The sequence below is a fragment of the Erpetoichthys calabaricus genome, chromosome 2 (genome assembly GCF_900747795.2).
Source record: "Erpetoichthys calabaricus chromosome 2, fErpCal1.3, whole genome shotgun sequence".
Taxonomy (NCBI): Eukaryota; Metazoa; Chordata; class Cladistia; order Polypteriformes; family Polypteridae; genus Erpetoichthys; species Erpetoichthys calabaricus.
This window is the reverse complement of record NC_041395.2, coordinates 265,989,911-266,061,999: the sequence shown is the minus strand read 5'-3', so window position 1 is coordinate 266,061,999 and position 72,089 is coordinate 265,989,911. Positions and strand designations below refer to the sequence as shown.

The following is a 72,089-nucleotide window of genomic DNA, read 5'->3' as shown; positions in this document are numbered from 1 at the left end:
ATACTGTGGAACATTTTAAATAACTGCTAAAAACCCATTATTTTAATTTGTCTTTTTCATAGCTACATCTTAGTTGTATTCCTAATAGACTATATTGTCATAGAATTATATTCTTCAGGGATCTGCAATCTTTAGTAATCTCTACCATTCTCTGTTGTCTCTTCTGGTTCTTCTGTGATGGCAATCTGCCCCACCAGTACCTGATCAAGGCACCATGCAGCCACCTGTGATGATGGAATGAAGGATGTCCACAACACCAACTTTGTCAAATCTTATAATGTGAAGCCTGAAAATAAAAGAGGATGATTTAAGAATATTTATGTTATGGAGAATGCCCTTAGAACCCCTGCAGATTTTGTTGTTTCTGTCCTCCTGGCTATCTGACCTTACCTTTTTTTCTTTCTTTTTTTGGTTTATTTTTTAATATTATTACCTAGTCTTAATTGTTTTTTCTCTTTGACATCTTGTAAACACTTTGAGCTACATTGTTTGTATGAAAATATGCTATATAAATAAATGTTATTGTTGTCGTTCTTACATTATGTCTATATCTCCATATCAGTCCCAAAGAAAAAGCAGAAGGTATCCCAAGCCTAGTACCAATCCATCTGTCAATTAAGTGACAAATGGAACACCACTTGGTGAATGACTCACCTCTGAGTATAAATGGTAGTGATGAGCAAGTTTTGTTTATCATACAGTTTTGCAAAACTGACACTAAAATTCTATTAATAATAATACTAATAATTATTTTTTTTATTGTTTTAAAGATTTTTGGTAGAAAACAAGGGATATTGCTCACTAATTTCTCACTTACACATCTGTGTTTAACCCATAGCACACTCATAAAATGGCTCTTTTTATGGCTCTTGCCCTATCGGAGCACAGTTCATTTTTAATAATATAACATGATGCATATTGTTCACACAAAGAAACAACAAAATGCACCATCATGCGTATTACCGCATTCTCCCCTAGAAAAAAACTCACTACACGGGGACCCCGACTGTTGTCACTGCCTAGACACTCCCTTTCCCATTTCTTGGTTCCTGCAGATAAGGATGAGGATGTGTACAATCCAAGCATCATGGAGCTTAGAGTGTTGTTTGTCGAACTCATCTTAATTAACCAAAGTGGGCATTGAACTGCCATTGTACTCCCAGAACAACCACAACAGACCTCTCAACACGAAATCAGTGTGTAGGAATATGTTTCCAGACAGTCACTAATCACCTTTCTTCCTGTGTCTATGGTACAAATTTTGTTCATCACAAAATAGCATTTGTTGTGTGATTTTTGTTTTTTGCAAAACAAACTTTTAGTTTTTGCTGCAAAATCAATTTTGCACAAATCATTTATCACTAAGTACTGGCTAATAATACAAAATGTTACCTGAAGTCAATCAAGAGCACCACATTTCTGAAAATGATGAAAAAATGTTGGGTTTGATGCTTTGGTAGATCTTCATACAATGCCACAACCTTCTGGTGTTTCCTTAAATCTACTACATTCTTATTGATGGGTGTAGAAGACATCTTGCAATCATCATTGATCCAATTTATAGAGCCCAGTACCGCAGGAGGCTCAGCCCCTGCAGAGCAGAACCTAGAAAGTTGTAGAATGGATGGGATACTTCTAGAGAGTTTGCTATTATTAAATCTGAACGGCCAAAATGTTCTTTGATATGTCAAGATGGCCAAATAACCTTGGGAAGGTATTACTCATGCTTCATTAATCATGAATAATGGTTTCAGTTGACCCCTAAGACATGCCCATAAAGTTCACTATTAAACTCTCTGTCACTACTTGATTCTCCATTAATGACTACTTCATGGGGGTAACATTTTCATCTTTAGTTGATACCAAAGGCCAGACAGACCATGGTTCATATTTGATTGATGTCCTACTATGACAGAATTCTGAAGCTTATCTCTTAACTGTGACATATGAAGGGGGCTGATCCTGACACATAGACCTATTGCCTAAACCAAATCTTAAGGCGATCATTATCATTTCTCTGGACGAACACTTGACAATTGAATTTTAAATGCAAAATCAAATTAATTCTTATTAAACTTCTGGTTTTGAGAACTTTTTAAATAAAGCATTGATGTAAAAGAATTTAAATTAAATGAGCAGACACCATTATAATGAGTACGGTAATAGAAGAGTCAGGTACACATAGAGAGAGACCATGTAGGACATACAGGTTTGAACCTTCAGACAACCGAGCATATTTATTGCTTTAACACAGAACAGGCAGAGAGTTAAATCTTAGTGTGCATATTCAAATCGCCTCCAAAAATAAAAAAAATATGCTGCTTAACACCAGGAAATGTCACACCTCAACTCGTGCTGTCCCCACTGCATGGACACTTGGGATGATTGCCAGGCCATTCTACAGTCACACATCTTCTAGACACCTCTTTGTGATTTCTTCTCTTGGACACGAATCAGCAGGGCTCTGGACTCCTTCCTAATCATTAGCTCTGTCAGTTCCTATCATGTTTCAACATCACTTCCAGCAACCAGACATCTTGACTTTCATGATGATCCAATTTAAATCACTCCCTAGAAAGCTGTACAAGAGATGGAATTCTTCTAGAGTGTTTGCTGTTGACCACATGGCCCCACATACTTTCAGAAGCACCGGCCCCTTGTGGTAACCCAGCAGGAACTTGGCCCCATGAAATGTGTCTCATTCTGCAGGTTGCTACACGGTAATCAATGAAGCACTAGATTGCAGAGAAGTCTTTTGACAAGAAGTCAGTGCCATATTGTGCAGATATCCTTCCCTCAACCAGTCAAACTAGCATCAATGGAATAGACATTTTACTGAGAAGCTACACTAGTTAATCAAAGAGCACAAAAACCAGGCAATAAATGCATTAAACATTTTGAACAGCACGCAGATATTGTGGCCATTATATAAAAATTTATTCATCAAATATAATATTATTTGAATGTTGTACTTAGGCACTCAAAACTAGAATAGTGTGTTGCTAAAACAGACTTAACACATATGTACGGTATAAGTTATAGAAACACCATGGTGCAGGAAGAGCACACAAGTAGAGTGAGACAAAAATTGCAACTCACTGCACGTGGAGCACTCTCAGTATGGAGTTCTTTCCAGTCTTGTATATATGATCAGTTGTAGGAGTGATTTTATGTACTTTCTAATATCCATAATGTAATTTCCAAAAAATTATACTCTCTTCTGTGTAATTACCAATGATCTACATTAATGAGTTTGCACTTATGCACAAGCTCCCGCCTAATGTAACACTGAGATACCACTGTCAACATACAACTAATCTGGTCAAGAAACATAACCATGTTTGCTAAAAACCGCACCTTTCATCAAAAAATGAATTCACAATTATATGTATAAATATTGTTATACAATGGGTGCTAGAATGGGACCTAGCTATTTCAACATCTTTGTTGGTTGGTTGGAAGAACGTTTTTCTTCCTTCCTACCTAGACTTTGTACAGGAACTGTACAAAAAATTATATCAAGGACTGTGTTGGTGTTGCCTGTTGTTCCAGAAGCCAGCTACAGAAATTCATTAATGATTTTACTAGTTTCTATCCATCTCTAGGGTTTACAGTTGACGTTTCCACCACAACTGTACCATTTTTAGATATTGGTCTTTCTATCAGTTTTCCAGTACTTAAAACCCCTGTCTATTGCAAGCCAGCTGAATCACAGTTACCAACTCCACAGCTCCTTTCATCACTGGCATACTAAAAACTCTCTACCTCTTTCACAGTTTCTTAGACTCTGCTGCCTCTGCAGTGATGAAGCATTAAGAATGAGGGTCTTCTTTATCGCAAGAAGATACCTTTCTGCATGTTGTGGACAGGCACCCCTAATAAAGTTAGGAGTAGGCTTCAAAACATATTAAAATAATAAAACCCACATCTCACTGGCCCTCCCATTTCCTAACACTGTAACACTAGAACACAATGACTAGGCAAGATTGTTTCTAGCCTTAGATATCACTGCACAACAATTTTTTTGGAAAGTCTTGCTTCCTGAGAAGTTTTTGCTGATTGTGACAGGTACCTACTGGGTACGCACAAATATAGTTTTGGTTTTACTGCATCACGTAGGAACTCTGAGAAATAGACATTTATATGTTTACTGACAAAAATGTATTTAGTCACGTTTATGTTTTGTTTAAGCTATTAAATTCAACAGAATTAAAAGTGTTTTGCTCCTGATTTTCTTTTGTATGCAATGTCTGGTGCATCACGTTGCAGTGTCCAACAGTAGTAAGCAAGCATTGACGGATTCCAATTGCCCTGGTATTGTTTCTCCATCGTAGCAATGTCCTGGTGAAACCTTTTACCGTGTTTGTCACTGACAGCACCGAGATTTGCGGGGAAGAAATCCAAGTGTGAGTGGAGGAAATGAATCTTGAGTGACATGTTGCACTTCATTGTCTTGTATGCTTTGAGAAGTTTGTCTACCAGCTGAATGTAGTTTGGGGCTCTGTAATTGCCCAGAAAATTGTCAACAACGTCTTTGAAGGCTTTCCAGGCAATTTTTTCCGGCCCAACTAACAGATCTTCAAACTGCTTGTCACTCATAACATGTCTGATCTGGGGGCCAACAAAAATGCCCTCTTTGATCTTGGTGTCAGTTTTTCTTGGGAACATCTGTCTTAAATAACAAAAACCTTTGCCTTCCTTGTTCAGTGCTTTCATGAAATTCTTCATAAGTCCCAGTTTTATGTGAAGAGGTGGCAAAAATTCTTTGCCGGGTCGACAAACGATTCATGTGCCACATTTTTCTGTCCTGGAACTAACTTTTTACGGAGTGGTCAGTTCTGTCGAGAATAGTGTGACTCTTTGGCACGGCTGTCCCATTCACAGATGAAACAACAGTACTTTGTATAGCCGAGCTGCAGTCCTAGTAACAGAGCAACGACTTTAAGATCTCCACAGATATTCCAGTTGTACCTGCTATACTGGATGTGCTTCAGCAACAGTTCCATATTCTCATACATTTCTTTCATGTGTGCTGCATAGCCAACAGGTGCTGAAGGATAAACGTTGCCATTGTGTAACAGAACAGCTTTCAGGCTTAATATTGATGAATCAATGAAGAGATGCCACTCTTTTGGGTTGTGGTCACAACCCAAGACCGAGAACAATCCTTCAATGTCACAACAGAAACAGAGACTGTCGACTTGTGCAAAAAACTTGGTTATATCATGATATCGGCCTCGAAACACAGAAATTTTCATACCTGGTGACAGCAAACACCATTCCTGCAGTTTTGAACTCAGCAGCTTGGCTTTTGCTTTTGACAGACCCAAATCTCTGACCACATCATTCAGTTCGGACTGTGTTATCAGATGTGGATCGCCTGTTGAGCACGGTTCAAAATACGGGTCAATGTCACTGTCAGTACCTGCATTGCAGTTTCTTCATCTGGTTCGTCTAAGGTCCAATCCTTTGGTGGTTTCGGAATTGGAAGACTGTCGTCATGTGGCACAGGTCTCATTGCTGAAGGCAGATTAGGATATTCAGTTGACTTCTTGTTTTGGCAGAGAAACCAAACACATTAGTCAAACAGAATTTAACAGTCCGTCACATGGTCTTTCTGTTCTCGCCATATCATTGGAACAGCAAACGGCATTGTCTTTCGAGTGCCTCTGAGCCAGGCTCTCAGACTGACAGCACATGTCGCAAAGCAAATGTGAGGAGTCCATTCCTTGTCTTGATCACCAATTTTGCAGCCGAAATACAGATGATAAGCTTTCTTCACAAGAGCAGTCATCCAACGTCTCTGAGGCACAAGTGTATATTCACCACAGATATAGCAGAATGTATCGCAGCTGTTACGACATTGATGAGACATATCGCCTGACACCAAAACATCTATAGCATCAAGCTTACTTAGTGTTATATTGGTACAAATGCTATACTTTACTATACTGATACTATACATACACACAGACTATATTAACCAAATGAGCAGGATCGGTGTATGCAAGCCACCTTTATAGATAGATAGATAGATAGATAGATTTATAGCATGCTGAGACAGCGTCATGCTCATTCAGACCTGCCCAGGCATACACAGGATGTCAACTTCCACAGAACAGCTTCCAACCTGGCCTGATTCCATGCCTGGACATGCCCAGGCTGCACAAACCGTTGTTGATAAGTCACTTACGGGAGCAAAAATGTTTGGATACAAATATAAGAAAAAATCATGAAAAAAACTGAAGATTTCTCTGAAACGGTACATGATGGGTAAATTTTGATGTGATATGATCAGCACCCAAAAATCTATAAGAAACACCCAAAAGTGTTCAAGAAGCAAAAACTTTGTTGTGCAATGTATTCAATAATAGCATGCTACTTGAATTTGCAGTCCTTGGACATTCACCTTGATTTGGTTATGAGACAAGAGAATTATAAATCACAAATACTAGAAACTTAGTATACAGGAGTTACTCTTGGCCACTTTCAAACTCAAAGCTGTAAAATACTCCTTTCATATTCAGGCTCAAATCATTTTGTATATGAAGAACATACCTAATAAGTGATCAGCTCCCAATCAAATTCTTATTTACTGTTGCCTTACAGTTTACATAATAATAGTGTCAACACAACAATCATATACACATAGCTACTCTTAAAAAAACTCAGCACATGTATAGTTTCCCTTGTATTTGGCTTCACCCACTTGTGATTTGTACTGTACGTCTATTTGAATAAGGAACACCTAGTAAAGAAATACATATAAATGTAAATAACTTGAAATTGTCTTTTACAAGTTTGTCATTTGCAAATTACACAATGTCTGTTAATTTATGTAGTGTCTCTAATTACTCAGTCTGTACAATGAATGAAATGTTTTGCTTTTCCGCACAATAGGTTTGCACCCTTTTAATGCAGTAAAAAACAGAGCTCCCTGTATCATTGTGACATCTAGTGTTGTCTGGTGGTATTTCAGCACAGTAGAAAAAATCAACTTCCATTGTTACTGTGGAATGAAATACTAAATGAAAATAATTAGCCCATGAGTAAGACAAAGATTTGAAAGTAAGATGATTAAGTACTTCAGAACACTAAATTTAATGAGATCTGCATCATGTGTAGATTTGCTATAAAGTTTTGTAATAATGTGTGCTATAAAAGAACTGCGCACAAAAAAATAGTAATTGAAGTAAAAGGCAAAGTATGATCCTCTCACAGTTTCAAAATGCTCATGTGCATTATATCTATCAATGCAAAATTATACAATGAAAAGTTTAAATGTACTATAAACTGCATTAAAAATCTTCAGTTGCTATTTGTCTTACTATGTTATGTCTAGAAGGTTCTGTTTAAACTGTTTGTGGGAATTCTGAAACTCAGCACAATTTTACTATGACTTTGACACTCACAGAATAACTTAAACCAAAACTAGAGAGATTCCCAAATCATTCAAGGCACAAACTAATATTACAGGCGCTACAAACCTGATATAAAATTCCTTACAATAAAACATGAGCTACAGTCTGATCAGAGTTAATATGGGTGGGTTTAAAAAGTATTTAAAGAAGAAAATCACTAGACACATATAGGTACTTACATTGAAGAATTAAAAAAAAAAACTTAATAAGCACTCTATTATTTAAATTACAAATGGAAAAGTAAACACAAATCCATATTGCCCCCCACCAAATACTAAAGCTCTAATGACAAGTTTAAAAAGCTGCTCACATTCAGTCAACTCAAGATACCACCTCCAACTAAGCAGGAAAGGGCAGGGCACCCTAGTCTAAAAAACAATAAATTATTAAAATTAAGGCAACAGCAGATGACAACACCCTCTAAAAATAAATAGAAAATATGATAACTCTGATAATAAGCTTGTCTGTGATACATTTAAAATTTACCCACTCTGATGTTTTCTGGTCATGGTACCAGTTCTAAATTTCAGTCAGCAAAAGGTCCCCTCTGAAATATAAACTAAAACCAAGATCATAAATTCCTTCTAAAAGAAAAAGTAACACTCAAATGGGTACCTTGCTCAACTGTCTCTGTCAAAAGACAGCATGGTAATGAACTCCCAAGGTGTACATTGCTTCTTGTACTAAATACAGATATAAGCCATGTTTCAGCTGCATATTCACCTGCCTATTTAACAAAGAGACCAAGCACCTCACTCGCTAACTAGCTCTGGCTACAGTAAATAAAATTGCACACGTTCCAGAATGTTTTTAGGAAGAAGTACTGTAGCTAAAATTTAGACACTAAAATCTAGTGTGCTTTCATTTTTAATGAATTATTCAAAGTATAAGTTTGTTTTTTGTTTCTAGAACATCTGAAGGAAGCAGTACAGGAAGAAATTATGCAGCACTAACACTCGCAAGGTGCACATGCCTTTCTAGTCCAATACCCTGTCAATATATATTTTTGTTGTCATAGCTACAACCATTCTTCAGTTCTTACAGGGGCAAAATTAAAGACTACACCAGGGGATGGTTTTGTGGATACACAGGAAGTTCCATGCCCATTTTCACCCAGTCCTTTGAAACCTGAAGGGGATGACTAACACTGTCTTGTCTTCACCCTAATCGATGCATCTTCTAGTAACTGGTTCACATAAGCCCACTCACCTCTTATTCTTACTTTTCATGTTTGGATTTCAACACAGTTGGCAAGCCCACTTCCAATCTAGACATGTTTGCCCCAACACAAATTCTTAAAAGGCACATTTTATATAATGTATATACATGTGCAGTTGTGCTCATAAGATTACATACCCTGGCAGAATTTGTGAGATGTGTACCATACGTTGAAGAAAAGATAAGTTATCAGGGAAAACACATTTCATTTACTTTTAATGTAACCCTAATTAAACTGTAAAGCATCGCAGAATAGTACAGCCCTTAAACAAAACATTGGAATCAAGAAAATACTGTGATTGTCCCTCTTCAGAAGTTTGCACACCCTTAGTTTATAATATTGTTTCTTGCCCCCTTTAGCATCAATGATGTCATACAGTCTTTTGTGTTAGTTCTGGATGATGCCCTTGATTTTCACAGGTGGTTGAGCTGCCCATTCATCTCGGTAAAAAGCCTCCAGGCAAATTCTTGGGTTGCCTTGCATGAACTGCACATTTGAGATCTCTCCAAAGTGGCACAATAATATTGAGGTCAGGATACTGTGATGCCAGCTCCAGTACCTTCACTTTTTTCTGCTGTAGCCACAGAAGGGTCCACTTGGCCATGTGTTTTGGATCATTGTCATGTCGGAAGATCCAAGTGTGTCCCATGCGGAGGTTACAGACTGATGAATGCAAGTTGACCTTCAGTATTTTCTGGTAACATGCTGCATTCACCTTGCCATCAATTTTCACTAAGTTACCTGTGCCTCAGCTGACACTGACCCCACCTTCCCCCCCTCCCCAATCCAACATCAGAGATCCACCTCCATGCTTCACAGTACGGATGGTGTACTTTTTGTCAAGGGCCTTGTTGCATCCTCTACAAACATGGAGTTTATGGTTATGACCATAAAGTTCAATTTTAGTCTCATCACTCCAAAGGACTTTTTCTAGACGTTTTGAGGCTTGTTTAGATGCTGTTTGGCATATTGTAAGTGGGCTGTTCTGTTGTGTTTGCATAGTAAAGGCTTTTTTCTTGCAACTCAACTCTGCAGCCCATTTTTTTCCAGCACCTCCTTATTGTGCATATTGAAACAGCAACACCGCTTGTTTGCAGAGAAGCCTGTATCTCAGCTGAAGTGGCTTGTGTGTTTTTTTTTGGCAGCTCGACAAATGACTCTGGCAGTTGTGGCTGAAATTTTGGTTGGTCTATTTGACTGTGGCTTGTTAACAACAGAACCTCTAACTTTAACACTTTTTTGGCAGAAGTTAGAAACACTACTGAGAAGCATTTTCAGATCACCAGATATCTTTTTATATCCTTTTACTGATTTATACAAATCAACAACCTTTTCTCGTAGAACCATTTACAATTCTTTTGCTTTTCCCATGGCCTGGTATCCAGCAAAGCCAGTGCAGTTCTGCATGAATTTAAATTGACGATTTGCACACTGACATTGATTGCAATCAAACAAGTTGAAAGTGTAGACACTCTCCCTTAATTATCCTTAATTTGAACCTGTGTGTGTCAACTTGTGTGTAAATATTATAAGCCCCAGGTTTCAAGGGTATGTAAACTTTTGATCAGGCCAATTTGGTTGATTTCAGTTATCATTATGCTTTAAAAAGGGCACATACCATTATGTGGTAATAAATTGCCTTGCCTGAGCACACTCCCTAATTAAAAGAAAAGCTTTCTGCATGGTTACTTATATTTTCCAATCAATATTTCTCAAACTCTACCAGGGTATGTAGACTTATGAACTCAACTTTATATACCTGTGCAACATACAGTACATCAATTGTGTTTTGTATGATTAATTTTTATGGAATAAAAATAAACTCAATTATAACAACTCATGGTTGAGAAACATAAAATTTAAAAATACACTACTATTTTGGGTGGTACAGTTATCTCATGCCTTGTGAGTAATTTTTTCATGAAAGTCAATGACTATGTGCCGATTTAAAAACAACCTCTAGGGAGATTACAAGTCGGGCTAAAACTATATAGTGTACAGCTGTCCTAAAGAGTAGGGGACAAAACTGCACTGATACATGCATTCATATTCAATGTATACATATACCTTTTTTGTCATGTATTCACTATTCACGTTTTCCAAAATGCATGTAAAACTGGTGTAGCTGGTCTTTATCCATCTCAGAAAAGAACAGGGATTTAATTTTGTGAATATTCACAAAAACAACCAAAAAGTTAACCTGCATGTTAAAATAAGATTAGGTTTAAGTCTGGTGCCTTGTATCCAGATCAAATAACACTGACATATGGATGAGTGATGGTTTTTTTTTACTTTTTTTGATGTACCGTGGCATGTTTTAACCAGAGTTTCAACTCTAGATTAAGTGTAACTTCATTCTGGTGAGCTTTTAATTATTTTCTAAATATTATGATGATTATTATTATTATGTGTACTATGTCATTGATTATGATTTTTTGTTTTTGTTTTTGCATATTATGTTTTGTATATAATTGTGGTCACTAATTATGTGCTATGTATTTATTATGCTTATTTGCGGATTCATGTTTTCTGTTATGTGCCCTGTCTCCTTTATATAGAATTCCTTGGCTGGGGCCACCATAACAATTCAGCTGGAGGACCATTCTTTTATGTTTATATTACAAGCAGAGGGTAAGGTTGTCCTGATTGGCAATGAGTTTGGTATTTTATTCATCACATTGTAGGTATTGCATATTTATGGCTTGTTTTCAATTACTTTGTTCTTTGTTATGGACAGAGGAATTGGATTATTGACTGTTTTTTTTTTTTTGTTTAACCTGGTTTGCCTCTTAGGCTAACCCATTTTGCCAATTTTTGCATTTGTTTTGTTTCTAAAAATATATTTCTTTGTAATAAATTTTCAAAGTTTTTAAAGAGCTTCATTTAATTATGTTTTGAATAAGAGGTTTTTATGGCTTCTCCTCCTTTTTTGAATGTTTATGGTTGGTTGTTAAGGATTGTTTTCTGTCTAGTCTTCCCTTTTTTTGTGTTTTCTGGTTTGGGGAAATGTTTATTTTGGAGAATAGGCCTCACAGGAACCTAGGGCTAGATTTCAGAAGCTCAGTTTCAGAGGTTTTGCTTTTATGTAGATGCAGCAGGTAGCGCTTTCTGATCATCAACTGATAAAATGTAACACCTGGATCTAATTATGTTCTTAATTTGTATGGAAATGATAAGAATGATACTTTTTCAAACATCTTCTGTATGCTGGCTGAATAATGATAGCAATGTATGCGTTGTTTGTTACCTGAAGGTAGATTTATATACTGTAATTTAAGAATATTGTCACATCTATATTCTTGTTACTTATTTTCTGATATGTAAAACCATAGGAATTTTAGAAGGGTCAATTTATTTTTTTTGACATGATTATTTATATAACTGCTCAATGGTGCAAGGTATTCACACATTCTTGAAGTTACAGTAGGTGTCAGGTTAATTGATGACTGTAATTTAGTGCCTCATGAATCATGTGTATGTGTTTTAGCTTCCACTAGGGTTGGTTCCTACCTATCACATGACTCCATTATCAAAATGCACAATATTTACTCTGCTTTTTCAGGATCAACTGCAACACATCAGACACTCCCCTGACCACCCTGATGTAACAGTGGAATAGACAGGCCCTTGAAACACAAAAGAAGAATGCAGTCTGCCTTCTGAAGCCATGTGATCCCAGAAAACTATTCCCATTAATCCACTGGATTTTTTTTTTTTTTTACAAAATGTGTATATATGACATGGACATTCCCAGTAAAGACCAGACAGCACAGAGAACAATGAGCTACTAAATAGCCATTACTATCTGTTACATTAGAGGATGCCACATCAATTTGAAGAAAAGAGCAGAAATCTTGAACCAGGAATTCCTTGAGCACAAGGTATTATGGGAGTCAGGTTGTGGATGCAGAACACCTTTTGCCTTTCAGTGCCAAAAAGTGAGAAGCGCCTCTATCTCTGACTCTTAAATTGAAAAAGCCCTGTAAGAAGCTATACTTTTGCTCCTTCCACTTCAAAGCCAACAGACATGCAATCATATCCGAAAAAGTGTTTTGGAAATGGTAATCCTCTAGTTTAAGGAAGTGGAAAAGAAAAGGCATTTGGTAAAATATCATTTTAATGGTTTGGCAACCTTTTTGATCAAACATGTCGCTGTACAACATTTTATACAATCCCCACACTGCCTCAGAGTTCTATTGAACCATGTGTTGTGTGCTGTTTTCAAGTCCATTACATGTTCTTGTATGTATTCCTTCCACAACTGATAGATGTGTGAATTCTAAATCAAATTCTTTTCTGTATCAGTTCAGGCAGTTCATAGCCAATTTATTCTCTGCAAGGCTCACATATTTCAACCTGTATTCCCATATTTTGGCAGATGATGATGCTGAAAGAAATGTGATCAAATGTAGTTTGAGACAGGTCAAGCACCAATAACTGTTGCCTCAGGTACAAAGTGTGAAGTATTGAATTTTTTCAGAGTACATTGCATTGCCCACATACAAACACATCTGTTACAAAGAAAAGCAACCCAGACAAAACTCTTTCCAGATCAATTCTGAGGGACAATGCCTTCTGCCACATAATCCCAACAAGAATGGTGTTATATATTTAATTTTGTTTGTGGTCCTATAAAGTGTACAGTATAGTGACCCTTTACTAGTTGTGTGCATTTATCACTGTGCACATTTTTCTTCTGTGCATCTGTTATGTCATGCATTTGTTGGCACTCTTTTGTTAGTGTGCCCCTGACAAATGATGTAAAATCATTGTGACATTGCTGTATGACTCACCATGGGCAGCTGTACAGCAGCACCCCACTGTTTCAAAAGCCCCTAATAAATGAACCAGCAAACATGTGGAGTGATTCTAACCTTCGTTTGGCTTATTAGGGTGCACTTCCACTATCTCTTGTACGAAATTCTAATACATTATCATGTCACTCGTTCTCATTATATATATCCTTATTAGGCATGAGTCAATACACTTAATTCACGTAAAATTATATTGTGATAAAGAGTCACTAATAAATAACTCCCACAATACAGTACAAACTCAGAACAATGGACAAAATAATTTATATATATATATCCTATATATATATATATATATATATATATATATATATATCCATCCATCCATTATCCAACCCACTATATCCTAACTACAGGGCCATGCGGGTCTGCTGGAGCCAATCCCAGCCAACACAGGGCACAAGGCAGGAAACAAACCCCGGGCAGGGCGCCGGCCCACCGTAAGGCGCGCACACATACACACCAAGCACACACAAGGGACAATTTAGGATCGCCAATGTGCCTAACCTGCATGTCTTTGGACTGTGGGAGGAAACCGGAGCACCCGGAATGAAACCCACACAGACATGGGGAGAACATGCAAACTCCACCATGGAGGACCCGGGAAGCGAACCCGGGTCTCATAACTGCAAGACATATATATATATATATATGTGTGTGTGTGTTCTGTTTAAGATGAAGAAAATGAAGAGAATTAGCTTCAAATCATTAAAACACACAAAACAGGCATTAGAAATAATACAAATGTATAAATTCCTCACCGCTTCTTTTGGACACAAATATATATTTTTATTGAGTGACAGTAAATGGTGGAAAAATTAATTATGAAACATCAGAGTTTGTGCATGTGGATAAAAGAGTACAAAGGAATGGCAGTTCATTTATTAATGATATAGAGTGTCAGAACCTCACCTGAGATATTTCACCAGAGGACTCTCATCCTGCTAAGATGAGAGTTTCTAATTTTAATGAACAATTAATATTGCCTCTTTTCTTTATTTTTTAAAGATGCTGTGCAATTTTGTTTAGATTTTTCCAATTGTAAAATAATATTAATAAACATCTGTAGCAAACCTGAATTCAAAGATATTATATCTGGTAGGCTGTCTTGTTTCCATAATTTTAGAATTTACTTGGACCTTTTTGATTTGTATATTTAGTCAGTGTTGGAATCTGAACATATGTATTTGCAAAACCACACTGATCAGCATTGTCATTCATAGTAGACCATGGCTTTATATAGATTTCAAAGCATTCATTTTTTTTGCCTTTTCAAAGTATTTCCTGACACAAACCAAAGATAGATAGAAAAGATTTTTTAAAAAGTGAACAATCCACATGTACAAACAGATTTCAGCATTATTTATTGTCCTCTAGTCTGTCTTCAGTTACTGGAGTTCACACTCTAGAAGATTATGTCCTCAGAGAACACTGTATATTAATAGATTGATATTCATGTTTCAAACAACCAAAATGAAAATGTGATTTCAAAACAGACAGGGCAGACAATGATCAAGTTAATCTTATTATGATAAGTAATGTGTTATTTTATATTAAAAAATCAAAACGAAATAGGAAAAGTCCACCTAATTTGAGATAATGAGGCTCCCTTTTTTGACACCATGTTTGTTTAAGTTCTTTGCCTTATTTCTCATTAGATATATTGGTCTTTTACACATAAAGTCATGATGTATTGTATAAGGTAACAGATACTACTAAGGACATACAGAGTGGTTTGGAAACTGTAGAGGGTGAAGTACTGCTTATATTAAATAGACTGAAATCAAACAAATCACCAGGACCAGATTATATTTATCCTGGAGGTCTTTAGGAAATTAGTGAATACATATATAAACCTTTAACATGTATTTTTGGGAAGTCACTGCACACTGCAGAAATTCCAAAGGAGTAGGAAATAGCAAATATTATCCTACTATATAAAAAGGGTGACCTGGCAGATACAAGAAACTATAGGCCAATAAGCCTAATGTGAATTACAAGTAAATTAATGGAAGGAATTATTAAGGAAAAGATTGAGCAACACATGGCAAGAACAAGAGTTTTACTGAACAGTCAGCATAGGTTCAGACAACGATGGTCACGTTTTACTAACATGCTTGAATTTTATGAGGAAGCAACAAAAGAATACATGCAATATTATTTACCTTGACTTTCAGAAAGCATTTGATAAGGTATCAAAAGAGAACTTGTACATCAAACTAAAAGAAGTGGGAATTCAGGGTTTCTTGTGTAGATGGTTGCAGAGTTGGCTAAAACACAGAGAACAGAGAGTTATTGTACAAGGGACCTTATCAGAATAAACTGAAGTCAAGAGTGGCGTCCCTCAAGGATCAGTGCTAGGGCCATTGCTTTTTTTTATATATATGAATGATTTTGATAGGAATATAAATAACAAGCTGGCTACATTTGCAGATGATGCTAAGCCAGGTGGTTTGGCAGATAATCTAGAATCTGTTGAATCATTAAAGAGGGACATGGACAGCATACAGACTTGGGCATATTTGGTGAAGATAAAATTTTGTGTAAGGAAATGTAAAGTATTATACATAGGAAGTACAAATGTTAGGTTTGATTACACAATGGGAGGTCTCAAAATTGAAAGTAAACCTTATGAGAAAGATTTAGGAATTATAGTGGACTTGTCACTATCAACTTACCGACAATACTGAGAAGCCATTAAGAAGACTAACAGAATGTTATGCTACATAGCATGATGTGTAGAGTACAAGTGCAAACAAGTTATCCTCAGACGTTATAATGTATTGGCAAGGCCTCATCTGAGTACTGTGTACAGTGTTTGTCTCCAAGCTGCAAACAAGACATGAAAACACTAGAAAAAATCCAGCAAGGAGAAAACTAGGCTGATTCCAGGGCTACAATGGATGTGTTCTGAGGAAAGATTAAAAAGTGACATAACTGAAGTGTTCTAAATTTTGAAGGGAATTACTACAATGGATCGAGGCTGCTACTTTAAAATGAGTTCACCAAAAACACAAGGACACAGTTGGAAACTTGCTAAGGGTAAATTTCACATAAACATTAGGAGGTTTTTCTTCACGTATAGAACTATAGACACATGGAATAAGTTACTGAGTAGTGTGATAGACAATAGGACTTTAAGGAACTTCAGAACTAACTTGATGTTATATTGGAAGTGAATAAGACTGGTAAGCTTTGTTGGGCTGAATGGACTGTTCTCATCTAGATTGTTCTAATGTTCTAAAAACAAAAACACACAACATCCCTCTCTGTATTTCAGGTTTTGGTGTCAGAAGTATTGAATATGCTTAATATTTTTTGATCTGCCTTTAACTAGGGATCAGTTATGTTAAGTTAATTCACTGCATAACACACAACCAACAATAATCTTGGAAGATCATTGTTTTACACCCATCCATATTTGGAACACCTATTGCCACTATCTAAATGGTTGAAATTGGTCTGTCCATCCTGCAATGTGTTCCAAGCATAAGACAGATATTATTCTGTAGTGTCTCAGTCTTAATGAAAAAAATGACATCTAGTGGTGATATATGTTAGATCAGAAAGTTTGATATTTTTCAAGTCAAACTTATTTTTTCACAATCATGGTATGCATTTATTTGCCCAGGGAAATTGTTTTCTTAAGTGAATCATTTTAATTTTTTTTTTTAAATACTGTGTGTGTGGCTACTCTTTAAAGGGTCTATGGGGCATTGGTGCAAATGTGAAAACTAAAGTATTAAAACTTACCAAGAAGATTCACTTCAGCGTACCATGAATATGGCTGAAGTTTATTTATGGCTATAAATATTTTATCAAAGATTCTTGACAATAATTTCCCTGAGTTAAGGATGTTTTCCTCTCCATTCGTCTGTTCAGTCATCATTGTTGGAGGAGTTTTCATGTAAATAAGTAAAACAGCATCAAAAAAAAAAACTGTCCAAATCTCTAAGCGCATGACTTCTCCAAAAGTTAGTTGGAGTCAAGTGTTCCAATGAATGAGATGAAATTACATGTTTGGGTTGGAGATGCCCTGGCCTATATGGCACCCAGAGCTTGGCTTGCTGTTCTCAAGAAAGATCTCTTCCAATGAACCATATTCTGATCCAAAGAAATTTCAGAAGACCTTATAAGAAGAATTTCAGAAAGCTGGAAAGGGTTCCAAATGCATTTGCAAAGACTGGGCTGTTCATTAATCTACAGTAAATCAAATTATCTTGAAATAAAGGATATTCAGTACTGCTGAAAATATTCAAAGGTGTGGGCTCCCTGGAAAGATCAGAGCAAGAGTACATTGTACAATGCTGAAGGGAGTAAAAAAGAACACAATAGTAATAAGAAAGGACCTGCAATCTCCTGAACTTTCCAATATCTGCAATCATGTGTCCACTATAAGAAAACATTATGCAAGAATGATGTTCATTAAAAAACATCACAGAGTAAATCATTGCTCCCCAAAAGAAACATTTGGCATGCCTCAGGTTTACAAAAGTCCACCTTAATATTCTATAATGCTTCTGGCACAATGTTCTGTGGACATATGAGACTAAAGTTGAATTCTTTGGTAGAAAAATGCAAAGTTTAAAGGAGAAAATGCACCGCACATCAATGCCACAACCTCACCTCAGTTTTGAAGCATAGTGGAAGGAGAATCATAGTTTGGGGAGGAGTTGCTGCCTTAGGTCCTGGACAGCTTGATGTCATATAGAGAACAATAAATTCAGAATTGTACCACGTTATTTTACAGGAGAATGTCAAGGTAGGAGTCCATTACACAACAGTAAACAGAAGTAGATGAAACAAGACAATGACCTAAACAAATATGATAAATCAGCCACAAATTGGCTTAAACAAAAGAAATTTGTGTTCTGAAATGGTGTGTCAAAGTCCAGACCTCAGCAAAAACTGACATGATGGCATGATCTGAAGGCAGCTGTTCATGCAAGGAATCCTAGAGATAGTAAATAACAAACAGTTTTATAAGGAAGAAGGGCCTTGAACTCCTCCCAACCATTGTGCGAGTCTGATCAGCAGCTACAGGAAAGGTTTTTGCTGCTAAAGGAGGTTCTCACAGTTGCTAAACATGTGAGTTCACATACTTTTTCCAGTCTTAACCATGAATGTTTAATTATTGTGTTCTGTATTAACAATAAGAACATTTGGTTGTGTATTAATAGGTTAAGCACAATGGATTGTTTGTGTCTGCTATGGGAGTTAGTTGAAGATAACACCACATTTTTATGAACAATTAATGCCTAAATCAAGGTAATTCCAAAGGGTTTTTTAATTCTTTTTTCTGTTTGGTGCCCAACCAAACCATCAAGACATTCAGAAGCTACCTATTTAAAGCCAATGATCCCACTGTTCAGGTTTAGAGAGACCCCTCATCTCCAGTGTGACAGTTGAAACCACACTGTTGCACCCCTTGAGTGAGGAACACGTGAGAAAATTTAATTGGATGCACATCATATATCTTGTAAATTCTGGCGTACAAGACATGATAGGTTTGAATTTGTATTTGCCCCTATTTCTGTCATCCAAGAGTCCACTGGGTATAATGTCTGAGAAACTGATGTGGGAGAAAGCCCCATGCCCAGGGCCGGATTTATATGAAAAGAGGCCCTAGGCTATTCCACTTATGAGGCCCTTTCACCTTCCATTTTTAAGTTTGTAAATTACATGAGAGATAATAAAATTTTGCTAACAATTTGAATGTAGGCCCCTCTTGATCTTGAGGCCCTAGGCTGAAGCCTAGTTAGCCTATAGGAAAATCCGGCCCTGCCCATGCCTGTGGGAAGACTGAACTTGCAAGATTTATTGTCCCACATTCAAAACCTAACGAATGCTAAAAGAATATTTTTTCCAGTTGATCTACACGTATATCATGACAAACCAAAAGAAACAAATTGAGAAACACCCAACAGTCTGATAAAAAAAAAATTAAAATTGTTAGATCTAAGAAGTATCCACTCGCTTTGTAAATATAAGGTGAATTACGTCTACGTCTTACAAATTCTATTTTGGGCAGCACTTTGAAAAAGAGTGTTTGTTTTATATTCAAATGAAATATAAATGAGTGGATAACGCTATTTAATGTTTAAATGAGGTCAACATGAGTCCAAAACTACGCATAACAATAAAATACATAGACATTTACCTTTGGTTGTTTTTAACTTCGTAATCTACTGTCTTTATAAATGTTTATTAAGAAAAGCAGACAGGTTCCGTGGGCAGAGCGAAATAGCTTTTTCTTGTTTATTTAGCAGCGTTTAACTGCGTTCGTTTTCTTATCCTGAGGATGGCGCCACTGTAGCAGTGGAAAATGGCCAAGAGCTGTTCAGCTAACGTGGTGCTGAATGTGTCAAGCTACCTAACCCAGTGCAATATTTTCATTAAGCGCCACATTATTTACTGGTATTTGCTTTCAGTTTTGTGGTTCAGCGACAGCATTACAAAAAAAAATCCCTAAAATATGTTGTTAAAAGCATGTGTTTTTTTTCAAACGTTCTGTTAAAACGTTCATTTCTCGTGTAATTATATTCAGTTTATTGCTCTTATACTTTTGTAGGGATCCATGAAATATATTTGGCACAATATGGTGCAAAAAGATCAATATTGAGACCGTATGGTACAACATCTGTGCAGTAGACACAGATGAATGAGTACATAATGATAAAACACTGTATAAATAAGAAACAATGCGTCAGATCGGAAACATTCACTCTACAAGGATATTATCCGCACAAGTAAAAACGAAACGATACAATTACCGTAACTACCGAATGATCAGCAAAAAAAAAAACAAAACTAAAGAGCAAAGTAGTGCAGAGCAGTGACTTTTGAGGTTCTAGTACAGTACAATGGCTCGCGCACAAAGATGTTTCTCTCAGTGGTTTTTAGTCACATGTCATCTATGAAGATGGGTGCTTGTGCTTGGATCTTCATAGTCCGAAGAGTAAAATTTATTTATTTTTATTGTCTGAAGCACTGTTAAAAATAAAGGTGCCATAATGGATCTTCAGAACGACTGCACAGATGAACCATTTTTGCTTTCCAAAAGACATATGCAAATGAAGGTTCCAGAATGAACAATTTATTTATTTAGATCTGGAATAGGCGCCATATAGAAAATAGCCATGAAATAGATGGTAACAGATTTGTGAAATACTAATGGGTCGTGATTTAAAAAGGACTCTTGCTGCATACAATGCCACAGGCTAAGTTCAGGTTTCCATAATTTGTTAGTGTCCTGCAGCCCATACCATGCATTCAGGTGTTAGATTGTGTTTCTTTATATCCTCCCCATTTGGTCAAGGGAACCCATAGGGAACCACACAACCCATGAAAAGAGCAACACAGTGCCATTAAAGAACTAAGAGTGTGGTTTAGCAGAGAGGAGATACATCGGTACTTTGATAACACTAGCTACATGGCAGGGAAACGAGCTGTTGCAAGAGTGTATGGGAGATGGAGGTTTTAGACAGTGATATCCTCACCAATGTCCACCCCTAAGTATTGGAGGGAGTGTCCCTAGCTTTGAAGTGAAACCACGATCATCACACGCTGCTCTCAGGCCTGGCGATCTTCGATCCTTTGCAATTACAGTATCATCGAAGGCTGAGAGGGTAGGTCGGCATCCACTGGGCTTAGCTCGAAGTTTGTTGGTACTGAAAGTTACTTAAAAAGGTAGATTTTAACACCTGAAAAGACAAAGCGCTATTGAGGCTTTATGATTAAGAAAAAATAATGTTCGGCACTTAAGAGCCCATTTTAACATACACACTTTGGCACTATGTAACCAAAGTGTTTATAATCATTAAAATATTACTTTTATACGGGGGACCTGAGTAATGGGAAATGGAACTTTGAACTAGGTAGATAGATAGATAGATAGATAGATAGATAGATAGATAGATAGATAGATAGATAGATAGATAGATAGATAGATAGATAGAATTTTTGAGCATCCCTGATCATTTGGTAAAGTTCAAACAATTCGGAGGCACATAAAGCACCATAAACACAGTAGAGATTAATTGACTGAGAACACGTGTAATACCGCTTGCGTTTTTAGTTGAAAAGAGGAAACGTATTCCTGCGTTTTAGATTTGCGCGAATAATTCAAAGGAATATGTCAGATCGAACCCGTCAAATTTTCTGTCATATCAGCATTCACATCAGCTCGTCTTGATCACTTGTTGTGAAAAAGATTAAAGCTCTGCAGGGATTTGATCGACAGGGATAACAGAATATGCAAAATGATAGGCAAGAGGAAAATTAAACGACTGGATTGACCGATACATCAACGGGGTTAATTCCTTTAATTGACGATTCACCTATTAAGAGTCCCTTAACTGCAAAGCTATGCAGGAATTGATTTATTGCACCACTAGGCGTGATAGTTAGCCTCCTGTTGTTCAATTAGTGTCTCTTGAAATGAATACTGCATGCGAAAACCTGAATTAAAACTCAAACGATGCATATATTTGAGACTGAATATTCCCTTTGTGAATAAAGCAATTTATTTTTTTTTCTTTCCAAGGGCTGAAAAGACTTTTTAGGACAACCTATGTAACTCCATCATGCTAAACAAAATGTAACAATTATTACATAATTATACATATTATACATGATTATTTCAGTCAGTCAGTCATTCTCCAACCCGCTATATCCTAACACAGGGTCACGGGGAATGATGCAAATTTGCATAAACACTTTATATTATCCTTTAGAAGTCTTTATTTAGAGTTGTACTTTTTATTTATTTTTTATTAAAATTCCTCACATAAGATTTGTTAGCATATTATTTACTTAGACTACAGTTCTCTATCAAAAACAATCTTCTCAGCGTTTATTTTGTTTTGAAAAAATAACACTTACCGTAAATCTAATTAATGCATTATTTTTTGACTGTAACTGCCGTTTAATGTTGGATTGTGAGAAGCGTGGATAGCATGGTGGCGCAGCGTTCTGGTTTCGAATTCTGTTTCCTGTGTCTAATTTGCACGTTCTACTCGGTTCTGCCTGTATTTTCTTCCCACAATCCCAAAGCCGCCCATTTTACGTGTGTGTGTATGTGTGTGTGTGTTCGAAGCCTATGTGACGATGGACCTGCGCCTGTTCGGGATGTCGGGATAGGCTCACCCACTTAACCCCGCGACCCTGAGCTGGATTAAGCTGGTTTGAGAATATGCATATGTATGTATGTGAGAGGCATTCGAAAAGTTTGCATGAAAGGTTTTGTTGTTTAAACGTGTAGCTTTAAGCTACTGCCATCATGATTCATCAAATTTACAGGCATTTTAAACAGTCATTGGGGAATAGAGCATTTAATCAGACTTCTAGTTGCAGCTGCTTACTCTCCGGAGTAGTGAATTTCTGATTCTGTCAACAGAGGACGCTCTTAGCAGTGTAGAATTTCGAGGGCTGGCGTACTTTCGATGCCTTTACTGAATTGTACTGCTTTACTCTTGAAATTCTTCCCACACTGGTGATTCATATAATGGGCTATATTGGGATTTGCAGTACCCAGAGTGGTGAACTGTACAAATATTACCACACAAATAAGTTAACAAATATTAAAACTGACAATCATTTTAAAGCAATGAAGTTCTGTTTACTTGGATCGTGAAAGCTGCAAATATATTTCACTTTAAAGCGACAGTGTCAAAAACGGTATCACTGATCCTCATTTATCGTTCACGTTCTGGTTCCACTACCTCTTTACTCGGTACAGGGGGGGGGGGAAACCGGCTACTCTAATTAAAGCTGATAACATTAACTGAACAGAGAAATGGAACTTGGCAGTATACCAAAGTAAAAAGTGATTTGTTTAATATCAAGTAAATGGTCCAGATCCTAAGGGAAAAAAGGTAGACTAAAACTGATTTGATTACATAACCGCCACTGCCAGAAGCTCCATCCCACCCATTACATTTTCTTAAGCAATTTGTAACTCTGCCTGCTCGTTAGAAATTGTTCTGACGTATGAGAGGAAAAGAGAGAGAAAGAAAAAACGCTTTGATACACAGGAGATTAGATGTGTCTGCTGTGTGTGAGGGTTTCCTGATATTTATGAGTCTGATCATTAAAACCTGGGCAGATGAGTCAATAACATTAGAGGGTTCCATAAAAGCCACAATTTAAAGCGTTTTTCCATGAATACTACGGAGATCAATTTAATTTAACTTTCATATTCAGAATTTAAATGGAGCTAAATCCTGCATGAATATGTTTAATAATGGAAAGTGCCTCTCCATTATGAGATTGCATAAAAATATTTTTTTAAGCTAAATGTTTTAACGTTTGGCCCGTCATCAGTCAGTCGCTAATTGAAATGCAAAACGTTCTTAGGAGCAGCTACTTTCAGGCACTTCTGACATTATGTATTTATTAATTTAGTTGAGTTTTCTCGATTGTTCATACATCAACTTTTTTACGCCTCTATCATTACAGGAGCCTATAGACAGCTGGAGCGTATCCCTGCAGGTCAAAGCACAAGGCAGGAACCATCCTATACGGGACTCGGAATCGGGTCTATGGCACGAAGCAACCCTGAACAGGACACCAGTCCCGTCCATCTCCATCATTCACACGTATGAAAAATCGCCATTGTTATTTCTGTTCTAAAGCTTTGCAAGATAAAAGAAGTTAGATGGACAAGACGAAGTCGCGGAGCTGACTGAATTTACCTTTAAAACACTGCGGCATAACATCGATAGTAAACTTGAAATGGATGCACTTTATAATTTTGCCATTTCAAAATATCGCTTGCCGTTTTCCTGTTGTAGCAAATCCGTGAAATTCTCACAAACCTCAGCAGGTCACATTTTACAAGGATAAATACATCAAAGGAAATAACCACCCAAGCATTTTAGTGATTGATGTTGAGAGGTTGCGAGTGATGTATTATTTATGCTGTGATTCTGAAATAACAAAACAGAAAACTTTTTTTTTTCAAACGTGACTGCCACTAAAAACAGAGTCCAGTAAAGTACAAGCTAAAGCAGACCGACGTTCATATTCTACACATTGCTAATGTAAGCTGTTTGATATCATATACGCTTATTAAAGCTGTTTTAGTCTGCCAACTGAAGCCGCATGTGATTATGCGACTCTTTTGCGTCTTCACGGGGCAAGCAGCACAGCCCTACGGTCCGCTCGGTTGTTATTGGGTAAGGTTCAGCCATGTGTTAATTTAGCATAAAAGACGCATCTGTTGAAGGAACCACTGGGGCTTCAGCTGAAACTGCGTCACCGCACATTGAAAAAGGAGGAAGAAAAAAAAAAGCTATCTGATCAACAAACATGTAACACAAACCAAGCCAATGGTAGCAAAATCAGAACTGGTGATCTCGGCTAAGAGCTGAGAACAGATCTGTCAGTGTTACAGGTGGCGGACGATATGAATTTACGCAGAGCAGATAACGGATTTTTTCAGTGACTTGTAAAGTAAGAAATCAGCTGAACAATTTCCCGGGATGGAAAATATACAAGTCGAAGAATAAATCTGGGTGATCGACGATAAAGCAACATACTACAGGACGCCGTAACTCAAAAGTTGTGCCCCAGAAGCAATCGAAGGGGCAGGAGGACTTAAGTCCAAAGAGAAAACCGCATCATGATGAGCTGTTTGATAACAGAAAAGTAACCAAAGCTATGAAGAAATTCAGCGAAGGCATATCCGAAAAAGGGCAAACTGAAAGAAAGAAAGGGCGGAAGAGAAGCTGATGATCTAAATCTCGACGCTCCTCAGCCATTAGCGGATAAGTAAGTGAACTGACTAAATATCCAGTCTAGCGTAAAAGCTGATAATTCCAAAGACAGTACTGAGGATCGGGACCTTTCGGTACGGCTGTGGAGAAAAGTTTCAGAAATTAACGGAAAAAATACAGCCATGGCTTCGGAAGAGACCACCGGTTTAGCAAAATCTGCTGCTTTGAAACTATCGGAGATGGGCGAAAGAACTAAACAACTAGGTACTGCTATGCAGGATCCTAACCGTCAAAGACGACTTATTTTGGTGATTGTCTGTGTGGCCCTTTTACTTGACAATATGCTATACATGGTTATTGTGCCGATTATGCCAGACTACCTTAAAATTCTAAACATCACCTCTTCCAGCACTTCCAAGAACAGTACCAGCAAACACTCGGGGGAAAACAACGACTTGAAGATAGGGATACTCTTTGCCTCGAAAGCCATTCTGCAGTTACTCGTGAACCCTCTAAGTGGCACATTCATAGACAGGGTTGGATATGATATACCGCTTTTTATAGGACTTATTATCATGTTTTTTTCTACTTGCTTATTCGCTTTTGCGCAAAATTACCTGACTTTATTTGTTGCAAGGAGCCTCCAAGGACTGGGGTCCGCTTTCGCAGACACATCCGGTATTGCTATGATAGCTGATAAATACACTGAAGAATCCGAAAGAAGCCGAGCTTTGGGTATTGCTTTAGCGTTCATCTCTTTTGGAAGCTTAGTGGCGCCCCCTTTTGGTGGGTTTATGTATCAATTTGTGAATACATTTATGCCATTCATGGTGCTCGCCGGGATCTCTCTGATTGATGGCATTTTGCTAATGAGCGTCATGAAACCATTCACGAACAGGACTAGAGAAAACATGCCGGTGGGGACTCCAATTTACAAACTAATGATTGATCCTTACATTGCAGTCGTGGCGGGGGCACTAACTACATGCAACATTCCCTTGGCCTTCCTAGAGCCCACTATAGCCAATTGGATGGAAACGAAAATGGGGACCACAAACTTTCAAATGGGGCTAATCTGGCTCCCAGCATTTTTCCCCCATGTGCTGGGTGTTTATATCACTGTTAAATTAGCGGCATCACACCCTAACTACCAATGGTTTTACGGTGCGCTGGGCATGGTTATCATTGGAGCCAGCTCATGCACTGTGCCAGCCTGTAGGAGTTTTGGACAATTAATAGCACCTTTGTGTGGCATCTGCTTTGGTATAGCGCTAGTAGACACTGCCCTTTTACCAACCCTTGCCTTTTTAGTTGATGTGCGCCATGTATCTGTATATGGCAGTGTCTATGCTATAGCAGACATATCATACTGTGTTGCCTACGCCCTCGGTCCAATAGTTGCCGGGCAAATTGTTCATGATTTGGGTTTTGTCTCACTGAATCTGGGTATGGGTCTTGCCAATGTACTGTATGCACCCGCTCTTCTTTTACTTAGAAACGTGTGCCAAATGAAGCCATCTCATTCAGAAAGAAATGTCCTTTTGGACGAGGGACCTAAAGGTCTTTATGATACCATCAAGATGGAAGAGCGTAACGCAAAGAAAAAGGGGACTGGCACTTCTTCTAGTAACCACATGCCTGGCGACGAGAATGGCATTGATACTTATAATCAGCATCAGACAAGTGGATTCTTTTCAGAAGAGGACTCCTCCGGCAACGAATACAACTAATCTGGACTGAATAACATCTACTAATAGCTGGGAATGTACTGTCCATATGTACAGTATCAGCGTGCAATACCATCGTCACCTAACCTTGACATGACGTGAAAATTGTTTCCAACATTTATTATTTATTTTTTTGGATGTTTAACGTTAACACGTCATAAGGCAATGCAGATAATTTCGTTCAATCACATTTAATCAAATCTTGTAGTGACGGTCATTGTAGATGTTTCACTGGAGTATTGTGCAAAATTTACTAACGTTAAAGGTGTACGTACATATTATTGTATATCATTGTAAAAAGAACAATATGAAAATGTATTCCAACTATTTTTTGACTTATTAATAACGTATAATGAAAGGAATAATAAATATTGTAAATATCTATAGTGCCATTTGTACATTGAAACGACCTTTTGTCTGTTCTAGGGATAATATACGATTTGTAATCGTCATGCCAATAGATTTCATTGAAAAATGCAATATAAGCTTGATGAGAAGCGTTAAGAATCATATAACAGACAGAAGGTCGAACGTGAGTGCCAGCATGCTCATATCCTCTAGTTAATATTATAGAGACAACGCATAAACTGGGCAAAGGTAATTATCAAATATCAAAAAGACATACCTTTAAGGTTTACTATTGATCTGTATGTATACGGAAATATCATGTATGCTGAGTTTTAGCATCAATATCTGAATAATAATTAAACAGTTATCATAAATGAAATTCTGCGTCGATTTTATTTGCATATGACATTTACAGCAATAAAACTTCACAGTCGTTTCTGATATTCATCAAAACAGTATATGTAACTTGCTGTATTATTCCTTATAACGCAAAAAAAAAAAAAACGTTGTTTTGTTTTAATCATACTGGAAAGGGAATGATTTATCAGTATGTCTAAAATTAGATTTCTTCCAATATGATTGTACAAAATAAAAACAGAATGTTGTTGAATAAACCCATTCGAGCTGATGAACAAGCATGGCCCCACTGCATAACCCTAAAGTGGGATATTTTCTGTCTGAAACTGAATGACATATCATATCTAAGGTTTTATAGAGTCGATTATTATTTTAACTAACAACACAGTCTAACTTCCTTACATCCATTAGTCCAATTCTGCGTCGGCGGGGGGTTGGAACCCAACCTGGCAGCTTGCGCTAAATATAATGTAAGTGTCTCTATGTTAAATACTTAGTACCAAATTATAGCAATGCTGAATTACTCACACAGTTTTCCATTCCGGAAACGTACTTCTAAACATGAAACATTATAAGAATTTATACAGTAATAAACTATCTGCATTTTTGGCTGCGTAAAATGATACCAAATTCTTATTAGATATAACATATAAATAAAGATACGATTTATTTATTTATTTATTTTTGTAGCACTCCTCTCTGGGAAGTAAAAAAGTCCAGGTGGCACTGTCCATGACTTTTCACAAAGTTTTAAAAAACGAAAATAAAGGATTTACAGTATGTTGCATGCGAATTGCGAGGACATAACTCTCAGAGACACTTTCAGTGGCGTTTCATTTAAGGTTTCATTCGTATACTCAATATTCTGAATTACCTTTAAATATCCTGAGGGAATTACGTACTCTATTTATTTTCATTTTTTCTGCAAAGAGATACTTTTGAGGGAGCGACCGCCAGGATTCCTCACATTAATCCCCTGGGAAAATTGTGTGAGGTTGTTACTGGAGCCATTCATTGGCATTCTCTGCAAAAAAAAAAAAAAAAAATGGACTGTTTAAAAAGAGTGGGTGCCAACCGTAAACATCTAACTGATAAAAAGAACATTTAAAGGTTGCATGTGATGTGAGGAGCCTCAAATAACTTTTTATTGTACAGAAATATTTGCAGTTTTTGTTATTATATCTATTCTCATGAAATTAACACTGTTATTCCCGTGATTAACGTTACTCAATAAATAACACAGATGATGGCAATTACAAATTGTGTTGATTTATTACTGGGTGGGCGTATTTACTTCCATTGTACTTCGCACTATACACGACACACACACAAGCAGTTAAGACCTCCTGAATATATATACAGATTTATGTAAGAATTATGTTGGTCATTTTGATTCAGCTTATACCAATAAGGCAGCGTGTATTTAATTTCATTAAAGATCCGTAGTGTCTTTTGATCATTTTTAGCACATAGCTTATGAATGACACTACGTTGATCCAGAGTATTTCAAACACCATGGAATATTTTAAATGTACTAGTGATGTTCAAGTGAAAATGGAAAAAACAGACTCTAGTAAATGGCATTTGACTGCATGCTGTTATTAAAGTCATTTGCCGATTACCAATGATATCACAAAATAAGCAGAAGTGTCGGGTTAACTACTATATTTTACTGGTCGATCTCATTCGGATTTCCTTGCGCTCTTCTTCTATAATAACCCACTGAGCCCAGTTGCTCCTAAATAGTGGTGGGCTGGAAACCTGCACTGACACTGCGATTTCCACGAATGGAATGCAGCGGGAGGAGCCTCACTTCAAATGTCGCTCAGAGAGAGGAAAGGCATCTCTAACCACCTTGTCATGCTTGCTAAAGAAGTCCGAGCCAGCAAAGGATGAAACGGTGATGAAGGACATGACCGAATGGAGACATCCAATTGTGTAACTTACTGTCGCCTTTCTGATAAGGCTTCGTTGGTCCCCACCCTCCACGTAGTTATATAACTAATATGGAAGGAGCATTAACTTTCCACCTCTAGACAAAGTTGGATTTGCTCTCGCATCTAGGTAAGCCAAGTTTTTTTGAAAGCAACTGTTTTGCATTATAATTTGTAACATTTTCTGGCTAAATTCTATAATTTATCATACGCGTAACTGCCTTACAACTTTAAAGCCTGTTGCACACCTGAGGAATGCTTCAATGTGCACTTTTTTCACAATGAATTTATAGAACGACGGTATAATCAAGAAAATACAGTTGCTTCTGTAAAAGTTTTAAAATATAATATTTAACGCATTTATGAGTTATGCTTGCGAAATAGAAACCATCCTGTGATTTTATAACTCCTCATCTGCCAGACGCTATACTTTTGAACTATACCACGTTCGCCTTTAATATCTAAGTTCGTTAGTTAGAAAGCGCACGGAAATGATGCAACATGAAATGCTTGCCTAAAGTCAACTTTTGCGCTCTGTCTTTCTCTGTTTCATTATCTTTCTATCATTCGGTCTCTTTCTCTCTCTCTCTTTCTCTCCATGTGCAGGGAAGAACAGGCAGTTAAGACCTCCTGAATATCAGCTTTACTCATTCTGTGGTGTATATGCACGAAAATGCCCGTTCTAGAGAAACACAAGTCGGAACAAGAAAAGTCCAAAGTGCATAGGGAGAATTACGTAAATGAAACTTTTTTCATGTATTAAAATCAATCCATAATGGTTCTGAGATTTAAAAATTCCTGTTTTGGTCTCTGTTTTGAGATAGTTATCAGTTGTATTTATTGTCTATCTATCTATCTATCTATCTATCTATCTATCTATCTATCTATCTATCTATCTATCTATCTATCTATCTATCTATCTATCTATCTATTTTGTGTGTCTGTCTGTCAATCATCTGGTGGTTTGGTTTTCTGAGTATTTGAAATCATGAAATGTAATGGTTGTATGAAAAGATTGATGAATGAACTTCTACATGCTGACATTTTAAGTATAAGGCAATACTCATTCAGATTGTATTATTATCTATACTCCCTAGTTATCTAATGTAATGTTATTAACAAGTTATAGCCCTCCTGGCACAAGCCAATACAGGAAGGAATAATGCTTATGGCACAACAGAAACCAATTGATTTATCTGGGAACTTCATTTTATAATGAGTTTAAAATGTTTGCAAAGGAAGATGTTTACTTTGAAACGTTAACCAATTTCCTTCTCATAATGGAATCTCCGTGGATTCTTTGAGATAACTCAAAAACCTGTTATGCACAGCTTATGGAGTACGTTTTTCGTTGCCAAATCAGACTTCTTGCTTTTCTCTCAGACGGTTAATTGTAGTATTAGTTTAAAGTGAAGTGAGATTAAACGTTATTCTGCTATAGTATAGAAATTGCATAGGTTACTTTTTTATCAATGTAAAATTTTGGAAAGGTTGGGCACATACAAAAGTTAAAGACATGTAGTTGCCATAGTCTATGATTATTTCATATATAAATTATACCAGTTCAAGAGCAAAGGAGTGAACACCCGTCATCATTGTTATTCAAAGTATGCAGATACGGAAACTACGTTTTCTAGTAATTCTTAAAGATGAAGTAAAAAAGCTGTAAATTTAAGGCAGTTAGTGTGGTATAATAATACAGGGTAATGAAAACATAAAAAAATGAGACCAGAAGTAACATTATACCTATAATAATGCACTATTGTTATACTAAATATACTAAATAAAAGCATTATATTTGAATTAATGTTGGTAATATTATCATGTATTAAAGTAACAAACATAGTTAAATTTATATTCTTTGTTTTTGTTTGCCTTAGAATAATAATATTCTGTTACATTTCTGAAATAAATCACTAACAAATATTTCCGAATATTAACTTTGTGGTTTTACAAAGAAATTTTGAAAGCTTTTATTTAATACAGTGTACAAGGTAGAAAAGTGATTTTTACAAAGATGCTAACAATGTGTATAAGTAGGCAAGACATTATGCAATAAATAAATTGATTTTAGATACAGCGTTTCTGAAGGAATATATAATTAAATCATTAATCAAACCTTATAAAGCTAGAATTAAAGACGTTTAATTTACGAAACGAAAGAGTATTACTCCAGAACCAGCTACCCTCATGAAAAGGCATACTGACTGGGACTCTTGTCCATGGTACTGAACTTGCTTTCCTAACTTTGCACCGTTTTCTCGTGTAATGTGTGTTTATATTGTGGTGGGATATGCATGAAGTGACAGAAACTCTTCTATCAATCTACACTGTTTTATTCTGCCAAATTTTAACAGTAAACTAATTGTATGTCAGTTTTGTAATATGCATAACAATCCTTAAAAAACACTTAGCAAGAAATGCATGTTGTAAATCCATCCATCCATCCATCCATCCATCCAATGATTTTCTAACTTGCTTACATGGGTTAAAAGTGAGTGGAGTTCACATCCATCCTTAGCACATCAATACAAGAACCAACACTGGAAAGATTGCCAGTAAATCACAGGGCATATTCATTGTCATTAGTAACAATATTACCAATGAACATCTTTGGCAGAACTGCAATCTTGTCTCTATTTACACATTCTTAAATAATGTAGAATATTCCGTGTAATATATTTCTTGTACAAATTTACATTGGGTTTTTATTTACTAATGTAGTGTTGCTATAGGACACACACTTGATTTAGGGGTGTCAGTTACATTGTGTAAAGTACTGGATATTGTTCTCTAAACTGATACAGAGTTTACTGCAGATACATTGTTTAAACATGATACTATTAAGGTATAGATTTTTGACAAATGAATAAATCCTCAGTACTTCACCATAGGGGTTTTTGTTTAAATATGGCTTCAGCAAAGACTGTGGGTATAATTTTGTAATCTTTTCTCACAAAACAGTAGTACAAGTAAGACATAAGTTGTTGGTCCACATCATGAAAAAATTAAAAAATAAATATGCATTAAATTACTTCCCTTAGTGAACATCCTTCTTAATATTATGAAAATTTAAAAGTAATATTTTGAAAACTATAAAGCACATCCATCCATCCATTTTCCAACCCACTGAATCTGAACACAGGGTCACGGGGGTCTGCTGGAGCCAATCCCAGCCAACACAGGGCACAAGGCAGGAAACAATCCTAGGCAGGGTGCCAACCAACCACAGGACACACACAAACACACCCACACACCAAGCACACACTAGGGCCAATTTAGAATCGGCAATCCACCTAACCTGCATGTCTTTGGAATGTGGGAGGAAACCGGAGCGCCCGGAGGAAACCCACGCAGACACGGGGAGAACATGCAAACTCCACGCAGGGAGGACCCGGGAATCGAACCCAGGTCCCCAGATCTCCCAACTGCGAGGCAGCAGCGCTACCCACTGCGCCACCGTGCCGCCCAATAAAGCACATATTGCTATTTTTTATTTGAAAAATCTGGCTTTTAGGAAATATACATTTACCATTAAAGAAAAAAAGAGATTCCTTGGTCAATGCATGCATACAATTGTTCTTTCATAACTCAAAGGTTCACTTATTATATTATGAATAGGTGTTTCCAAAGCTGCCTGTGCCACCTTTACAACAGACCTTGGACATGTACCTGAAATGTATGAAACACCTGGTTACAGAAGAGCAATTCAGAAAGACCAAAGCTATCGTTGAGAAGTTTGCTGCTTCTGGAGGTTTGGGAGAAATTTTACAGCAAAGGCTACTGGAAAGACGAGAGAAAACAAAAAACTGGGTATGACTTTAATATTACTTAAATGCAGAACAAGACTCCACAGAAAAGAAATATTGAACAAGTTAGAAATCTATACTTTAAACCCATAAAACTGCTGAAAATAATCAGAAAAATGCTTCCATTACAAAAGTTAAAAATGTTATCCATATGACTGTTTTTTCCCTAGGGAGAAGGTTGGCCTTTTACAAAAACTCTTTAAGTTGACAGACAGACAGACAGATAGATAGATAGATAGATAGATAGATAGATAGATAGATAGATAGATAGATAGATAGATAGATAGATAGATAGATAGATAGATAGATAGATAGATAGATAGATAGATAGATAGATAGATAGATAGATATGGATTGAACACACCCAGAATGACAAAAAAAAATTGAAAGAAGGTAAACTTCTGAGTTGGCAGTCAATTAATTTAGGAAGTATTCATGGTGCCATATTGAAGACAGAATTAAAGCCTGATACTATTCAGATATGTGCTATTTTGCATTTTGAAAACATTCCATTCTGAGCTCAGCATATTTACTTATAAAAATAAAGGGAGCACATGTACAAATGCCCATTCACAAGCACACATAAGGTCAATTGTAACATATTCAGGCAATCTCTTTGTGAAAGGATTTTATGCACAGTTTAAAGACATGATTGAAAACTGCCTGGTGTTTTACAATACGTGGGTGTACTGCTTTTAGGTACTTAAACAGATGTATGGATGGTCAAATTCTGATTGGCATGTACAGTAAATTTAGAGCAATTTATATATAAAAGTAAGCCATCCTAGTTTATATATATGATTTACCTAGGAAACAATACAAGTACAAAATTACTTTACATTGGTATTGTAAAAGTATGCTGTTGTCATTTATTTATTTATTTAAGTCAGGGTATATTAATCTGAAATGAAACAGGGCAAAAAAGCAGAGAATCAGGATCTGTTCAAGAATATGGCACATACATTGTGCTAAATGACAGGTCAATGAGATACTGTCTATTGCATGATTTATCACATTTTAGGAAAGGCAGCATGTACCGTCTAATGACACAAACAGTAAATGTATTACTGCATGTCATCCACTGAGGTTCCAGGATTTAATTTGTGTTCTGGCAATCTGCAACAGAGTACTAAATTGACCTTGAGGGTCCCAATGGGCAAAAAAGGCAAATATATATTTGGGATAATTTAACCCACAGAGGCGTGGGCCTTCAGATGATTTGTGCTCAAAATAAGAATCGCTTATCTGTAAAGTAGGATAGTCACAATTAGTCATTTGGAATGCATAAGACAATCAGGAAATGGTACTATGCTAAAACATATTAAAAGAAACACAAAACTATAATCTACAAAGCAAAAATATGCAGACTATTTTCCCCAACATGATTAGGAAGAAATTGTGCAAATTAAAATCATGTAGAAATTGCTTCTTTGGACAGCATATTTTTATATGTACATGAATTTAATATTAACATAATCATGATCTGGACTATGCAGTATTTAAAAAGGTTAGATGTTATTTTGATAAAAAAAATAATAACTGCACTATTACATTGGTAGCAATAGGCACACTATGGGACAATAATGCATATCATAGCACATTCCCATCTGGCAAAGTTAAAGAACAGCTGTGGATTGCAGGAGAGAGCTAAAGAAAACAAAGCAAGAATGCACATCATCTATCTTAATGAATAATAAAAACAGCACAGATCTAAGTCAAAGCTGCAGTGCCGTCCTAAACTACACATCTATAGGATAACAAAGCAGACTTGAGTTAAATATTCCTAGCTCTTGTAAATGCTCTGTACATCAATCTGGTCTTTTTTCATTTAACTAAAATCATTAAGGGAATAAACAAACTGCCAGATACAACAGCGTATAGATCATAGTGCATTCAAAAGATATAACATGAGATGAAAACCAAATGTTTTTGTTTTTTTTTCTTTCTAGGTGTATGACTATTGGCTTGAGGACATGTACTTGAATAACAGATTACCACTACCTGTCAATTCCAGCCCTGCTATGGTCTTTCCACATCAGAAATTCCACAATCAGAGTGATTATCTCAGGTGATATTGCTAATATGTTTTCCTGAAACTACAAATGCATACATACAGAACTTTACTATTAAACACATGCAAGCTTTCAATATGCTCTAACAGCATAAAAATGTTTTAAATTAAAATGACTATCTAGGAAAATTAAGAATGAATAAATGTAGAACATAAATAAATTCAATTTATTTTGGCCAATTCACAATAGATATTGGCTATTGACTTGCCAAAATGAATCAATTTAACTATTGAAGAGCATTCCTAATTAGAGGCATGGCTAACCTCTGCTTCGGCATACATTTAGGCTGCCCTATTCAGTCCCTCTTAACAACCACATGAATCTCACTGCAAGCTATCAATCAATTAAACAAAGATAGATGAGACTACAGCCATAGTCAGGTTGGCCTATGGAGCAGTGTAATTCAAAACTGCACCACTGGATAAAAACAAAGCATTACTAACAGATCAAGCAGCAAGAAAATTAATGACTAATCACCTTCAGGGACAGAACAGGACAGAGTGTGATCAAATAAATAAGGGGATTTGTACCTTTGAAAAAGCAACCAGATAATGTATTTTGCTGTTAAACTACTGCTTTTGTCATGCCCTATTAAATTTGTCCCAATTCCTGCTGTCCTTTGTCTTTCATTTAAAAAGGGACATGTAGTTTTGTTGCAAAAAATGGCCTTTGAATGTGCATTGCTTTATAGAAAAATGCAAAAAAAAAAATACTTTAGCAGTTATTGGGTTTGCTTTTAATACCTATCTATGAATTAAATATTGTCTTTAAACTGGAGACTAGAACTAAAAGCATGCTTAGGTCTTTACCTACGATAGATAGATAGATAGATAGATAGATAGATAGATAGATAGATAGATAGATAGATAGATAGATAGATAGATAGATAGATAGATAGATAGATAGATAGAGAGATAGATAGATAGATAGATAGATAGAGTGCATCTGGAAAGTATTCACAGCGCATCACTTTTTCCACATTTTGTTATGTTACAGTCTTATTCCAAAATGGATTAAATTCATTTTTTTCCTCAGAATTCTACACACAACACCCCATAATGACAACGTGAAAAAAGTTTACTTGAGGTTTTTGCAAATTTATTAAAAATAAAAAAATTGAGAAAGCACATGTACATAAGTATTCACAGCCTTTGCCATGAAGCTCAAAATTGAGCTCAGGTGCATCCTGTTTCCCCTGATCATCCTTGAGATGTTTCTGCAGCTTAATTGGAGTCCACTTGTGGTAAATTCAGTTGACTGGACATGATTTGGAAAGGCACACACCTGTCTATATAAGGTCCCACAGTTGACAGTTCATGTCAGAGCACAAACCAAGCATGAAGTCAAAAGAATTGTCTGTAGACCTCCAAGACAGGATTGTCTCGAGGCACAAATCTGGGGAAGGTTACAGAAAAATTTCTGCTGCTTTGATGGTCCCAATGAGCACAGTGGCCTCCATCATCCGTAAGTGGAAGAAGTTCGAAACCACCAGGACTCTTCCTAGAGCTGGCCGGTCATCTAAACTGAGCAATCGGGGGAGAAGGGCCTTAGTCAGGGAGGTGACCAAGAACCCGATGGTCACTCTGTCAGAGCTCCAGAGGTCCTCTGCGGAGAGAGGAGAACCTTCCAGAAGGACAACCATCTCTGCAGCAATCCACCAATCAGGCCTGTATGGTAGAGTGGCCAGACGGAAGCCACTCCTTAGTAAAAGGCACATGGCAGCCCACCTGGAGTTTGCCAAAAGGCATCTGAAGGACTCTCAGACCATGAGAAAGAAAATTCTCTGGTCTGATGAGACAAAGATTGAACTCTTTGGTGTGAATGCCAGGCGTCACATTTGGAGGAAACCAGACACCGCTCATCACCAGGCCAATACCATCCCTACAGTGAAGCATGGTGGTGGCAGCATCATGCTGTGGGGATGTTTTTCAGCGACAGGGACTGGGAGACTAATCAGGATAAAGGGAAAGATGACTGCAGCAATGTACAGAGACATCCTGGATGAAAACCTGCTCCAGAGCGCTCTTGACCTCAGACTGGGGTAACGGTTCATCTATCAGCAGGACAACGACCCTAAGCACATAGCCAAGATATCAAAGGAGTGGCTTCAGGACAACTCTGTGAACGTCCTTGAGTGGCTCAGCCAGAGCCCAGACTTGAATCCGATTGAACATCTCTGGAGAGATCTTAAAATGGCTGTGCACCAACGCTTCCCATCCAACCTGATGGAGCTTGAGAGGTGCTGCAAAGAGGAATGGGCGAAACTGCCCAAGGATAGGTGTGCCAAGCTTGTGGCATCATATTCAAAAAAACTTGAGGCTGTAATTGCTGCCAAAGGTGCATCGACAAAGTATTGACCAAAAGCTGTGAATACTTTTGTACATGTGATTTCTCAGTTTTTTTAATTTTAATAAATTTGTAAAAACCTCAAGTAAACTTTTTTATGTTGTCATTATGGGGTGTTATGTGTAGAATTCTGAGGAAAAAAATGAATTAAATCCATTTTGGAATAAGGCTTTAACATAACAAAATGTGGAAAAAGTGATGCGCTGTGAATACTTTCCGGATGCACTGTAGATAGATAGATAGATAGATAGATAGATAGATAGATAGATAGATAGATAGATAGATAGATAGATAGATAGATAGATAGATAGATAGATAGATAGATAGATAGATAGATAGATAGATAGATAGATAGATAGATAGATAGATTTGCATTGAAGACAGTTTTGCACATGTGCTATATAAGCTTGTCTCTCTTGTTCAGCTTTAGGTCAGTACTTCTTCTCCCAACATATAGGTGGGCAACAAAACTAAAGATTTACAAACAAGAAAGAACTGGCAAAAGTAATCCATTCCCCATAAAATTCAGATACAGTAAATTCTCACTCCTTGACAGAGGCTCTGCATTAGGTGGTAATGATTAGAAAATAGTCTTATGCCTTGAATAAGAATTACATAGTAGCACGATATTATGTAATAAAAGGAAGGTCATCACGTGGAATGGTACAGAGCCTTGGCTACTGTCAGCTAGCTGCCGATTTTTCTCTGAGAGTGTTAAGCAGTGACAGATTATAAGATACAATCCTCATAAGGAGCATCCCTTGGAGGGTGTATTTCAAACTTGTTACGCTGGTGTCAGAAAATCATTAGCATTGAACAAACACTGTAAACTCCTGTACAAGTGAATGTTGAGGAATAGAAAAATCATCTTTTGGCAGTGCAGCACAGTGGTATTACAACCCATTCTTAAAGTGGCTCTTTGGGTAAAAGTAACTTTCCTTTAACTGAGTACATTAACTCTGTAATTCTACCGCTGTGCTTGAGGTCTGAGATGCACTTGATTTTAGGTTGTATACACTTTGGAGGCTAAGTTGTTATGAGTATTATGCAAATTTATTACATAGATGAAAAAAGTGGGCCGCCCTCCACCATGACTGGTTAAGTTAAGCGAAGCAGGGTATAAACTAAAATAAAGAACGGCCTTGTAAAAGTGAAGTACAGTGACATTAACACGCCATTTGGGAGTAATGTTCTTTTAGCTTTGAAATTACCTTTTTTCTACTCTGCACAGTTGTAAGTTTGATGCAAGAATTAACTTAATGTGAGTATGATGTGAAACTTTTAAATATATGCAGTGAAATACAAGTTAATTCCTATAAAGTTGTCTTTTACAATCAGCAAAATATAAAAGGAGCAAATGAGATTTTGATTTAAATTCAGGTATTTTGTAATTTACTGCATGAACAATGGGTACAGTATGTTTGTTAGGTAAATGATGTGCCACTAATAAGATAAACCAAAGAGCATTTTTAAAGATGTGAACATGAAAAAAAAAACGTATGGAAAATGTTGCAAGATTAAGAATTTCTGATAGCTTGATTAGGATAAAAATGTTCAACATGATTATTTTTTCATTTGTTTGCTACTGAAACATAGAAAAAGATTAAATTGCAGAAAAGAAGTGAAATCTGTATTTACATTTGTTTAAATTGACAATCGGTTACATTTAATAGCTTTCAGTGTCTTCCTCATAATGCTTCCTAAGTCTTTAAATAAAGCTGTAAATTTAACACATTAACAAATCTGCTGTTTTATTGAAATTTATGAATACTCTGCTTTTGTTTAAGGAGTTGGGTTGACAACCACAAGGTTGCAGGTTAAATCCCCAACATTGAACAATTGCATGCCTTTATGAGAGCCACTTATCCTGCCTGGTCTCCATTACAGAAATAAGAAACAGTGGAACTGTGTGAGTAATTGCTTTGGGATGGTATTACCTCTTAAAAAATCTATTTTAAATTATATAAGTATGGCTAAAATTGTTAAAAATGCTAAAAAAAAATTAAGATACAATGTTCTAATTTCTCAAAGCAATGGTCAATACTTTAAGATTTTTAATGCTTTCTGAAAATGACTATAAGAAAGTATTTAAGCATTCTTTCCCAAAAGCTCTGATCAAATGTTAGACATTGATGCACATTTAAAGGCAGAGGGAACTGGGAGCATATGTTGTGGCCCAGGTTCTATTTATGCTTTTGTCTATTCAACTATGAAAATACCTACTATATTCCTGGACCTCCATTACCAACCAAAAGGATTTTATGGGGCCCATATATCTTTCATTAATGGCATGTTAAGTTAAATTGATTAATTCTTTCAGCTGGTGTCATGCACTAAGAAAGTATTCAATTTATCATAACTCAGTTAAAAGCTGTAAAGCATCTGCTAAACTGTTTGTATTATTCATACAATTACAACAAAATGAGACAGCAAGCAGATGATGAATTAAAATAGAGTATTTCAACAATTAACTAACCCCCCAATCTTATTTTTCAGGTTTGCTGCACATCTTATATCAGGAGTCTTAGATTATAAAGCACTATTAGATGCGTAAGTGATATTTTTGTTTTCTGCCTTTTTAATAATTATCTTTATTTTTTAAATATACATTTTCACAGGCTTATTTGGTGCAAACATTCAGTTAAGATTACGTTTGATCCCTATTTCATTCATTTATTTGAATAAAATAAGAAAAGTTCTCCACCAGACCAAAAGAACATACACTATTTAAGTTGGAACGGCATTAATGATGAACGACCCCTGCTTGGGATGCAAGCTGTGTTAACCTGATGGCAGCGTTTTTTAGTTTTAGACCAATAACTCAATTTGGAATGAAAACGTGCCATAACACAATTAAGGAACCATGTTGAGATCTTAATTAACAGAATTTAGCTTTATTCATTAAACAAGCTGACAATCCAGGATTATGGATTACTTGGCAGTACAGGTCTGTCTCTTTTGCAGAGGTTTTCCGGGAGAAATATCTTTGTCATCTGCCATACGAGGGGGTCCTTTATGTAACCTTTTACTGTATACAATATACAGCAAGCATAAGCATAATTAATGCTTAAAAGGCATTCTAATGCAGTGTGAAATAAGCATAATTAGTTAAGGCAACACCTACTCAATAATTGTAGGGAGTGCATGACTATGTAACGATGTCGTAAACAGTAAAATGTTCATTCTCTTCACAGACATGCCTTACCACCTGACTGTGCACGAGGGCAGCTAGCTGGCACTCCACTTTGCATGGAGCAATATTACAAACTCTTCTCCTCCTACCGCCTTCCTGGTTGCAAGAAAGATACGCTAGTAGCTCAGAAGAGCAGCATCATGCCAGAGCCAGAACATGTCATTATTGCTTGCAAAAACCAGGTCAGAATATTCTCATAATGAACTCTTTTGCAATGCAATATTGATATTACTGTTTTTTTTTTCAATATGCAGGAAACAGTAAGAAGTTAAGCAAAAATGACACCATTTATCACAACATCCATAATGGCTGACACGGTACAATACCCTAGTACTACAATATGCAGGAAAAACAATGTGTTTGACCTTTGTGATTCCCCATGCCAGACTGCCATAACTGCAAAGGATCCTTACAATTTCTGGAGATAAGTGTAAAGGGGCTTATTTGATGCAAAATAGTGATCTTCATCAGCGATGTAAATAAGCAAATCAGCTGTAGTATAGGGAAATATCATTTAGGTCAATTTAATTAGGTTTGGACCTAATTGTAATCACAAGACATTTAGCATTTTGAACGGTTGACTGTATCAAATAAAATATTTGAATAATATCTGCATAATTTATTCATTTTAGTTTAACATCCAAATTCCATGAGCGTAAAACTTGCCAGCAATATCTTGATTCCTTACCTGCTAAAAATTTGCTGAACTAATCATGTCAGATTTATGAATATGCAGCGTAAAATACATTCTTGGAATTAGACATTATTGTAGCTATAGAGAAAAAGAGTATTTCAAAAATAATGAATATATGAACAAAAATTGCAAGTCATTGAATGCCTAAGAAAATGACATATTGAAGTCATTACCAAAATTTTCTTATTTTCCTCAGCACTTTCCACTGATAGCTTTATAATCTCTTTAAGGTTCAGGAAAAGCCTTTATATGTAATTAGTTGTAAAAACCAGGGCACTATCAGTGTTATAGTCTCCTTTGAACAATAAGACTAGAAGCACAAGAGCAGCTTATCTATATACTGTTGGTTTGCCTAAAAGCTTAAGCAAGCTTCTCCATTTCTATTGTTTGCTTTTGTTTTTTCTATACATTTCCAACATGATTTTGTATTGTGTAGATCAATGCCAAATTAATTATATCAGAAACACAAAGTAGGCTGATATCATTACAAAGCTTTTACAAAACTGCTGTCACTGACAACTAAGAGAAGGACGGCTGAGAAATTAAATGGGTTTTATTAAGAGAACATATCACTAGAAATAAATTCACTCTACCTTAAGCCCTCTCTCGGGTGAAACAGAAGATCTAACTATGTTGTTACTGATTCAATTTGCCAAGTCATGTCTGGAAAGCCTCAGCAGGAGACAAAAGCAATGCAGCACTGCAGAATATCAAACAGAAATTTGTTCTCTATATCTTTTCCATGTGTCGTAGTTATAGTTCTTTGGAGCTGAGTGTTGCTTTATTATTACTTTATTCCAGTTGTCTTTATTTTTAGTAGGTTCTGATTGTATATAGACATGTATGTACGCACATACAAATGGAGTCTTAGAATGTATTTAAATTCCAGAAAACTTCTGCAAAGTTTACCAGTCCCTACTGATTAACCTTCCCAAACTGGCATCCATCCATCCATCCATTTTCCAACCCGCTGAATCCGAACACAGGGTCACGGGGGTCTGCTGGAGCCAATCCCAGCCAACACAGGGCGCAAGGCAGGGAACCAATCCCGGGCAGGGCGCCAACCCACCGCAGGACACACACACAAACATCCACACACCAAGCACACACTAGGGCCAATTTAGAACCGCCAATCGACCTAACCTGCATGTCTTTGGACTGTGGGAGGAAACCGGAGCACCCGGAGGAAACCCACGCAGACACGGGGAGAACATGCAAACTCCACGCAGGGAGTACCCGGGAAGTGAACCCAGGTCTCCTTACTGCGAGGCAGCAGCACTACCACTGCGCCACCGTGCCGCCCTCCCAAACTGGCATGTTGAGATGTTTTCTCCTTAGTAGTATTGGCCTATCTATTTTACAGAGGTTTCCTTAAGAAATCGGTTTTCATTGTGGTGGTATCTGTCAGGTAATCTTTCACTGTATACTGTATATGTACAGTGCATTCAGAAAGTATTTACCATATATACTCGCGTATAAGTCGGGTCTTGAAACCCGAAAAATCGATCATAAAATCAGTCCCTGACTTATACTCCCGTTCAAAAATATGACACTTAATTTTCTTGCTTCCTCCAATCTCACACCAGTTTCTCAGACACATCAAATTTTGTTGCAGCAGCGCAGTTACCAATTTCTTTAGCCACTTGAACTACTTTTAATTCTAAACCAGCTTCATATTTTCTTCTGATTGTAGTTAAGGGATGCTCTTACGATGAAGGTGTATGAGGGTGTGAGATACAAAAAACACGAAACAGTGCAAACGTCGCTTCAGAATAATTCAGGTATTACCATGTGTCACATAGGCACAATACATAGAAAAAGAGGCAGTGTGCTCATGGTTACTCTCTCAGGTGGGCGTTAGCATATCAATCTCTTGGACCAATAGCGTGAGTTTTCCGCATTCGACTTATATGACAGACATTGTAAAATATTGGAAATTATATGGTAAAATCAAGCCCCAACTTGATTTAAATGCGAGTATATAAGGTAGATCTCTTTTTTACATTTTGTTATGATGTTGCTTTATGTTTATTGTTTAAATTCATTTTTTCCCTCATCAAGCAACACTCAATACCACAAAAAGACAAATGGAAAATAGGATTTTTGAAATTTTTGCAAATATACTAAAAATAAAATATAATAGGGTCTAAATACTTTCTGAATGCACTCTATATGTACACACATACATATATATGAGTGTATACATAGTGTGAGTGCCATGGAGCACAGACAAGTATCCCAGCTGGACGACAGCATGACCTCCTGCCTAGTCTGGAGGTGCCAGGGGGCAGAAGCCGGAGGCCAGAAGTAGTTCCATCCCCTATATGTTAGGTGGCAGTGGTCCACCATAGGCATCCCAGCTTGCACAGTTTGCAGGGGTTCATGGGAAGTGGAGTACGGAAGTGCAGCCCTGTGGGGGTCCCTAGGTGCTGCAAAGGGACACTGTCAGGGGAGGACTGCCATGGTTCCAAAATAACCCAGAAGTGCTCCCCACAAATCATGCCAGGTCATTGGAAGCCATTCTGGGTCCAGCATAAAAGGAGCCCACTTCCTTACCTTGGTGAGTCAAAGCTGAGAGACAGCTCAACTCGAAGCAGAAGGAGAGGCCAGAGTTTTCATTGTTTTTGTATTATTATTGGCTGTGTCCATTGTAGAAGGTGCTTGGTGGATAAAAAAATACATTATTTACGTCCGTGATTGTGTTGGTCATTGCTGGGTCTGGGGCTTAGTGGAGCCCCCTACGGGTCACAAAAATGCAAATTTGTTAATTGCAGTATTCCTATAATACTGTACATACTGTAGCTGATGTTTTCTTTTTGCAGCATTCTTGCTATTTTTGTTTTTGTAATTAATTATTGTACTCTAATCTTTTTTATTGTAAAGTACAGTGTGGGACTTTATGGGACTTTGGGGTGCCTTTCAAAGCTAATAGAACCTGTATGTATGGGATAGCCTTCATTTGAACCAATGGGGAGTTGATATATTGGGAATTATATCATGGAATTGAATAGTTAAAGGAAATTTCACTTTTTTTTAAAGGAACTATTTAACATCAGGCTAAGTGGAGGACTGAGTTACAGAGAAGCTAGAGGGACAGATATTTTTATGTTTTCATAAAGAAATTTGATATTTGCAGTTAAAGATGGCAAGGGGATGAAGTTTGTTAAAAGTAATGCTTTATGGTCTGAGTAGCCCTTATGCATGCTATAGGTATTGCAAGTACATAAGCTAGATGTGTAGCCTAAGTCCAATTAATGACTATGTGAGTAGATAGGAAAATTAATATTTTGCACCAAGTCAAAACAATCAGAAAGACAGAAATTCTTTTGAGATCTTGTACTTTTAAAATCAAGATTGCCTGAGAAAGTGAACTTTAACTAAATTAGTAATTGAGGCTACTTAATAAAGTCCAATTGTATTTTAGAGGATGATAAAGAACAATAAGGATGATATTATCACAATTTATTATCAGTTTTAGGGAAACAAACTCAAAGGACAGTCAGTATTCACTGGGTATTCTTTTGCTATTCAATTAAGTTAACATGAACTGCCGCAATTAAAAACACAAAATCATTAGATTCTTGACATGTCTGAGTTAAGCATAGCATATTAAGATTAAAGACTAAGATTAATTCGGACAGTACCGCTTCTTACCTTTGATAGGCCTTCTGTTAAGCAATTATTGTGCACAAATCCATATTCCACATTTGGAAGTTATCTCAAAATAGCAAAGCTTTGGTACATTGACACTCTTGTAATAAAAAAAGAGGAAAGGATGGCATACTTTTAAACAAACTGTGTCGATCAGCTTTGCAGACACAATGTCAACGTCTCAATAAAACTGGCAAAATTCAACATATAGCAGGAGTTCAGAGATGTGATTAATGTTCAGATTTTTATCCCAAGAAGTCTGTCTATATTCCATATTTTCTAATTATCAGAGTGTATAGATTGTTGAATATGTAGGCTCTATGGTTGCTATTGTGATTATAACATAAGTTTCACAATGTTGCAGAAGAATATATTGTATATACATTAAAACCTAGAACTGTTAAATTTAAATTTAGAAACTCAGCTTATGAGTAAATGTCTTCAAGAAGCAAACCAGGATGAAATGTAGGTATTGAAACATATAAGGAGAAGTGAGGTGAACTTCATATAATGCAGGTCAAGTACATTCAAATATTTAGAAGCAATGGCTACTTTAAAAAATTCTCAATGAATGAATTCCATCCATCCATCCATCCATCCATCCATTTTCCAACCCGCTGAATCCGAATACAGGGTCACGGGGGTCTGCTGGAGCCAATCCCAGCCAACATAGGGCACAAGGCAGGGAACCAATCCTGGGCAGGGTGCCAACCCACCGCAGGACACACACAAACACACCCACACACCAAGCACACACTAGGGCCAATTGAGAATTAAAAACGAAATTACAGAGGAAAGCAAAGAACACTAATGAAAATTCAAACATCAGTTCTAAGCTTCAGTTATCAGTAACAAGAGAGCATACAACATGAAGTATATTAAGAAATGCAAGAGGAAATAAAGTATTTGGAAAAGAAAGTATAAAATGCTCTTAATTCTTATTTTTACTTGTTTTAACTTGTGATGAAAATGGGAGTTCCAGAGCAACTGCAGGGAATTTACTGATGTACAAAAATGACTTTGGGGTAACAGAACTTCAGAATGTTAGAAAGGCTTTTAATAAGAATGGGATATTAAGCCCAACAAAGCTAAATTCTATCAATGTGATTTCTCCAAGATAACATGAAGTTGAGTTGTAAAGGTCCCTAAAGCCCTAACCTCTACCGCACTATTCCATGTATCTATATTCTCTTTGTGAAGAAAAACTTTATAACATTTGTGCAAAATTGATCCTAAACAAGTTTCCATCTGCACCCCCGTGTTTTTGTTGAGAGTAAAAGTCTGCACTAATTCTTTTCATAATTTTAAACGCTTAATCATATCACCACTTAATCTCTATTTATTTAAACTAATAATATTCAGCTACTTCAATTCCTCCTCATAGTTCATTCTTTTCAGTCCTGGAATAAGCGTAGTCACTTTTCTGTGGAATATTTCTACCACTGCTTGGGTCTTTTGTAAAGTGGAGATTACAGCTGCCAATAGTACTGCAGGTGAGGCCTCACCAGTGTTTTATACAGTATAAACCTTCTTTGACTTGAACTCTACACAACATGTTGTGTAACCTAAAATTCTATTAGTGTTCTTAAAGGCTTCTGTACTCTGATTGGATGTGGAGACAGATGGATCCAACACAATTCCAGCTAGTGATGCAACGGAAGTATAGCTATACAAAAATAAAGAAATTCAATACAGCACATCAGTCCTCATTTGTCAGATCCTAGAAGGTAACATGGTTAAGTTCATGGAAACAACTATTACAATCATGTCTGAGAAACTATCAGCATTAGTTTGGACACAGATCATGGAATAGGCACAAAAGCATTACAGGCACAGATCAGTACATATATTATTTATCTAAATTTTCAAACATCTTTTGGAAATATAACAAATGAGAGATTGGTGATGACCTAAGAACTCAGTAGTTGTAAATCAGTAAACCTAACTGTGTTGTCACTGTTACGGCTAATATAAATTTAATCTTTCTATTTGTTAAAGACAAATTGGTTCTGAGATTTCTGAGTTAAGGAAGACATAGGTTGGAAGGTAAGAGAGCTCTAATTATTAATCATGGTGTTGGTAGTGGGCAACATGCTGCATGATAATTGGTACATACAAGTAAGAATTTCATTGTACTATGGATACATGGCAACAATGACCACATAAACATATAAACTACATGAAGAATAAATTCCAGGTGCAGTGTACAGATGGGTGTAAAATTCAGACCACTTAATAAACAAGTTATGGTTTAGGTAACTTTTTCCAAATTAGTTAATGTTACAAGTGGGGTCCTACATGGGTCCATTTGGGGGTCTGCTCTTTTTTAATGATATTAGTGATCTAAAAAAGAATGTAACTAACACACTGATTATATTTGCCAGTTACACAAAACCATGTTGATTAATATATAACCTAGAACTAGTGTTGCTAAATCATCACAGGAGAATAACAGAAGGAGCTGAATCTTGTCAGTTGAGCTACCAAAGACTAAGTGGTGTCGTGATAAGAATGTTTAAAATTATGTAGAAAACTGGTATGGTACTGCAGACTCAAGCATTGTTTGTACAAGAAGAATTTAAGCAAGAACACGGGACAAAGATGGCAGATGCTTAAGGATGAATTGCACACAAAAAATACAAAGTATTTGTTTCCAGAGAGAACTGAATATAAATGCAAGAACCTACTGCATTGTGCTGTACACAGTAATACTTTGGGGAAATTCAAATATCAAGTTGACTTTTTTCCCCTAGTTGAATTGGAATTGGCGAGCTAGATTAGGATGAATGACCTTTCAGGACTTATTCTGACTAAATTAAGAAAAGCAAAATACAAATAATTATTATGGAGCTTCTTGGTATCTGAAAAGTCCCTGTTGCAAAGCCAAAAATGTGTGGCTTGTGTTTTTTATTCAATTTTCATTTGCCATTTATTACTGGTAAGGACCACTGACTTAATTTGTTTAAGACAGTTAATAATGATCAGTTGTCAGAAGGGCAACAATGGACTTACCACAGCAGCCAACCTTTTAATGCTGAAAGCCCTACAGTACCAGTGATGTTACTAGGATGCCTTTCTGAAATAGGAAATTAGATGTGTAGGGAGGGCAACAAAATAGCAAAATAAGCTAAATTTTTATTTGAATTGATTTTTTAATCGGATGGGTAAGATGACCCTTTTGGGTAAGTACTGCTGTTCCCATGCCCACCCATAGTCACACTCCTGTTCAGTACCTTTAAGAGAATAATATTATTTATTATATTATTTTAAAAGTAAGGCTTATTTGCAAGGAATTAAAATAAATAGACCTGAAAACTTTAATTTGTTCTGTTTGAATTGTAATTTTTCTTTTGTATCTTTTCTGGTGTAGTTTTTTGTTCTAGATGTTGTGATCAATTTCCGACGTCTCAATGAATCAGATTTATTTACCCAGCTGGAAAAAATAGTTAAAATGGCAGCAAATGAACAGGAGCGACTCCCACCCATTGGTCTGTTAACAACAGATGGAAGAACTGAATGGGCTAAAGCAAGAGAAGTTATCATGAAAGGTTAGTTACAGCAGAAAAATTGTTAATACATGCTGCATGTGTTTGTTGCAAGACGGATCCACCTCTGATATTATTTTCAAAATTACATTTTATATGGTGTCTCTCTAATTTTTTTTTAAAGCGTTCATATTTCAGACCAATCTATAGTCATTTTGTGAAGTGCAACCACATGGCAGCATTTTGGTCAATTTCTGCCTTGTTAAGGTCGTCCTTCAAGATAATGATGAACTGACAATGGTAGAGATGCAAAATCTAATAAGTGCAAACAAAATGCCAACTTGAAAATGCAAACCAGCACATTGATTTTATGTTGCATACCATTATTATTGTCTTTTAAAATATAATTTTGCTGAGTTTAGCATTAGTTTCTACTTTGTGACATTCTGTCATATACTTACTGTATGTACAGTATAATGCAAAGCTACATCAGCAGTTCAAAATTGTTTCCTACAGCTGCCTCATGTCTGGCAGGTATACTGCACCCCTGGTTCTTCTAGTTATTTGGGTGTGTCGTACTTCTGGAATATAATTCTGAAAACCACTGTTTTTTCTTGTGTCAATTTAAATGTAGTGTTACCTGATCCCCACTTACAGATATTTTTCAGCATATACGTTTCTGTTTAATCAGCAACTGTTGTATGAGGTGATGAAATTGTTTACACTAGTCGTAGCAGATTTTATTAAAAAATTCCAGAATGCTTAAGTTGAACACCACATGCTATTTTATTTTCAATTTATAATTTCAGTTTGTGCCTTTAAGCTGTCATCTATTTAAACCATTTGTTTAAACAAATTTTTTTTCCAATGCAACCCTAATGGAACAAGCTAATTTAATTGATACATCTGTCATCTACTTTTGTGTTTTGCCGAATGAGAATAAGCCACTTGCCTTAGCAGACATGACAGATATCTAGTTAATTTAATAGAAATGTAAGAAGATCTTCTTTGCAACATATAATATCTAAATGTATAATGTGCCACTTGTAGTTTATAATGGTTGGGGAAAATTATTAATTGTAAATTAAGATTTAAATTATTTCAGCTTTATATTCATCCAGAATATCTTCAAAATGTTTGCATATTTATGCACATCTAAGCCTAGATATTTGAAAACCTGTTGTTTTGCATATTTCATTTTTTTTCACTTAATTTTTTCATCCAAAAACTCAATTTTGAGAATTCTCAAATGTCTTATGAGATCTTAACATACAATCTACAAAATCTATCATTCACAAGCCTTTTTTTATCCTACTCAATGTTATCAGGGTGCCAACGCCTATCCTGATGAAGTCAAGTGCAGAACAAACTCAACCACACACTCATATGGGGCCAGTTTAGAGTCACCAGTTAATGTGGCATGCACCAGAGATGTAGAAGGAAAAAGAAGTGCAGATGCAGAAATTTGGTGTTCAATGTCAGAATACTGGAAACGTGAAGCAGAGGTGTTGACTAATGTGGCAGAACTCACAGTCAGCCCTGTCACATTACAGACAGTGCACACAGAGATGTGCTTAGTGCACATTTCTCTCTGTGTCTGTATGGGTTTTCCACTGCATACTCTGTTTTAAAACTGAAGACTTGTGCTATATGGGTTTGTTTACTTAAATTGGCCTTCTATGAGTGAACAAAATTACTTGTATGAGCTCACCCTGCAATGGACTGCCAACCCATTCAGACCTGTACTTGTATTTGTCAGGTGTCTCAGAATTACTCCAACTAGCTGCACTGATAGTCCTAACTTAGAGTAGAATATGAGAAATATTTATTTAGTTTTCTACACCATCTCCTAGTGAGAAGTAGAAGTTCACATTTGAGCCATTGTGGTGACAGTTATGTGCAGCTTAGCACAATATCCTACCTTATGATTTCCTTTCTTCTACTTCCACTCCTATATTTTGAAATTTATTATTATTATTAATAATAATAATAATATTATTATCATGGTGATGCCTTAGCGTTAGCATCAGAAAACTATCAAATGTCATCATGATTTCCAAAGAAACTACAAAACTCCTTCTTGGGTGCCATTTTGCATATTTGGGTGCCACAAAATTATGACGTCAATCATTCTTAGAAGTGAACTGCAACTTCTCACTGGGAGTGGGAGTGGGATGCTTCATAACTACTTCTTATGACCTTTTCTGGGGTAGGATAAATTCTTATCCTATTCTGACTTTTGGTGCAATTTGTATGAGTAATTTGGAGACACTTGATAAATACAGGCACTGGTTTCTATTTTGCTCCCAAGTACTAACTCCCCATGACTTCCCCCAGTGTTCAGAAGCCATTAAGAAGGCAAACAGAATGTTAGGTTATATAGCACGATGTGTGGAGTACAAGTCCAAAGAGGTTATGCTCAACCTTTATAATGCACTGGTGAGGCCTCATCTGGAGTACTGTGTGCAGTTTTGGTCTCCAGGCTACAAAAAGGACATTGCAGCACTAGAAAAGGTCCAGAGAAGAGCAACTAGGATCATTCCAAGGCTACAGGGGATGAATTATGAGGATAGATTAAAAGAGCTGAGCATTTTCAGCTTAAGCAGAAGAAGATTAAGAGGTGATATGACTGAAGAGTTTAAAATTATGAAGGGAATTAGTACAGTGGATCGAGACTGTTATTTTAAAATGAGCTCATCAAGAACATGGGGACAGAGTTGGAAACTTGTTAAGGGTAAATTTCACACAAACATTAGGAAGTTTTTCTTTACACAAAGAATGACAGACACTTGGAATAAGCTACCAAGTAGTGTGGTAGACAGTAAGACGTTGGGGACTTTCAAAACTCGACTTGATGTTTTTTTGGAAGAAATAAGTGGATAGGATTGGCGAGCTTTGTTGGGCTGAATGGCCTGTTCTCGTTTTGATTGTTCTAATGTTCTAATGATCCTGAACTAGATAAGTAGGTTAGAAAATAGAGTGATGAATCAAGTACATTACTGTTTACGTATACATTAGTTTCAGTAAGAATCTGAATTTTGTGGCAGCAAACATAAAATGTTAACATGCAATGTAAATTTTACCCACATGTTTTGTTTTTATTAATTTAACTATAAAAATAGGACTTTAGTATATTAAAATATTATAAATAGAAATTATTGTTAATAAATTGAGCATTTTATTTATTGTAAATGTGTTCACTAGCAGCAACAGCCTTTGTCATTCCAGTTCTAGATGAAAGCTTCTCCATGCCGCCTTCTAATCTCACTACCCTCAGCTGAATGCCTCCATTCTGCATCCGCAACCCACTTGATTTCACCTTCCAATCTTCTGTGAGTTCATTTCATTGATCAATTCTTCTGATCACTTGGGTCCATTTTCCCACTTTCCAATTATGTATTAGGCTTTTGCCTGGGTTCTAACTGCTCTTGCCCTTTTCATCAACAGTGACTCCTTCTCAGGGTTTCATTATTACCTTTTATTTCGCTTTCTCCTTGTCAACAGTATTCTTATTTCATACTGCATGTTTCAGGAGGAATCCAAAATTGTTCTTGCATTTAGAGCTTGTGATTTAGTGCACGAAATACACATGCTTTTCTTAAACCATTAATCCAAAATGTTCTGCTATGTAACATATAAATTGAATGACCTGATGCTAAACATAGACTCCACTGTTTATATTTTATTTTATTTTACTTTATTTTTTAGACTCCACCAATCGTGACTCACTAGATATGATTGAAAGATGCATATGTCTGGTATGTTTAGATGAACCTACTATGCTTGAACCTACCGACACTAACCATGCTCTGCAGATGCTGCATGGAGGAGGAGTTGATAAAAACAGTGGCAATCGCTGGTATGATAAACCAATGCAGGTGAGACTGCAAACTAATTTAACAAGTCAGCAGGCTCAACATGACGCCAATGGTATCAATTAATAAAATGCTTCATTTGGCATACAAGTTGTTATATAAAAAAAAATAAGTCAAAAGGTTATAAATTACATTATATAATGCTGTATTTAAAAGAGAATAAATTATTCATTAATGCAAATTTTAAAGAGATCACTAAAACCTATTGAAACAGAAAAACGAAGCAAAGGGTGACATTGCTTCAGACACATTCATACTGGTGTAACCTACTGTAGCAGCCGATCCTAAGGTTGTGGTTAAAAAGTTGAAAAAGAGACCCACAACATACACATATGGAGAACATGCACACTCCAAACATAAGACACTCCAGTCTGGAATCAAGGTCAGTGCAAAAGCAGTGCTCCCTGAAATACTGTGGTGAGTTCTTAAGACGAAAACAATAACTTTTAATTATTTAAATGCCTTATCAAGTGATTGAGTCCAAAAGAAAAAAAAACACAGAAAAGTGTACAGTGAAGAAGAAAGCAAAAGGGCAAAAGGAATTCATTAACAGATCTTTAGGCACTGAAAAAACACAAAACATGAAATTCAAGTTATGGAACATCTCAAAATAACTTGTGCAAAATCTAGAATTTACCTACCTTTTTCCAGTGATTGAGTTTAATAACTCCCTTTAATTATTTTGCATTAAACATTATAAAATTTTGAAAATGTACCTCTTATTATTTTTATTACAGGTTGCACCAAGGCTGCTGACTCACTTGTACTGGGTCCTGTATTTTCATTCTCAGACCCAGTCATTGTCAATGTGAAGTCTGCATGCTCTCCATGTGTTAGAGTGAATTAATCTCTGGGTATTCTGGTTTTCCTCCCTCACTGTAGAGACATGCTGGTCAGCCCAGTGTGAGTGTGAATCAACATGTTAGTATGCCCTGTGATTTCCAGTACCTAGTCCTAGGTTTGTTCTGACTTGTGCCTAATGCTATGAGGATAGGCTCCAGTTCCTCATGACACTGAATTGAATTTTGCAGGTCTGAGAATGTTTCCTTATATTATGATTGGGTGCCTCTTAATTCTGCAGTTCTGAAGTGTTTGTAATATTTTCTTTCTGACTAGTATACCCACACTTTTAAATACAGTTTACACTCACTGAAGCATTCTAAACTGGCAACCTTGGGATAAGGACATTGGACATTAAATTCCAAGAGTTTGGGTTCAATTCCTGCATCTGGCTCACTGTGTGATCCTGAGCTAGTTAATTTATCATTTTTTGATACCATTGTAAAAATATTGTATCGTATCATAAACAGTATTTTTGTTTCCTAATCTTGTCAGTTGCCTTGGATAATATCTGCCAAAAATATAATAATAATAATAATAATAATAATATTGTGAATAAAATTGTGAATTTCCCCTTGGGATTAATAAAGTATCTATCTATCTATCTATCTATCTATCTATCTATCTATCTATCTATCTATCTATCTATCTATAAATAAATGGTTTATTCAAGCATTGTTTCCGAAATTTAGTAAAACAAAGTGGAAGAAATTATTTTAAGGTCATTGCATTGTGTACCATCAATATTCTAAAAAATGAATTCACAGAACTAGTTCATAACAATATTTGGTATGCAAATAGTTTAAAGGCTGAATCCTGCTTGCTATCAACTCTATATATTTTATTTCAGTTTATTGTAGGAATGGATGGTGCCTGTGGTGTCGTGTGTGAGCACTCACCATTTGAAGGCATTGTCCTGGTACAGTGCAGTGAACATCTGTTAAAATACATGTAAGTATATCTTTTTGGACTGTAACACATTATAAACATTATACTGTCTTTAATATGAAATCTGAATTTATTGCAAAAACTGATAATATGTCTCACATTAATTAAAAGAAATTAAGCAGAGAAGCATATTTTATATAACAGTATTTCTAGCCCATTTGAAAAGGTTACAGTTATACAATGGATGCCGTCTCCATTTATCTGTTTATTGTTTATTATATTTAATACATTCATTTTAAGTAATTTTGATAGTTTAATAATTGTGTTTATTGGAATTAATAACTGCAGAAGAACATAATATTTAAGTGAAGCCTAATCAGTCCTTCAAGCTGTGTTACTTTTGTTGGATGTTTGATTAATTTTCTTTTCCTTATTACTACCACAACACCACCTAAGAAGGTATTGTATACCTTTCAGAGAATGCTCAGCACATTGTCAAGAAATAGGACAGTCTTTGTAAATTCTGCAAAATGTTTACATTAGAGAATAAAAATGTTGCCTTGTCTTTTCAATATATCTACCAAATACAGCAGAATAAAACACAAAGAAACAAAAACACAACCACAGAACATCAGTGTTAGGTAACCGACACTGAAAGAGAATAACAAATATCAAAAACACATTTCTAAGATGGTATACAATGTGTGCACATACATTACTGTTTTTTATCCTCACATTTTTGCTCTGCCAACACATTCATCCAAAGAAGTTAGGTTAGGGTAGTGGAAATTAAACCCGGGTTAGGGTGAGGGGGTCCACCACAACTCATGACTCTCTGCTCAAGGAGGGAAAGCATTGATCATGACCCCCCTTGGGCTACCATAGGTCTAATTGTGAAGTTCTCCAGAGTACATAAAGAGCTAACTGCAAAAGTTCTGATGTCATATTCTACTACACATTCCTAGTCAGCATTACATTACGGCACATTTGACAATAAAAAAGACATCATCATGGTTTACAGGACTTCAAATGCTTCAAGTCAAAACATACTGACATCAGCACTTAGAAAGGTGCAAAAAATTCAACTGGTCAGGTTCATCAATCTGTTTTGGAGTGTTCATTTTGCCCAGTTTTAGACTGTACATTTTTAAAATTATTTTGCGCCCTTTTTTCTAACTTGTGGTCCTTAGTCTTCCAAGGCTACAAGAAAATTGTGCTTCTCTGATGTCACTATGATTGTGCATATTGTAGAGGGAGGACAAGTAAAGGCTATTTTATGTTCCAGCAATTTTCAGTCACAGCCTTTATTTACATAAACTTAGAGAATCGGTAGTAATCCTGTGAAGTGGATTACCTAATGTGACGTACCCAGTGACTTACTCCAGCTAGTCTATAACTCACTATTTCATTTTGTCTGTAGTCAAAGAGGTGAGCTCTGCGTGCATTAGAGATGACAATCAATAAATGTCCATTCAGAAGTACAATGCATGGAATACAGAGACGAGGAACAAAGAATGCCAGTGTTTTGGATCTCACAAACAAAAGCTTGTCTGTCTGATGTCTCGTGTTTTACATAACACAACAGAATGGAAAAATAAAAAAGGAATGAACTTGCTGTGACTGGTAACCCTTCATACAGCGCCAACTCTGTCAAGCATCACACTACTGGCTGTCAGAAAAAGTGATGAGAGGTCAGGTATGGTGATGAGATCAGCAAATGCAATTGGCAAATCTGACTTACCTTACAATTATAAGTTGCATTATGTGACATCAACTTAAGCACAGAACTGCAAAAGTGTTCCTATAGAAAAAGCTCAGAAATGTAGGAAAACACTCAGCTTTTGTGATTTTCTTTAAACAAGCCTGATGCCATCGTGATCAGAAAGAGTCAAAGACATCATAAAGATGTGGGGTGTCTTCATCACCGGAAGTGACGGCTTCCTGACCGGAAGTGACGGCTTCCTGACCGGAAGTGACATCATCGTCGGTGCCGAAACTGGAAGTGATGTTTTCTTGACCGGAAGAGACGTCATTGTTGGCGCCAGAACCAAGTAGGATTTCCCGACAATGGTCTGCAAGAGACTGAGAGAGACAGCACACTCCGCCGTCTCCTGGTTTGGCATATAATTACTATTTTGTAGGTCCTTTAGCTGTTTCCCATGCACAAGTGTGTGACACCATCTTTGTATTTTTTTCTAGCATTGTATCTATTTGCTTGTTTTTAGTAATTTAGTGTATATTTTATTTAGATTATCTGTTCCTTTTTTACATATTCTAGTTCCTAGCATTTTTGTTTGGATTGTATACTTGATTTTTGGGTTCAAGGCTTTTTCAGCATTGTGATGTTTAGTTTGCAAAAACAAATTGTCTACTCACTGTGGTGTAATCTTGCACAAGATTCTAAAAGTGCAAAAAGTATACCATAGCAATCAGCAGGTATACCTGTATAGTTATATAATGTGTCATAATTTCAACAAGCAGGTGAGACATCACTTCCAAGCAACGCAACTCAGTGTCATACATCTACCAATATCTCACTTTTGTGGTTCTGCCTTCCCATCAATTGAACCTCATTTTGAATCTGATTTAGTGGGATGTGCAGTTCCCCAATAAGATGCAGAAGCCTGAGCAGCCATTAATAAGAGAAGGCATGCAGCAAAATAATAATCCTGTGTGGCTGTCCTACAGTGTTGCTTTATGGCATCCATTATCAACAGTGTTCAATCTAAATGGTTTTCTTATCTAATGCAATTAGAACTCAGAAATATTTAAACTAGACATTCATTAAATATTTATCTTTTGCATTAGAAATTAACAGAAAAAATAGTAACAGTGGAGAAAGAAGGACAGGCCCGGCCTTAGGTATTATGGGGCCTTAGGCGAAAGGGGGGTCCAGGGGCCCCCCTGGAAGCTCTGTGAAATGCGTGAAAATTAGACCAAGGAGTCGATCCGGGGCCCCCCAGACGCCGGGGCCCTAGGCGGTCGCCTACTTTGCCTATGCCTAAGGCCGGGCCTGATTGGGACAAATAATGCTGTAGTATATTTAAGTATATATGACAATTGCTCACTCGGACAATTTGTTTTGGGGGCCCCCAAGAAGGCGGGGGTCCTAAGCTATAGCTTGTGTAGCTTATACGTAAATCCTGCACTGAAGAAGGATGGAAGTCCAAAGAATTAATTTGATAATTGAGAATCACAGGGTCTTGTCAATGAGTTTAATGCAAAATATGTGTGTTTCTTGTATGGGCTTACAAATAATGAAAGTTGGGCAAAATGTTTAACATAACAATCTCAGATTTGCCTAATCCAATTCAGTGAGCAACAAAGTCTATATCAGTAGCAATAAGAACAAGACAAAAACCAAACACTGACGGGTCACCAACCAATCACAGGGCTTAATTCATTCACCCACACTGACCTAACACACACGTGTTTAGAATGTGAGAAGCTGGAGTAGCTCAAGTATAACTGAGAGAGACAGAGAGAAAACATGAACATTCTACATAAAAGGGGACCTGATTCATACCCAGAAATTAGATTAGTCAGTCCCTGTGCCGCTGTGCCACACAGCAATATTCTTAGCATGAATAGCCACTCAAACATAACTCAGAATTTATGACATTCCATCGTGACTCCATATTCAGGATATTCCTTGTATAAATAGTCATTCAAGAATAACTCCCTTTTCCTGACATTGCTACTTAAATTATTGTACTTCTGTAAATTAGCTTCTCTGGCTGTTGGCTCTATTTGATCAATGGAAACCTTCATAACTATATCAAAAGTAATTTTGCTGATACTGAATGATTCATGTAACATAAAACAATCAGGGAATGACATCTTCCTAGATAGAGAGTTCATGATATGCCTGTAGGTTGAGAGTAAGTGATTCATGATTAAGTATGTTTTGATCTCAGTTAGCAAAAAAATGGATCTCCTTTTGGGGTGGCATAAATGTTAAAAAAAATGCTAGCATATTTTGTACAGAATATAACTTTTTTTTTTTTTTTTGGAAATTGCACTAAATTAACAATTTAGAATGCCTAACCTCTTTAAATATGGATATAGCTTTTATGAAACATAGATTTGTCAAGCAAAATTCAATCTGTTTGTAAATCCAATTACCATATTTTTAGATGGGGAAATTCAATCCATATAAAACCATTTGTTTTCCTTTTTACATTCAAAGAAAGTCATATTTAAAAATAAATGACCATAAAAATGGTATATGAACTAAGACGATCATCTTAGCTGCTACATTCCCTCCAGGAAACGTTAGTATTTTTTCACATTTTAAATGAAGGCAGCCTAAAATAGGAGGTATTCATTATATAAGTTAAATGCAATAAATGAAACCTGACCTTCAGCCACTCTTCTCTGCATACAGCCTTTTTGTTTATACTTCTGCTCTGATTTATGAATTAAACAGCCTTGACATTTGCATGAATCCTGTTAGGTAAACTGTAACTTATTTTTAAACTGTTCCTTCTTTGGACAAATACAGTAATTTGGTAAGTCATGTTAGTATTTATTTGGCGTATATTATGGGAAAATGTGATATGGGAATGTGTATTTTTTTCTAAATGGACCCAGTAGGAAAATTGCCACATGAGTCAGGTGTGACCGTTTTTTTTTCTTTTCTGACAAGTGTGATTTAGTTTAGTATATTTTATACAACATTAGCGTAAATTTTATATCTTTCATATTTACTTTGTTCTAATACTGCATCAAATTTCTCAACCCGTGTGTGTTAGGAGAGGAAGCCCTGCTAAGCTTGTGAGAGCTGCAAGTGTCAGTGAACTGTCCGCTCCAAGGAGACTTCGTTGGAAATGTTCACCTGAAATCCAGGGACTTTTAGCTTCGTCGGTAGACAAACTGCAAAGGTACTATATCTTATGTAGATCATTTATGCTTACTTTAGATTTCTGTGATTTCATTTAGGCAACTTAGAGTAAATTAGAAAATGAAAGATTTAACTATTTGGAAATAATGTCTGGTCATTCTCGCACCCATCCATAATGTCCCTCAACTTTGGTAACATGAAAGAGCTCACACATAGTTTAGTGCTAGAGTAGGGAAGTGCATTTAAGAAAGAAGTCGGGAAGCTCTTTAGTCATCGAGTCATGGGATTCTAGAATAAATTGGTAAGGCATGAAACAGAAACCTTGACTACCTTTAAGATGTATCTGGATGAGATATTGGGACAGCTTAGCTATGAGCATGATGGACTGAATGATCTGCTCTCTTTTGTCAAGTTTAGATTCTTACGTAAGACAATGCCTCTACAGATACTGTAGCATGCATGCCACCAAACCAGAGAAATATCAATGAGGCAGTCCAAACAAATGACATTGCTATTTGGCGTGGTGTGGATAAGCTTCCTTATATGCATTTAAGTAGAGCTTCCACTGCTTTGTAAATCTGAGTTTGAAAATATCCATTTTAAGTACCCTTCAGATTATACTAGCAATTGAAAAAGCAACGAGTGTATCCTATATATATATATATGTTGTGAAATAAATAACCGGACACACAACGAAGGTTTGGGGCAGCCACCCGTATAGCTTCCCTGGCTGTAAAAGGCTTAAGTTTTGTGTACAATGTGTACAGGTTAGAGTCCAAAACAGAACTAATCAAGTATGGAGGATGGCGGGTTTTTAAGGCGGTTCAAGGGAAATGATGTCATCGGGCGCAACCGAAAGTGACATCCTTGGGGCCGGGACAGAAAGTAACATCATCAGACCGTAATCGGATACAGGCAGAAATTCTCATGTCTGGTCTGCAGAGAAAAAAGACAGAGATTTGGTGCAACCCGCTGCCTCCGGCCTGGCGTGAAATTGCCATTTTCTGGTCCCTATCCCAAATGCAAGTGTGTGGCAATGTATATTGTCTCTGTATTGGTCATTTGTTGGCTTGGCTAAATGTAAAATTTACAGCAGATTTTTTTTTCTTGTCTTGCTGTTGTAAGTGTTAGTATTATATTGAAAATATTGACGATTCAGAGCAAATTGCATAGCATATAATACTTGTTCATTATGTAGGGTTTATGTAAAAAGAAAAAAAATAGTTAAAAGATTTTTTTCACATTGATAAATCTAAAAAAATTCTAAACATTGTTTTGTCTGCTGAGCTTTCATCACACTCTTGATGGTGACTCAACAGGTGAAGCGTTCATCTAAATTTCTTTCATGTATATTGAATAAAAGCCTTTGTTCTATACTGTATATTTATGTACTTTTACTTACTGTCGGAACAAAATTTTGTTAAGGGGAAAATTGAACCATTAAATTAAAATGTATACCACCAGTTCTTGCAAGACATGTAATTAAGAATTTCACTGTACTCTGTACATATGACAAAACTACTATTACGACTTTATTTTATTCAATTTATCTTTCATTTAGTTTAGTGAGAAATCTCGACTTAAATGTTTACAAGTTTAAAGTCTATGGAAAAGAATTTATAAAAGAGCAAAAAATGAGTCCCGATGCGTACATTCAAGTTGCTCTTCAGCTGGCATTTTACAGGTAAGCAAATCAGGAAATATTGATTATATTTGGAAAACTGTTTTGAATTCTACATATAATTAAAATTATCATCTGAGACCAAATATTTAATTGTGATTTATTGATCTCAGAAATATAGAATGTTTTTGAGCCTATGTTGTGTAATATTTCATGCAGTCTCATTTTGTGTTGTTGGCAGTTAGAGGCAGGACAGAGTGAAGTCAAAGAGAATATTTCTTGTAGGTAAGGGGCACCTCTCTAGGGAATCAAGTGAGAAAATGAAGGTTAAATAGAGATGCAGTAGTGCCTGGCATAGACTGATGATCTGGACAAATGCTATCGAAGATTAGTGAGAAAATGGAGCAAGAGTAAGATAAGAAAGAGACATGCCAGATGAGGGCAAATATGTTTTATCATTTTGGAGAACTTCTTGATGACCCATTACTTCACGGAATAAATAAAAGATATTTTCTTCGCTTCCCAAAAAATGGCATATGTGCAGCTTATTTAGTAAGGTCAACTCAGTGTGATTCTTAGGTAATGGAAAGTAATTAAATAAAGAGCGTCAACAATTAAATTATTTTTAGAATATTTACATTGTAATTGAATTTCACCTGTTTACTACAGCTTTGGGAATGTATTTGCAGAGTTGCCTAATGGCATTAGTACATACACAAATGAATATATTATGTACATATAATCATATAATCAAGTACTTTATACAGTATATATTTCTTTAAGCATCTCTCTTTTAATTAATATTCATAACACAGTACTCCTTTAACATGACAAAAAATCCCAACAACAAAAGGAATCACAGTCATTGTACATTTGATGCTGCCTCTTTCTCTAGTATGATTTTCTATGACTTCTTGGAGCTCAGTGCTCTTTCGATTCCAATTCGTTATTGAACACAGACTTCCAAGACTCTGCTCTTTAAATAGCCCTCACGGTAGAAGTGTCAGGACCTCTGACACCAAAACAGAAGTAACATCAGTGGGATTTGTCATTTGGAATGAGAGTAAAGAGGAAGTTAGCAACCATATTTCCACAGATGCTGATTTCTGAGTCCTTACCTCCAAATTGTTGTAAGGATGCTTCCAGTTTGTATGTATGTGACAAGATCCCCAACTACCTCCTTACCTTGAGCCCAGTGGAGTGAGTGAACCAAGCCATGTGGTTGTGTATCCAGGATTGGGCATCAGTATTGGACTGAAGAACACTCCTCCTGTGAACTGAACCACCTTGAAAGGGTTGGAGGTCTAGGTCTTGGCCTCCTTGTGCCTGCATACTAGTGCAGTGATGCATAGTCTATCACCAAGGTAGTTTCTTTCCACAGAAGGTACTATCGTACTTGAGTGATGGCCCATATTAGCCTGAGCCACTCTCTCCACCTCTGTATACCTGGTCCAATAGTTTTTGGTTCAGGCTAAATTTATACACTGAAAAAAGCCCATTTCTTTATTCCACATAACAAAATGATGTCACATATTACCATTGAACTGTAATATGTAGTTCTACTATAAAACAAATAGGCAAATCTAACAAATTATATTATTTAATCAAATTATGTAGGTATTTCCATTTTATTGCATTAAGTTGCACGTATCTTAACCAAATGTGTAGATTGTTATAAGTTTAAAAAAACACGGAATTAGATCATTATTGGGTAAATGTTTTCTTCAAAAAAAAAAAAAGCCATTCATGTCGTAATAGGTGTTCCACAAGGTGCACTCATCTATAGTTTTCCATAAACTGTGCCTTTCACCTACTCTTAGGAAAACTTCATTATTTTATCAGTCCATTTAATTTTCAGCATACGCTGGTAGCACCATAGCTCAAATGAATTTAGTTGCTTATCCTCTTTAACTCCTAAGGTCCACGTCTCAAAGCCATATAAAACTACACTCCAGACAAAGGTTTTTAGGAGCATTTTTCTGATTTGAAGACTGTTGTTTTGACCTTTATCTTTTTGTTTGCTTGATTACATCTCCTTATTACTTCAACTTTACTTTGTCCATCCTTCATAATCCTGCTTCTCAGATAAATAAATGAATCTACTTGTTAAAGACGTTCATTACCAGCATCAATCTTCACTTTGGCTTGTTCATCCTTATTGCATACCATTACCTTTGTTTTGGATTTATGTATTGTCATATTATATCGTAGTCCCATAATTTCATTAATTTTTTCCAACATGTATTTGAAGTCTTCTTCATTTTCAGTTAAATGTAGTTTGGTATTTCTCACTTTTCATTTTGGCTCAATCCCTTAATTTCCTCCCTGGTCTCTCCCTCGATCATTTCACCACGCAGATACTCCATCAATACTCTGTCACAAACCCCTGGGCATGCTCCCATAACACCCTATTGGGTGACTTGCAAAAAACTACTTCATTTTGAACAACTCTTTTTATTGAATAATACAAATCAATTTGAGAGCATGAATAAATCGATTCAGTAGAGCTCAATGGGAGTGATAATGTGCATGCATGACCTGCATGATGTCATCGACTTCTTTTTTGATGATGCTAATAGATGTTTGAAACACATGCACAACAACCACCTAAATCAAAAGCCTCGACTAGCTTCACTTTTGATTTTTCTGAGTACAAGCTATATCAAAATCAGTGAACAATAACTTTTACTGATGATGCTTTTTTTCATAATACAACCACGAAACCGTAGCAAGACATTTACATTAGAATATGTTATTTGCTTTGTTTAATACAAATCATTATTTGAATTGTTTCAATATGTTTATATCCCTTTGTACATTCAACAATTAGTCACAGTAAGCTGAACCTTATAAATATTCAAATTTCTAACAATTTTTTAGCTTTCAACTTTACTTTTGCACACATTTTATAGGTCAATGTCTGCAATGGACAAGTATCATTATCTGATTCTTTTAATTTCAAATGGAATCATTACCAGAGAACTAGTTGCACAATTCTTATTTATCTGATTTCTGAATGAATTACCCAAGACAAATGCTGTACAATTCTCACTCATTTCATTTGTAAGTGAAGCAACAGCAGGGAACCAGTTGCACAATTCTTGTTCATCTTCCACAATTCTCGCTTATTTGATTTGTGAACTGAATTATTATGCAGAAATGTGTCCCACAATTTTTATTCAGTTGTGATTTTGTGATGTAATGACTTTTTTGTTCAAACCCCTCTTTCCAATTTTGAATATTTGAAAAAAAAATCTTCTGAATTGCGGTAACCTGTTTACTTGGCAATATTGCCGTATGACAGTGTATTGTGAATGATGACCATATGTAAATGAGAATTGTTTGCTTTGTTTATACAAAAATTAATTAAGCTATTAGGACATCTAACAAAACTATGTCAATTGCATTTGAAATATTTTCATTTGAACCAACTTACAGTCTCTGTAATGACAAATTTTCCAAAAAAAGATTTTTTTTAATGTTAATTTTGGGTAAAGTCAAAATAAAGCCACTGGGTAATAGCAGTATCTCCTAGAAATTATTTCTGTGCTTGGTGCTGGTATTTAAACCAATGAAGTTGTCCAGCTTAATAAAAGGACAAGTGTATGTTGGATAGCAAAGACATAGCAACTGGCTAGAAACAGAGACTCTTATACTTTTATTAAGCCTTGCCATCACATAGCTAATAGCTCTAGAACCATGTCTTCTTCAGAAGGCAAATTTCCAGAAAAATCCCACCCTTCATTACCTTAATGTTTTTACTCAATATGTATGTTCTTCCTCCTTCTAGGAGGGTAATGAGTTAAGCCAAGAGTCCTACCAGAGGAGTTGCCATTTTTAACTATAGATGGAAATGTAACCTTTTCATAAACCTCTTCTTATGAAAGGCAATTAATCGATAGTATCAATAAAACAAAAATGTATAAAAAAGGTTTAGAGTGTTTCCTGTCTAATCTGATGGGTATGCAACTACCCTTAAGCAACCCAGCATTTCACCTGATGGCCTTCAAGAGAATTCATGGAAAGCATGCACTGTAAATGTACACCTACACAATAACTGTCTCCATATTAGCCAAGACTTTCCACATTTCCTTTGTCTGGCTATCAACTGAGAAGTTTTCACGTATTAGCCCAGTTAGTAACAGGACTATTACAAAGTATGTAAAAAAGAGTGTGTGAGCAAGAACAAAGCAACTGCTATTATATAATACCAGAAAAAAAGTTTAGAAAAAAGTAGGCTGTAACACAAACTTTGGTCTGCCTATCTCCATTGCCTTACTGGTAACATTACTTTAGCAGCTGATGTGAAATTTCTCCTATATTTTTATAAATAATGTGATGATCTTTATTGCCAAGAAAAAATAACAACTTTAGGACTCCCTTTTTAGATGAGCTACTGTAAAATAACTGAGATGTTTAATGTGAGCCTGTGCTGTACCCCTAGACCTTATCTAACAGTAAACTGAATTCAGACCAAAGAACTGCTGAGGATCAAGCCTTTTACTTATTAAAAGTTATTCAATCAGGGATCAATGAGACTACCTATAAGACCAATCATAGGACACTATTATTACAACATTTCTAATTGAATAGTAAAGTCCATATCATTGGATTTCAATAAAAAATTCATACTTTATTTTTTCATGAATAGATGCCAAAGAAGGCAGGTTTGTACCTATGAAAGTGCTTCAACTCGACGTTTTCAAGATGGAAGAGTTGATAACATCCGATCAGCTACCATTGAAGCATTTGAATTTGTTAAAGCAATGACGGAGGGGAAATCTTCATTACCGGTATTTATTGTTTACCTTTTTCTTTAATTTTTTTGACTGGTTAGTTTTGTTAATTGCTTGTTCTAGATTCTATTTAAATATCTATGTTGATGATTATTACAGCCATTCGGATCCAACAAGTCTTAAAATATTTCAAAGCTTTGCCCAAAAAAGGATTGTTTGATATGTCTTAAGTTGAAGGCAAAGTATTTTTCCGCAATTATGGAATATACTAATTTGTCCCAGGGAATTGTGCTCTTAAATGAAACTTTTTTTATTAAGACAAAAAATACTGTGCAGCTTAAAATGGAGCGTATGGGTCATTGGTGCATGAGTGAACACAAAAGCCTTAAAACCTATTTGAAGCATCAAAGATTTTGATAACAGACAACACATCTTTCATGTTTCAGAGTTATGTTTATAACAACAAAAGGACATTAGAAGCAATACATTTCAGCACAGATTATTTACACTATTTTTTCCTGAGGTACAGTTGCATTCCACTTCACATATTCAGTAAGTTTTAAGGCTTTTGTGTTCACACATACACCAACAGCCATTTTAAGATGTTACAAACTATACAGTGTTTTTTAAAATTGAAAAAAAAAGATTTACTTAAGGATGTAATTTCCAGTGGTAAATTAATGTAATCCATGATTGTTAAAAAATAACTATATTTATATTTATTTGCTTAGCACAGTTACAAAATTGAACAGAAAGCGAGTCAGAAAAATAAAAAATACAAGAGGGTTGCAGTTCCTAGATAATGAAACCTAACAGCTTAGATTAGTTACATAGAAATTCAACAAACAATATTCTTCAAACACTTCTCTGGCATCACCAGATGTAATTCATCAACAGACCTGAGTGGTCAAGAAGGAGCATAGGACCTTACAAGTGTCCTCATCCTCAAATCCAAGGCTATGAACATACTGTAATACGTGCCGCTACAGGGAGTGAATGCAGTGACTTGAAGAGAGCAGTGGCATGTGCCCGCTTTGGTTGATTACACACCAGACATTCCAATGCCTTTTAAATTGTCTGCAGTGGTTTGTTGACATATGCCAGTACTCCCACCAGCGAGTTGTAGCAGTCCAGACATGACAAGACCAAAGACTGGACTAGGAGTCATGTTGCGTACCCTGTGGGAGATATGAGTTTGATCTTGTGGATATTATGTATGGAAAGAATCTGTAAGATGGACAGACCATAGCAATCTGGCCTCTGGAGTACAGCTGGTCACTGACCACCACCCCAGGGTTGCATACCAACTTGGGAGTGTGTTAGTGTTGATGAACCAACCTTGACTTGAAAAATATTAAACTTATTCTTAAATGGATATAGATGGGCAATTTTCGGCAGCATTACCTCATGATCATTATGAGAAGTACGTGTACAGTACGTGCTTTTAAAATATACTGTATTTGTTCATCTGACACACATCTCCCCAATCAAAAATGCCACCATTCATCCTTGATAATTTTACTTTATCCATTTATTATCAAATTCCTAACAAAGTAAATCCATTGAATCTGCTTTCAGTTGTATCTGAAGAATATCTGTGCACTTGGTATTGTAACCAACATTTAAAATGCTGATACCCATAACCAACCTTCAACATAGTAAATGCATTCTAGTCATATAACTGTGTACTTGAAACATTTTAAAGAGAAATTATGTTATTGAACATACTAAATAAATTGAGTTATGTGTCGTCCTACTGATATTACTGATTATATCTAATGATGTGTAATCTTTCAATTCTAATCCTGCTTTAGGACTCTGAGAAAATGCAGAAGCTGTGGAGTGCAATTAATGCTCAGACTAATTACACTGTCCTTGTAAGTATGAATGATCCTGGTTCTTTTTCCCTTGCAAATGCAATTTGCAGGTTAACATCTGTCTGTAGATAATGGTTTGAAAGACTTGTATATAATTAGGACTTCCACTCTAACGCCATCATTATTTTACTAGGACTTTCATCAAAAATGTTGACATCTAGCCTACATGTAAATCAACCTCTTGCAAAAGGTGTTATCAAATCAACAGTGCTTTTTTGTGATTAAGTTACTGAGACACAATATTTAAAGATTACCTTTGTATAATTCTGTTAGTTTAGCTGTTTTGTTATGCTTTACAAAAGTGTGCATTGTAAGATAAAAATAAGCTGGCAGTGCTTCTTGAATAGTTTTGTAATAAACATTGCTGAACAGTATTTGTATTTCATGTTACGTTTTATTATAAAAGATTGTTAGAGTTATTTAATGTCTGAATCAAATCTAATATTTGCTACACATTTATTATTTATTTTTAGGCAATAACAGGAATGGGCATTGACAACCACCTACTTGGACTTAGAGAAATTGCACTTGAAATGAAAATGGAAAAGCCAGAAATATTTACAGATGAAACCTACATGATCAGCAATCACTTCATTTTATCGACTAGCCAAGTGGGTGCTGCACCTTTTTATTTAAATGTATTTATCTGATTCTGCTGTTAAATGTTAACTTAATTATTTGAATAATTACACCACAAGAGCTGCTGCCTCGCAGTTAGGGGACCCGGGTTCGCTTTCCGGGTCCTCCCTTGCGTGGAGTTTGCATGTTCTCCTCATGTCTGTGTGGGTTTCCTCCGGGTACTCCAGTTTTCTCCCACAGTCCAAAGACATGCAGGTTAGGTGCATTGGCGATTCTAAATTGTCCCTAGTGTGTGTGTGCGTAGGTGTGTGTGTGTGTGTGTGTGTGTGTGCGCGCGCGTGCCCTGCGGTGGGCTGGCGCCCTGCCCGGGGTTTGTTTCCTGTCTTGCGCCCTGTGTTGGCTGGGATTGGCTCCAGCAGACCCCTGTGACCCTGTACTTAGGATATAGCGGGTTGGAAAATGGATGGATGGATTACACCACATATTAAAATTTCCTTTATAATTTACTTTGCAGGTTCCAACGACAGTAGAGATGTTCTGCTGCTATGGCCCTGTGGTTCCCAATGGGTATGGTGCTTGCTACAATCCACAGTCAGATCATATCATATTTTGTATTTCAAGTTTCAGAAATTGTAAAGAATCGTGTTCTACGACATTTGCAAAAGCGATGGAAGAGGTTCTTCTCGACATGAGAGATTTGTGTATCAAGTTTAACACCCCTAAGAAAGCATCTGTCAGTGAGGGGACAGCAAAACAAGGAAAGCAAGGAAAACCTGGAAGCAAGCCATAAAGGAGTAGAAAGCTTATTGATTTCAGAGGCCTAACCTTTAAAATTGAGAAAGGCTATGCTGAAATGTGTTACAATGCGTTAAATCATAATGTGTTCTTATTTCTGGTATAGATAAAACAAAACGTGAGATTTATTTTTTTTATTACATAATTAGAAATGGGTAATATTGCTATAAATGAAAATGATATATTTATTTAGCTTTTGTATCTGTTTAATTTTACATCAGTTATGTCCATTAATTTATATAGTGTATATTTATTTTGTTTATAAGTTACAGAAAACTAGCTGCTAAAAAATATTTTAAATTTTAATATATTGCACAGCAGGATCTGTGCCAGTTTTCAGAAAATCTTCAAAGAGGAACACTCTGAAATATAAAAATAATATTGGCTAAAATGTTGAAAATTGTAATGCACAGTAAAATAAGAGCATAGAACAACGTCAGCAAGATTTGAAAAGCAGTGTTTTCTGTGGCGGGGTGTTTAATTTCTTTAGGCATTCTAAATATATATGGATTTGGAATGAATAGAAGGTAAGAGAAGTATAACAGCTGTTCGTGTGAATTACCCTTGGAGAAAATATAAACTTCCCTTTAGTTTAAATCAAAGCCAAAGACATCAAAAAATGTTAGATTTGATTATGAGTTATGAGATTTCTGAATATTATGTGATATTTTATTGAATGCAAAGTGAAAAGTTTTTTTGGACATAAAAAGTTTGGAATGTACAATACTACTCTTACACATGAATTGTTGAAGTTATAGTATAAAGCTGATAGATCATTACTTTCTTATACTGTCTTTTACTCTAATACAATCAATTACATTGATTTGTTTGCAGTGTTGTTGTAGTTTATATATCAGTATTTTATCCGTCCGTAGAATGTTATTAACCAGATTTCTAAAGACTGCATATATTAATATATATTACAGAAAATGAAAAATAGGTTCAGAAATCATAACAATAAGATGCAATTATGACCGTATTTATTGGAAGAGAGGCAATTACATTTTAAAACCATGTTTGTTCAGTATGTAATACTGTTTATATACCATGTATAAGCTAGGGTTTACATAAATACAAAGAAAATACATATTTATAAATATATATTATAGAGGTTTATTTTTCTCATAGCTGTAATTTTAATTCTAAAATAATTCTTTTCATCTATGCAAAAACAATTATAAAAGCCTAAGTTGTCTACTGTACTGTGCAGCAGAGGTTAATGCTTTAGATTCACATTTCTGGGCCACCAGGTTCAATGTCTGAATCTTGGAAAGCATGTGTAGAAAATGCAATGTGAATAGATGGATGGATGTCGTGTGCAATGAAATGATTAAGAATTTTAATCAAATTAAGAGGCATAACTTACCTATAAAAAGTCTGAAAATACTTTGACACTGTTTCTTTTATATCAATGCAAATGGAATGTATATGTTTCTTCTTTATATCAAAGCCGTACAGTACTTTGAATTTATTTTAATGTGATGCAACGTCATCTCACTTAAGGTAGGTTTCTGTCTACGTTGAAGTATGGCCAGCATAGGTGGTGACCCAAATAAACATTGAAAGGGAATTATTTCTGTCAACAAGTATAGCCCTGTATCAATCACTTTGTTAAAGAAATAAAACTGTAAGCTTAATCCCTAGTGGCACCTATTTACTTAATTACTTTCATAAACTTAAGTACCAGTCATTACTATAATTTAAGTTCAGTGAGAGAGATTCATATGGGAATCTCTTTATAAATCCAAAGTAATTACAATGACAATGATAGTCTGCATGCAGTTTGGCTTAGAAACGTGGTTTTCACAGAAATATTCTTGATATAATTGATATTTCTTGCGATTTTGTATAACGGTCAGAAGCTGCCTAATGTTAATAACCAGCATGTATTAAATAACGCTAAGGTAGGCATTTCCATTTCAAAGAACACTTACTCAGTGATAACAAAATGATATAATTGCTGATGATTTGTGGCAATTTTCACTACATCATCAAAACATTCATTAGAAACAATCTGATCAGTTGTAAGGTTCCTATGTAAGGTTTCTTCGTTAATGTGGTATTTAATCTTTGACCTGGTGCTCTTTTTAATTTCATTCGTGGAAGTCATCGAGAACTGTAGATACCAAAAAAAGCTAACATGACTTAGTTAAACTGTTTAAGAGGCAAAGATCCATCTTACCATCTCTGATACTTAGAGATGTTTGCATTTTTGAGTCTGATGTCTCTGAAACACTTAATATAATGAAAGTCACTGATATTTTTGTACATATTTCTTTCTGTACATATATATTTTATTATAATTGCGCAAAAATGTTTCAATTTAATCTGGTTCTTTATTGATTTTTTAAATCCCTGTTTGCTGATGTCATTTGCATTCATATCATATTTTATATATAAAAGAATTTCCTATTGCATGTTTGTCATTGTACATGTATCAGCTGAAGATACTATAGAGAAATTGAATGATATTTTAATATCATGAGTTTTGCTGCTGCACTGCATCATTTACTTTTCTTATTTATGGAATACTAAAATGTTAACCCAATACACATATATTTCGGATGTGGAAGGAAAACTGGTGTACCTAGAGGAAATCCTCAGTATGTGACGTTTCCTCTATGGATAGATTTAGATTTACATTTAGGTTTGGATAGACAGAGCTGTATCTGTCCCCTGGAGGAAATTTTGCTCTCATATTCCAAAGATGTGCAGGATAGACTAATATGTGACTGTTAAGCAGAAAAGACGAGTGAATCAGAGTGTGTGCAAGTGCAGTCTGTGATAGAGAAGTGTTGTATACTAAGTGCTGCCAGGATATGTCTGGCCTTCAAGTCACTGAATTTGATTAAGCATTTTCAAAATTAGATTGACAGTAAAAAATGTATAAGCAATATGTAAGTTCCATAAAATGAATAAAGAAGTATTTTACAAATTCAGTGAGGGCTCTGACTTGGCAATCCCACACTTGGTAATCTAATGCCTCATTGATAATAAACAAAATATATGAGCAGTACAGTACAGTACAACAGATTAGTATTCAATTTGCTGTATCTCACCGAATATTGAATGGCTTACTAAATTCTGTTAAAAATGTATTTAATATTTTTATAGAAATCAGATATTCCAGTCAGGTAAACAGCATTTAAATAGATTGACTTGCATGACGTCAATAGCTTCCTTAACTAAAGAAACCCTTTCTGTGCTTTAATGTTTCACAGATCTGCATTGAATTGTGGATTTCCATA

At 36.0% G+C, this 72,089-nt stretch overlaps 2 protein-coding genes across 2 annotated transcripts; both read left to right on the top strand.

Annotated features, from left to right (window-relative positions):
* The first annotated feature begins 24,619 nt into the window (after nucleotides 1-24,619).
* On the top strand, nucleotides 24,620-28,863 carry slc18a3a (solute carrier family 18 member 3a). The gene has a single exon (XM_028792736.2). It carries the CDS (start codon nucleotides 25,354-25,356, stop codon nucleotides 26,899-26,901), a length of 1,548 nt encoding a protein of 515 aa, XP_028648569.1. The 5' UTR covers nucleotides 24,620-25,353; the 3' UTR covers nucleotides 26,902-28,863.
* A 1,284-nt stretch (nucleotides 28,864-30,147) lies between these two features.
* chata (choline O-acetyltransferase a) lies at nucleotides 30,148-69,529 on the top strand. The gene is made up of 14 exons (XM_028793424.2): nucleotides 30,148-30,273; nucleotides 33,159-33,350; nucleotides 35,296-35,414; nucleotides 40,261-40,314; nucleotides 40,959-41,139; nucleotides 48,673-48,850; nucleotides 52,496-52,665; nucleotides 54,353-54,453; nucleotides 59,145-59,273; nucleotides 60,795-60,917; nucleotides 65,506-65,647; nucleotides 67,405-67,467; nucleotides 67,941-68,078; nucleotides 68,561-69,529. The coding sequence occupies exons 1-14, from the start codon at nucleotides 30,211-30,213 to the stop codon at nucleotides 68,834-68,836; spliced, it is 1,929 nt and encodes a 642-aa protein (XP_028649257.1). The 5' UTR covers nucleotides 30,148-30,210; the 3' UTR covers nucleotides 68,837-69,529.
* The last annotated feature ends 2,560 nt before the right edge of the window (nucleotides 69,530-72,089 follow it).

What these genes read in the sequence shown, in the direction of transcription:
- slc18a3a (XM_028792736.2), top strand. Translation starts at nt 25,354, where the DNA reads ATGGCTTCGGAAGAGACCACCGGTTTAGCAAAATCTGCTGCTTTGAAA.
- chata (XM_028793424.2), top strand. Translation starts at nt 30,211, where the DNA reads ATGCCCGTTCTAGAGAAACACAAGTCGGAACAAGAAAAGTCCAAAGTG. An exon ending in AAGAGAAGTTATCATGAAAG is followed by an intron (nt 48,851 to 52,495) that starts GTTAGTTACAGC and finishes TTTATTTTTTAG; the next exon opens with ACTCCACCAATCGTGACTCA. An exon ending in AGGGGAAATCTTCATTACCG is followed by an intron (nt 65,648 to 67,404) that starts GTATTTATTGTT and finishes ATCCTGCTTTAG; the next exon opens with GACTCTGAGAAAATGCAGAA.